Consider the following 72,089-nt stretch of genomic DNA (forward strand, 5'->3'; position numbering starts at 1 on the left):
TCTGTCCCTCACAGTAGAGGAAGCCAACCCCCTATGCCCAGAGCCCTTTGGCACCTGGACAGAGGGGAAAATATGCGGGTCATAAATGCTTGTTCTCCCCCAGGCTAGTACCACTCCTAAGGTGGTCTAATCTGAGGTGGACATGACTTTTCAGAGTTAGCCATCTTTGTGTCGCCAAACTTATGAATTCTGGGACAGGATTATGCCCACTTGCCACAGGAAGTTGTTATAAAGGGGGCGTAGTGACCCCAAGGGTCAATAGTCCATTGTCTACTACCCTAAATTCAGTATTTAGGGGAGCCCCTGGCACCAGCAAAACAGATCCTTCTCACCTGAAATAAGAAGACAGATGTGAAGAGTCATAAAGAGCAGGAACTGTAGACATGGCAACTGACTTGGCGCCAACCCTCTTGGCCTGCCTGCTGACTTCGACAATTGCGCCAAAAGACGACTTGTCCTGCAGTTGCTGAGTCCCCAAAGCCCGGGAGACCTGCCAGCACTTCACCCAGGAACCAAAAACTCCTGTGGAACAGCAGACCTGTTCCTCTGCATCCTGCAGGCAACCCAAAGAAACCTGAGAGGACTTCAAGACCGCGTAAACACGATGCCTAAGGACACCACTGCACCTGTCGCTCCAGGCCCGAGTTGAAGTGGGCAACCGGTGTCAGCGTAGTCCCTCCGGCCTTCCAGAGACTGAGTCTACTGTGGTTTTGCCTCTTGTGGGCTCCCCAATATCGTCTGCAGCCTCTGCACGCAGACCTCCTCTACCGCTACTGCTCCCGGTAAGGGAAACCAGACGCCACTGCATCCGTCGCCCCTGGGCCGTGGAAAAGAGGACCAAAGACATCCCTACGTCCCCGAGCATTGTAAGGCCTGAGCCCCCCTGTTGGTTGAGCCCGACTGGCCTGCCAGTCAAAGCCTGCAGCCTCTTTATGCAAGGACGATTCACATAGAGTAACATTGGGCATCTGACGCTTTTTGCACCTATGTACCTGGCCACCCTAGTGCAGCTGTTGGTGTTCTGCTGCTGCTGCATTGGAGCTTGCCTACCACTCAGCTTAACTCTTGGAAATTGTTCCCGTAGGTTGCTGTACTGTACTTGAATGACAACATTGCAGATTCTAAAAATTGCTAGAGCAAGCCCCTGTCCACTCATAAGGAACCCCTTGGACTCTGCAGGATATATACCTCATCAGCAGCTCAGGTTTCACAGATTCTTAAAAAACCTAATGCAGACACAACTGATCTCAACAACTTTCGCCCTATCTCTAACATCCCCACTTTGGCTAAGCTCCTAGAAAAATGCGTGCAATCGTAACTTTGCACTCAGAGAATTTCCAACTATTGGATCAACATGAATCTGGTTTTCGGAGGGGTCACACCACGGAATAGACGCTCACTCACATTATAGATGACATTTTAAAAATGCTAGACCAAAACGAATCCTGCCTCCTAATCCTCCCGACACTGTTAATCACGACAACCTCTTATCCATTCTTGAGCACTGGATTGGCCTTTCCATACTGGTATTGAAATGGTTCTTGTCCTTCCTTCACAACAGATCCCAAAGAGTCAAGGTGAATCAATCCCTATCTCAGCCCTCTACAGTCTCCATGGGGGTCCCACAAGGGTATGACCTATCTCCCAGAGTCTTTAATTTTTTTTTGGAACCATTAGCAAATGCACTAAACTCCACGAACAGTCTTTTTCATATTTATGCGGATGACACGTAACTTTACCTGAAAATCACCTCCTCTGAAGACTTCACTTCACTCAACTCCACCCTGATGAATACTCAAAACTGGCTAACTGAGAACCACCTCCTGCTCAACACCTCCAAAACAGAATTCCACCTCATATCTCCTAATCACACCGTAAGATAGACCTCTGGATGAAACACCTCACTTCCTTCAACTGCTCTCCTCACATTATTGATTCAGCTAAATCTCTTGGAATCACCCTGGACATGCACCTGAACATGAAGAACCATATTAGTAAGGTGTGCAAGGGTGCTAACCACTAGATGAGGATACTTAGAAATCTCAAACCATTCCTTCCACAAGATGACTTCAAGCAGGTGGTTCAAGCTCTTGTCTTGCCGAGGCTAGACTATGGCAGCACTACGCTCTGTGGCCTCCCCAAATATACCTTGGCCCCATTAAGGGCTTCCTTGAATACAGCTGCCAGATTGAATACTGCTACAAAAAGAAATTATCACATATCCCCAGCCTTAAGATCTCTAAATTGGTTGCTCTACGAAGCAAGAATACAGCTAAAGATTGCCTGTCTGACTCACAAAGCCCTCCATTTCAAACCCCCCGGTTACCGGACTCAAAAGCTAGAATTAGAGGGGGTAGACAGTCAAGAAGTGCAAACTCGGGGGGAGGAGCCTAGCTCGCGACCGAGATGGCCGCGCTTTAGCTCGGCTCCGTTCGCCTGCCTGTATTTTCACATTTATCCTGCTGTTATCCTGCCCCGGGAAGCCCTCTTTGCTGTGTGGTAGTGCTACGACGCCCTGCAGGCACTTACCTCTTGTTCTGGTTGTCCTGGCTGCTGTGGATCCGGAGCGGTGCCCCCCGATCGTTTTGTGGCGTCGGGGGCGGACTGGCCTGGATCTTCTTGCTGGCTCCCGGGCCGGACGGAGCCTGCGGTGCTGCCCTTCGGGGCGCGGTGGAGGTGGTCGGAAGGCTGTTGTTCGTGTGGGCCGGAGGTCCTTCCTGGCTGATTCCTGTGGGGAGGAGGCCTTTGGTGGAGGCGCTGCCTTCCATTGCCGGAGCTCCTCGTGTATCCGGCTTGCTCCCCCTTTGTTCTCCGGTCCGGCCATTTTGATTTTGCCGCCCGGACTCGGAGAACGGGACCGGCGGCGTTGGGTGGCCGGTGAGGACCCTTTCTTCTGGTGGCCCCCCTTCCTGCCCGGGGTGCTCTGCCGCTGGTCGGCGCGACTATACTTGCCTTTCCGTCGCCCCGGCGGAGGTTGGCGGCCGCGCGGCCTTGTTGGGCTCTCAAATGGCGACCGACCCCAATTGTCTCGGCCGGGCCTGGACGAGCGCTGGAGGCCCGCCGCATGGCCCGGGTGCCGAATACTGTAAAGGTTTTCCTACACTTAAGGAGGTCCTGGATGCCCTGCTCTCCTGGCGACTCTTGGTGGCCGCGCCTGTCATTACTTCGGAGATGGTTCCTCGCTACGGGCCTCCCGGGCCCCCACGACCCGATGTGGCTTTGCCGTTGCGGGGCACGGCTGGAATTATCCTGGCAGAATTGGCCCCGGCTACGACCGCGTCCATGGGTGTGCGGACCTTGGTGATGCCTCCTCCTCCGGCTCTGCCTCCTTTGCCTCTGGCCCGGGAGCTGGATTTTGCTCGGCCCGACTTTCATGACTCTCCCGGTTCCTTTTTGCCGCCGCTGCCCGGCGATTTCTCCTGTGCTGGCCCAGATGGGTCGGTTTCTTTGGACATATCCTTGGACTTGTGCCTGCAACGTTTGCTACACTTCGTGACTTTCCTGGATCTTCCGTGTTGTACTTCACGTGTATTTTCTGGACTGCCGTTGTATTTTCCTGCTGTCTGCCTTCTGTTCTTCGTGGCCGGGTCCTCGCTGGACCGGACTGTTCTCACTTTGGACAAACAGGGACAGGGCTGATGTGCACTGGCATCTGCGTGCGGTAGTCTTGTACTGATTTGGATGGTCAATGTGTCCTGGTATGGTTATGTGTGATTGTTTGGTGCTCTTGGACTTTAACCTGATAATCTCTGGCTTCCCGGGGTCTTGGAGCTTCGACTCAGGCGGGTGGCCGGGTGCGTTTCCTCCTGTTTCCCGGCCCTCCCCCGTGTATGTGTATGTATGTGTCTCCCATCCCGTGTTCCCTTCCCCTGCCCCTCCCGTTTTTGTCTTCTGTTTCCGACTTAACTTACTCCGCTATATTTCGGGTTCTAATTAGGGCGACAGGCACGCTGCGGGGGGGAAGGCCGTAGCCTTCTGCAGGGGTGCAGGGTGGGCTTAGGGGTGGGTGGGTGGGGTCTGTCTCTATTGGGGGATCCTTTTCCCCCCTCATTTCTTCCTTTTTTGTTCTATGGCTCTTGTGTATTCACCTTTTCGGGACTCTGTCTCCTCATGTGTCCCCCTGGGGAGTTTCTGTGGCGTTCGTATTCCGGTGTGTGTCTGATTGTGGCCCGCTGGCTCTTTTGGTGTCGACTTTTTGGTATATCACTTGCCGGGTCATGTTGTTCTGTCTTGTCTCCTGGGGGTGCGTGATTTGGTGGGAGTCCCTCTTTTGTCCCCTTTTTCCCTCTTCCCCTTCCTCCTTTATGGGGGTCTCTTTCTTTCCGTTGGGGTGCGTATCGTATTGTATTTTGCAATGGGGGCCTTTTTGGTTCTGTCTTTACAATTTGGGTGGGGGCGGTGTAGGGTGAGCGCGGTTTGACTGATGCCATTGTAGCTTCTTTGTACGCCGATTATGTGTATATTCTTTGGTAGCTATGTTTGTATGGCTTTTTGTTTCATCCTGTGTGCATAAAATGGCGGCTTGCCGCGGCCCCTCCCCTGTTGTTCCTTCCACGGCCCGTTATTCTTCTGTTCCCCCGCCCCGTATTAGAAAATTAACCTTTTGTTATCCTGTTTTTGCTGATTGCTCGATGGCCTTTGTTGTTTTTCCTGTGCTCCTGGTGTCATATCCTGTGGGGAACTTATTCTCCTTTGCTACGTTTTTTACCGTGTGGTGGCCAGCCCGTGGGGTTGTAGGCCCGTATTTGTGAGCTTTTTTGTACAATAAAGGTTTAAAAAAAAAAAAAAAAAAAAAAAAAAGAAGTGCAAACTCTCTCCTCTTGAAACCACAGATTTTTCGCAAAAAGAGAAGGAGGCACAGAGCTTTCTCAGGCTCGGCCTGGAAGATCTGGAACTCTTTCCCACCGGAAGTCCGCAGAATCTCCTCCATGGCTGCTTTCAAACAGGAAGTAAAAATAATCCTAATGAACAAGTTCCTGCCATAAATGGTCATGGCTCGTCTGTTTTTCTCAACGCCCCTTTGACTACGTACTGTATTAGTCTAATACCTTGTGAAGCTCAGGGTCGTCTGCTATACCCTATTTAGTAATGTTTGTTCTTCTCCCAGTACGCTATGGTATTAACTAAATATGATATTCTTTGTTACCTCCTTTGTCATTTTCCCTTTACTATTTCCCACTCTTCCGAAGTGTGAAGTGCTCCGATACCCATCTAGGTCAGGTTCGCGGTATCCAAAACTTTCAAATAAAATTAAAATAAGTACACTTTGATATATCATATAAAGGGCCATCTTCCTATAAACCCTATGATGGGGACCAGGGATTGCTGATATACGACTACTATTGGGCCAGCAGCCTAGTACCTAGGGATGACACCTCCATAGCACTGGACATCGCCCTTGAACACTACGGCATACTCTATGTCCTTTATGGTTCCAATACACTCAATCCCTCCCACCTGCAGCACAGATATCTTTCATCTCTTGGCATCAAGCGGTGTGGGAGATCCAATGGCAAGGAGTGCTAACTGTGGAATCACCACTGTGGGCCATGAAATGGCTGAAGTATGCAGTCTTGCTGGAGGGCTTCTGGGCTTGGGATAATATTGTTGTATTCAGGCTTTGGGACGTCTGGCAGGGCACCGCTATGTACACACTTCAATTTCTTGTAGACACCTACGAAATGCACAAGATACAATGTTATCAATATCTACAGCTGCGTCACGCACTTGAGGTTTCTTTCGATGCTACACAAATGTATTCACAACCCAAACCCCTTAGGACACATATAAAAGTATTTCCATCTTATAACGGTTGCTGGTGAATAATACTCCTGACCCTATGAGGACTTTAAAGGAAAGGTAAGCTCAAGACGTGGGGGCCCTCGAAGAGGAGGATTGGGTGGAGGCCAGAATGGCCCCATAGACGCTCAGGGCCGACTGGGAACCGAAACCGGCCCTGGCAAAATGCTCGGTTGGCCCTCGGGGGGGGGGGGGGGTTGCTGCCAAACTGTTTGCATGGGGCAGTTTTTGCCGATTTTGTTACATGGGGCCGAAATTGCTAGCTCCCGGTAACAAAAATGGCACCATGAGGCTCAAACCCGGCCACCACCTTGGCGGCCCACCAGGGAAACGCCCAGTGCCCGCTACGGCCAGTCCGGCCCTGTATTCGCTGGCGATTTCTAGGAAGTTGCAACTGATCCAGTTAAAATACCTGCACTGTGTTCATTTTAGCCCCATAAGAGTACAAAATTAATCATTTACTTAGACCCGCTGTGTTTGAGATGTCACCAATCCTTGGCCAACTTTTTTCACATCATATGGGAATATCCTGTCATACAGCTGTACTGACGAACAGTTTGTTCCACACTATCACATGTTGTGGGCAGGTCACTAAACCTGGACCCAAAATGGTCCTACATGGGCTAACTGATGGGGGGGTGGGGGGTGGGGGGGTGGGGTAGAGGAGTTAACATATAAGGATTTTCGGCAACCCGGCTTCTTTATTGCTAAGAGGCATCTTGCTCGGCATTGGCGCTCTGTGCAATCACCGATAATAACTGAATGAAAACATGGACTAAAAAACTGTGCTGCAGCAGAAACTCCTACATACAGGTCAAGTGGCTGTCCTGAGAAGCAACAAATGATCTGGGGGGATTAGAAGTCTCATACGGATGGGCTTAATGTGTGTAGTTAATATGCGCACTGAGGACCAAGGTTCTGTGCTGGATAACTGTGCAGCAATGTTTATTTGTGTTAAAACAGAAGGTGCTGTATAAGACTTAAAATCCAATAAGAAGTGTTAGATAAAAAAAGAGCCTGGGTGTCTGGCTTGACTATTGATGGGTTTCCAAATCTCGAAGATTGCGGCCTTCTCTTCCTCAAATGTCTTAGGAAAATTCTCAGGGGTCTTTTTCTCTCTGCACAAGAAACCATTGTTCAAGCCATAAGAATTTATCAGCTATACTATGGAAATGTGCTTTACTTAAGTACACCAAAAATCATTGCTGGGTAGACTTCAGATTGTACAAAATGCAGCAGTGTACCTGCTCTGTCATATACCTAGGCATTCCTTGGTAGCTATCCATCTACACTCCCTCCACAGGCTACCAGTCGAGAAGCGCATTCATTTTAAAACTCTGTGCTTTATGCACGGGGCACTCTACTGCGGTGGCCATGGCTCCTCCTACCTTAGTGTGCTGGTTCAACTCTATTCTCCCAAGCACAGTCTTCACTCTGGGAATCAGCTTTTTTATACCACACCTCACTATGAATTAGCAAGGCAGGGTAGCAGGTCTTTTGCTGTTGTTAGTCCTACTTTATGGAACTCTCTTCCCTTAAAAACTCCAGATTGCACTTTTTTCTGGAGTTTCATGGGCTGCTGAAAACTTGACTATTCCAGGACTGCTATTTTAAGACTCTTATTGCTTCTTTGTTATTGGTAGCGCTGGGAAACCCCTTTGAGGTAGCCATACACTTTATAAATGTATTATTATTATCAGTAGTGGCCGGCAACATTAAAATATGGTGGGGCCCGATGCCCAAAAAACTCACCATATACGTTGCTTGATTTGAGTACAGTTCCTGGCGCTCTCCTCGGTGGTGACGCCAGCAGGAAATGGCAGGACTTCCTCCCTTGTGCAACACAAATGTAACCAATCATGGAGCGGTTGGAGCAGGCTAACCCAACGCTCATTTTGAGGCTGGGGCCTGTGCCTGCAACCCCCAGCTTTTCTCTGCCCTGAAATTGCTAGCTCTGAAGTGCGCATGTCAGATTGGACAGCCGGCCAATCTCAGATGCACGCTGGCTTGGGCTGCAGTAATAATACAGTTGAACGAATCAACCGCACACTGTAACAGCACAAGCCTGTGACAAATTATAATAAAATATAATTTATTACCATTTTATTAATGTGTGTACCTGCTGGGCTCACAGCAGGTGAGGTGACAGTCCTCCACCATAACAGAGGGACCACTGCGGATTATTATTATTATTAAATACACGGAAGCATAAGTGACATTGCCAAGATCGAACAGACAAGGAAAAGATGGTCTTATGGGAGGCACCATCACTGTAGTGAAGTCTCTGGTATACACTGATCGGCCTGGACTCCTATATTAACAGGTAGCAATTTATTTGCTCGTCAGGATTGTTTCATGAAACCTAAGGTTCGGTTACAAGTTACAAGTATATATATAGGCGCTGATGATGAAGGCAGTAAGGTGCAGCGTGTGTTGAAAATGGATTCCAGCAACCCACTGTGGATTAAACTGGAGATACATTAACAAGCCTGTGTGCCGGCTCACTGGAGCTATACAATACAACTACAAATCCCAGAATGCTGGGAGAGCGGCCACGCCCATTGTGGCGGGAGATTGTATTATAAAGGAGGCACATGAGACTTGTATCCTTGTTCTTAAGCCTCTGAGGAAGTGATTCTTTCACGAAACGCGACAGGCTTTTAAAGACTTTGAGAAAAGATGCGAGGAATACCTGACCCCGCACGTTGCAGCCATCATTAAAATTATTTGAGCAATACTTACCTGTCTTGGGCTCTTCCGCAGGGGTGACTCTTTTGTTGGATTTGTACGGCTGACCCAGCCGGGGAAGGAGCCCAGCCGAGTAAAAACGGACCCACGCAATGCCCGCCGGCATGTGCGGCAGCGGGACAGGCGCTGATGATGAAGGCAGTAAGGTGCAGCGTGTGTTGAGAATGTATTCCAGCAACCCACTGTGGATTAAACTGGAGATACATTAACAAGCCTGTGTGCCGGCTCACTGGAGCTATACAATACAACTACAAATCCCAGAATGCCGGGAGTGCGGCCACGCCCATTGTTGCGGGAGATTGTATTATAAAGGAGGCACCTGAGACTTGTATCCTCTGAGGAAGTGATTCTTTCATGAAACGCGTCACGCGTCAGGCTTTTAAAGACTTTGAGAAAAGATGCGAGGGATACCTGACCCCGCACGTTACAGCCATCATTAAAATTATTTGAGCAATACTTACCTGTCTTGGGCTCTTCCGCAGGGATGACTCTTTTGTTGGATATATATATATATATATATATATATATATATATATATATATATATATATATATGTACAAAACACCACCCTAGACCCAGGGACATCCTTCGTCAGCCTCTGGTCTCAACTGATGGAACTATCAGACCAACATTCCAAGTGAGAGAGCAACATTCCCTTCAGCATCGTACCCAAGGTGTAGGGGAGACATACAGGACCCAAAGAAAGCCAGACACATCATGCTAGTATTGCAGCAAACACTAGTGTAATAGACTTATGTCATGTTAGCTCAGGGCTGGAAACGTACTTGCGTGTAGCATATATAGGTTGTACATTTCTAGTAAGAGCAAGCATCTGCACAGCCTAGGTCTAACTTTAACGTGCACATACGGCCATGTACAAACAATGCTTGCACGCAACTGCGTATCAATACCAGACATATTGGTTTTGTCGATGCTTGTTCACCGTCCGCTTACAAGGTCGTAGTCGAGAACGGCTTGAAGAATCAACAAAAGACCACAACAGTCCCTTCCAGCATTTTAGGGCGCTTTTAATTTCACAGTGTGTGAGGTATGTTAGTAATGAAAGAATTGCGGCACTCAACCACTGAGGACGTCACCCATAACAGAGTTTATTTATTCATCATGATTCATGAAGTGTACTTTTTAACAAGAGTAGATTATTTCTACAAAGGGAGATGGAAGGTAAATGAAAATGAAAGCACGGATGCATAAAGAGTTGTTGGGAGCACTCCTGGCGGATTTTTACTTAACGGAAATTACATCACACTTTGAAGTTGCACAGACCAGGGCGTACACAGGAACATTTCTTAATCATGAAACAAAAGTGAACACTTCATGTCATAATAAAACTGGCCAGAAGAGGGTAGTGTTGAGTCACCCAAGAACACGCCAACGAAACTCTGTAATAGACTAGGAAAGAAGAGCACTGGAGAAACTGGGAGTTGGCTGAAGAGAGGCGCCGAGTGGGCACAGGGAGTACGGACAGGGGTTGTATGAGGTGAAGAGACTCGGCAGGGCGCAGGAAGAACACGGCCATCTGGGAAGGAGGCGGTAGAAAAGCCACAAGGAGAGCATTACCCCCTGAAGACGTGAATGACAATATAAACAATAACATGAAAACAACAAAGGTGAGGGAGGACTTTGTAGTAACCAAGTCCAGGCTGGAAGTAGTATTTCAGGAGGATTTATTCAGGTTGGTTACAGCATAGTAGTACAGTAGATATTAGCACCACCAGGAGCACCCAGCTAGGCGCTCAGCCCTTCTCCAACTGTGAGATCCCAATCCCAACATTCCATCTTTCATCACTCAGGCAGGGTTCCACTGAAACAGCATAACTAATAGCAACCCAGGATACTACAGACTTCAGGGTTATCCACAGAACAGCGAGGGAAGCAGAGCAGCTGGTGACGTCAGTGAGGATGGGCGAGTAAGGTGTCTGAGGCTCTTCTTCCTCTCGCTTGAGGGGCCCGCTTCAGAATGGGTAGCGCCTGGGCCAGTGCCTTCCTGAAGGTGCACCCCTCACCACTCGAGGAGCCCAGCCTCGTCCTCCAGGGACCTCTGATCCGCTCACATTTCCGGGAAGCTGGCCAGGTTGGCGATCCCACAGGCGTTCCCTTTGTTTCGAGCCATCAGGACGTAGCCCTTGTTGCCCCAGGATTCTCCCCAGCTGGAAAAAAGAGAAGGGGCATATCAAGTACTGGAGTTTGAGTGGACATTTCTCTGCTGCAGGTCACATGGTACTGCCTGGCACATCCCATCTCGGTGACACGTACATCTGTCTTCACTACAGACTACAACCACCCAGCAAGCCTCAGCCTGCCCACGACTGGCACGAAGAACATAACCCGGCTGTATGAGGCCCTTAGGGTGGGCACAGATAAGGCCCCGCTCTCTGAGGGCAGCTTTGACATCCTGTCTTTTTTTAGGTCTTGGTTTTGACAGCACAGCTATAGTGTCAATATCGGCAACATTCATCCGTTCTCATACAGCAACATACATAAATAAACTACACAACACCTTCTTAGTGGAGAAAACCTGTGGCACTAAGGCGGCCGCCCTGTTGGAGGGTCCCCTACGGGGCCCACAAGGCAGCCTTGGCATTACTAACAATATCACCAGAGAGCGAGAGAGAGAGTGTGTGTGTGTGTGTGTGTGTGTGCGTGCGTGCGTGTGTGTGTTGTGTTCGTCCCTTTCACCCACTTGCTTCAGACTTAGTACAATCGCGCCTAGTGTATGCACAGTGATGCTCATCTCATAATGACTGCTATTGGCTGTTAGGGTGTATCCTTGCAGCTCCACTTGAGTGCTTGCACTGAAATGCCTGTGGGACTACTTCATGACTCGCTCTAATGTGTTAACGCTGCATGGGTTATTAAACCCAGGGGCGTAGCTTGGCCAGTAAGCTTCGGAGGGGTTGGGGTGAGGGAAGTCGTGAGCTTCAGATTTCCCTACAATCACATATTTTGTTGACATACATTATCTGAGAAGCAGGACATGAAGGGGGCTTAAAGGGCAGTGGAAAGGGAGAGCAGTGCGGATTGTTAGCGGTACTTAAAATATTTGGTAAAATAACCAATATTTTTTCAGAACTTCAAAACTCAAGAAAGTTTGTGTGTTTTAGTCTGTGTGCGCATGTAAAAATCCTAGGTGAAATCTGACACCTCACCATACACGACTCAAAGCGCCTGTTCCCAACCAACTAATTACTACAGAATACATTTATTAGGGGGGTGTAATGTCCCAAACACCCCCCTGAAGCTAAGTCCCTAATTAAACCAAGATCTATTGGCTTTTCCAACGTGTGTTACGTGTAAGAGGCACAGCCACTAGGAGTCTGTGTATTGCTGTGATGTGATCAAAACGGGGCAGGGGTGCCAACACATATCATTGGATTCTTCCTCAGCATTGTAAGCCTTGTGTGCAGGAGTGCTGTGTGCAGGGTAGTGGATCCACACAGCTGCGTCATTTACTGCTAAAATCACAGGGCACAGAATTGAATCTCGGTTTACTAAGTAATAACCAATCAAGAACCAAAAACAGGATTCAAACTTTTAAGTAATAATCAAAGAAAATGAAAGAGAATAAAGGACAAAGAACATGAATCAAATAACACATCAAAATCAAATCAATCAAAGTCTGTATTTAGCGATAAATCCACAAATTCTTTTACATTTTATGGTGTCGAGATGACATTAGAAGGCTGTCAAAGTTCATGAACATACAATTTGTTCCAACGGCGCAAGTGATATAGTGAAAAAAAGTGAGAAAAAAAGTGCTAAATGTTAACAAGATATATACAGTGCTGTATTAATTGTTAGAACTGGTCATTCAAAGGCCATCCTTCCCTAGGTACATAAAGCTCCGAGCCGCTTGGGATTTAAAATTTCTATTTCAGGTGCGGCAGAGAGAGGAAGGTCAGGATTATCACAAGCACGTCGACATTTCGACCCAATAAGGTGCGTGATTGAGTGAAAGGCACGGAGGGTCTTCTTCAGGACAAGGCGATACAAGGGACAGAACTATGCTGCCCCATTGATGCGATTTATTACCATCAAGAACCTTTCTTTGAGTTCAACCCATGGTGGGCCAACTCCCGAAGACCTTTCTTTCATGAATTTCGGTAGGTCCACAGTTATTTCACCATACTGCTCCTTTCCCCAGATCAAACACACCATTCAAAATCCCTCAAATTTGTAATTATGCAGGCTGTCCCTTGTATCGCCTTGTCCTGAGGATGCTTACAGTGGACTAGGAGAGGATCAGGACATGGGTTGACTGATAGTTCTCACAATGTTATCTGCCAATAAACTCTTATTTCCTTAAAAGTCATTGTGTGTGTAATAAGCATAGTCCCCAAGGCATACCTGTTCTTGACAATCCAGTGCTTTGTACCCTTCTGCGTTCCGTAGCCAACCACGAGCACCGCATGGTTAATTCCTTCGGGGTTGCAGCTGCTATCGTAATACACACCTGGATGGGCAGAGATGCAAAATGTAAGGAGATCTTGCACACATTGTGGGTTTATGACATAAGGCAAAGTTTCTTGTATTAGCTCTGAATGTTCCATCAATCTATCCTAAACAAGTAGCAGGTCAAGTTTCATTACAATACTGAGGGCCTCATTTACGAGGCCCCTTGTGCGCCGCCGGAACATGCTCCGGTGGCTCAGCAGCCTGCTCCATATTTACCAGGCTGCACTAAGACACTTTATTTAGCTTAATGCTGCTTCGTAAATATTGTTCCCTTTAACAAAGTTTTCTGAGTTAAAGGGGGGTGCAATGGGTGTTGCTGAGGGTGTTCCCAGCAACATCCATGGCTTTTTGACACTGCCCTGATTTACGAGACATCGTAATTCTGAGGCAATGCCAAAAACTCACGCCTCCCCAGGGGAGGTGTAAGGATGGCACAACGAGGAGCAATATCTTTATTTCTCCATGTTTTTCCTTTTCTATGTGTGCTGCAGAATTCAGCACACATAGAAAGAAGAAAAAGCCCTGTGATTGTTTTTGTGCAGGAAGGTTTGCTTCCCACACAAAAATATTCATCCCTGCAACACGGGCACCTTTGCACCATGGTGCATAGGTGTTTGAGTTGGCGCACAGCAGCCCGTTGTGCGCCAACGCAGGGGAAAAAGACAGCACTGTGCCATATGATATAGATTTGTTGCATTCCTGCTCTTTTCTTTTGCGGTAGGGCAGCGCCGTAGGAAGGCCTGCAGTGCTGCCGTACGGCAAAACCTCGTAAATGAGGCCTGAATCTTAAAGCTCCTAATAAGAATGCAGCACCGTGGTCCAACAAGAAGGGTTCCAAACCCATTACACCCCTGCTTGCCTCCTTCGCTCAGCTTAGGCTCAGCAGCTGATTCTGCCCACAATCTGCAGGTCTTAAATTACCGTTATTATCTGGATCTATTTTCTTACCAGCCTCCACTGCTAGTGCAATCTCATTATAATAGATTTTTCAACCTGAAGCTTCCTCTCCTCTTGAATTTCCTCCTAGGGCAAGACTGGATCCGGAAAAGTTTAAATCACCCTCTCGCGCCTACCCTCCAAATTAGTGCATTTTTTCTTATGCTCTTCGACAGGCATCCCAAGTGGCTCGCTTTCATTTTTCTACAAATGTTTTTTTTTTGTCAGTGTGTTCCATGTGTCTAGGAGTGGCCACAAACTGGATTATCTGCCAACGAAAAGCAGCCATTCTCCGGTATCCCACCCAGTCACAGAGTGCTGGGAAGTTGATATGCTGGAGGAGACCTAGGTGGTTAGGAAGTTGGACCTCGTTAGGACCATAAGCAGCTAAAATACGGTGTGCTTTCAAGCTCTTGTATAATCTGAGATTTCTGAAAAGTTGAGTCTTTTACAATGATCTGCCAATTAAAAATCTCTTCCCCTTGCGAATGGATAGGAGATTGAGTTTGGCGGATCTTAGACTTCAGGAAGATCTGCAGGGTTAGTAAACTTCAAACAGGTATCGTAGAGTATGGACATGTCGTTATTTGTAAACGAGAAGTCTTGAACTGTGCTCTTTCTTTAACCAGCAACCGCTGCACGGCTTTCATTGCAGGTGAGGTGTAATGTGAGCATGGCAATGTACACTAAAATGAGATGAGCTATATGGTTTGGTGCTCTCTGAAATTAAAGCGTGTGTTAGTTGGTCTGCCTTTAATAGTAGGAATTACAGTAGTCCGGGTGGGATGTTACAACTGCAAGGATCAGGACCCTTTTGTGAGATGCCTGAAGTAAGGGAGGATCCTGCATAGTAGATGTAGAGGGTGGAAAGCAACCTTTGGTAAATGTATTAATGCTAGCCATAATGGAGACCTGAGAAGTCACACTGGTCAACTAAGTTGCAAGTCTGAGCAGGCACGCGAGATTGGCTTAGTGGATGGGTAAGTCAGAAAGGGGAAAAATCGGATTAACCGAACACATTCACTATAATTTCTGTTCAATCACCATCCAGTATTGTATGTGTTGAAGGCAGGCTTATACTCAATTGAAATTAAAATAGCTTTCATCAAGATTGAGATAAACCTGGGAGCCAACGCCATATGTGTGGTAATTGATGTTTGCACTGCTGCAGTGAGCGGTGTCCTATAGCTAGAGTTATTAAAAAGAACTGGTGTGAGGCCAGAACTTGCAGCATTCTCCATTCGATGATAGTGGAGTTAGAGAGGAATGTTCCAGCTGTCTTGCAATGGTCAATGCGATCAACGGCTGCTGCGATGCTGGGCCCATCAGGTGGATTTAGGGTTGTGCAAGGTATGTTGTAATGCATAGAACACATAACAGCACAAAAGTCTCATATTTGTTTTATCCATATATGAAATGATGCCATGTGCAGGGTTTAATCTAGAGCAAAGTCAAGCAGGACACGCCTATCAAGGTTCCATCACTTAGATGCTGGCATAATGCCCCAAGTATAGATCTGCCCCAACCAAATATAGTACAGCGCCCTATGTATGTTTCTAGCCAGTGTCCAGGCAAGCTTGATAACCAGTGCATGCTTCTACTTAGGGTCCATCATGAAGGCTCATCCAGAGGCCTGTCAAGCAAGTGGTCTTCAGACCCCATAATTTAAGTTTAGCGACAGTGTCTCAGAACAATGCCGCACCCTGCAATACACCTGAAGCACTGCTGCATGTGTTACCTTTGCTGTAGAAGTGAAAAGAAGGAAGACTTGCGTCGATGCTGACAGCCACAGGGCCCACTTTAGCAACAGCTTTTTTTAAGGCCTTCTCGCTGCCTTGGGGTATCTCCTTGAATCCTGCGCAGCCGGCAGCTTTACCACTTGGGTTATAAAGGCAATTTTCATCCTTCAAAGAAAAGAGAGACAGAGAAAAGAGTAGTGGCCAGTAAAGGAATGCCAGTCTTTGTTATATAAGATCACCCCATCCCTCGACATCTCAAGACCTTCAGATTCCTGACCTCCGTTGACTATTCTAGCCGACGCACTACAACATTAATAAACCACATTGCCCCAAGACTGTCCAAACTCAGGAAATCTTGTGGAGCTACCAGCGTGGGCCACCCCAAGGCTGTCCAGACTTTGACATTTGAAGATCGTCACAACGCTGAAAACTGCTACACTCCATCGACATCCAGTGACATTTCTCTTCCTGACCGTTCCAAGACTGTTCTATCCCTGGGCATTACAAGACGGTCATTGCCCTGGATATCCAGAGACAATCCCAATCTTGGATACCTTGAAGCCCTTTACAGTGAGACAATGAGACGACGCCAGTAATAGACACTTCATTAGAACGATCGCATCCATGGGATTCATGAGACGCTTAATGAGACCATTCCAGATTTCAACATCCTTACAAGGTCTAATTAGTATGACTTCCTCTGCCAATATATGCCAGAAAATACTGAATAACCAGACAGTCACACATCTGTCCAACCAGGGACAATCAAAGCCTTAGGTATGCTGAGATATTGATCTTAGAAAACATAAATTGTGCGCTAGTCATCTCAACACGGTCCCAGTCCTGGAAATGCTTAGACAATAATATTACGTCGTAAGACATTCCCAGCTGTCCAGTGTTTCGATAATGCCTTTGTTGGAGCTGGTCATAGGAGCTGGATATCTTCAACTGCTCTAGCCTTAAACCCCAGAGATGATCCTAGTCCCCAGGCATCTTATGGCCATCCTAGCACTGACATGTTATGAGGACACCAGTCACGAACATCTCCAGATGACCGCAGTCCTTGACATCCTGACGTTTTCTAAGTCTCAGACGACCCAAGGTATTAGGAACTCTGGTTTTATTAGACAATCCCAGCTTTGGTTATCAAATACCAGACCCAGTTTGCTCATACCATAATAACAATGGGTCCAGAAGTGCAATGATCCTATTGCTGGATTTACAGGATGGTACCGGTCCTGGGAATAACAAGATAGCCCTACCTATGAACATTGGGGAAATCCCTGGCTTGGGGCTTCCAAGTCAGTTGTATCCCTGGAAATTGATATGATCTCAGTTCTGAACATCCTGAGTCAACAGCCTTGTACATCATTTCGTAACACCCTAACAACTACCGGGCCTGTGACACGTAAGATTATTTCCTGAATGGACACAGAGATAATTCCAGCCACGGACAGCATAGAGATCTTGACACCGAAATTATCCCAAGCCTAAACATAACACTGTCAAAACCCTGCAACCTGGAGTGATCGAAGCTCTTTCTACAGATCCAACCCCAGCCCTGAACATTCAGAGACAATCCCATTCCTACATATCCTGAGACGATCCCATCTCAAGACATTAAGATATTGTCTGTCTGACCATCCCCAGGCAAGCTCAGCACCAGAAATGAAGGGTGACATGGACATCCGCGGGTTCTGTCATTTATATACCTGTGAGCATTCTGTGATTGTTCATCCCATAGACAGTAAGACATTTAGATCCACGCCCACTGGGACAATACAGGTATTTAACATTCATAGGCATGCTCAATCTGCGTGCTCTGGGAAGATACTTACTCTGCACCCTGGCATGAATCTAGAACTAGATATCCAAAGACTGTTCTAAATCTGAGTGTCATGAAATAACCCCTGACAAGATCCAAGCTAAAAATGATTCCAGTCCAGTACATTCCAACGTGATCCCAAACCAGATCATAAAAAGCCGATACTTATCATGGATGTTGAGACAATTCTAGCTTTTAACATCTAAAACCGTCCCAGCCCTGGATTACCTGGGGCAATTCCAGCCCTACACATTAAGACAATCCTGGGAACCATGTGAGGATCTGAGGTGGAATGTCTCACAAGGATCTGAGCCCTGGACATACTTAGTAGTTCACCGACCTAGACATCTCAAGATGGTTTAATGCAAGGATATCCTGAGATGGGTGCAGCCCTGTTTATGAAGAGGCGAGCACAGCCCCAAACAGTGCAAGAGATCTGAAACTCTGACACCCTGAGACAATCCCAGACCTAGACATTTGTGAAAATCAGAATCCCAGACACCGAAACGATTTCAAGCTTGGAGCCCTTTGGCAGTTTCAACCTTGGTTATCCTAAAATGATCCATACACTGTTCACTTTGATAATAATAATCCTGAACAATTAGACACTACACCACCTCTGGACATTGAGCTATCCCCACCTGAGGCACTGAGACTGTGCCAAACCTGAACACTGAATGACCCCAGCCCTGGACAATCCAGTTTGAGATGATCCGAATTCTGTCTACTTGGGCTCATTCCACTTCGGTTTTCCATATAGCCTCCACCGCCTAATCTTCTACTGCAGCTTCCACTCACCAGTCCCACCTCCCCGTCTTCTCGCCTGAGGAACAAAAGCTACCACAAAAATGAAGACATAGAATTCTTATCCTAGGTCTATCACTATACTGCTGAAGTTTTGAGTCCTTAGTTGAGGCCCTATTTGTACTTCCAAACTCTTGCATTTTATTAACCGTCCACATTATAAGAATCCCAGTCCAGTGTAGTCACACAGAGCGTCATGGCTGATGCTAGCCCTTGACACCAGAAAGTTCAGTTATGATTAGAAGTCCTGTGGGAGGTCAAGACTCTTACCTGGCCGATGTATGGGTATGAAACCTCCGAATCGATCCCCTGGTTGTCCCGCACATATCCAAAAGCATTAGTCATGTAGCCTCCATCACAGCCATAGTTGTCTTTATCACAGTCTACCAGATTCTGGGGGCTGAGGGACACCAACTTCCCAGTTTTCTTCATGAGTTGTCCTTCCAGAGCACCGACAGAGCTGAACGCCCAGCAGGAGCCGCAGTGACCCTGGAATACATGAATGATTGAGTGTCACCTGAAAGCTGTCGCGTCTTGCTCAAATATCCGTCTGAAGCTTGTTCTAGGACTCTGGTCCTATCACCTCACTCCTGAAATGTCCCAGAAACTCATTCGAATCCTCAACAGCTGAGGTATCAATTCCTGCCATTAATGTTTCATTCTTTTATTGAGGACCTCGGGCAGCTAATCGCTGTTATCTACCACTCGACGCCCAGGGGCATTGATCCCGTTTGGCTATTCTTTAGATGCCAAGCATTTCTTTCAGGACCTTGACTCCTCCATGGCTAGATTAACCTGGCATCAAGGTCATTTGTCTTTTTCACTGTAGTCCAGAGTGCTAATGGTCATCAAATTCTAATGTGTCATCTATAATGTATATGTTTGAATTGCCAAGACATTTACTGTCTATTGACAGGTCTTCCTGCATGTTGATTCCTTACTAATATTTTTTTTAACTGACCTTTTCGCTGCAGCCTCCGATGTTGACCGCCACCTCGTAGCTCCCCCAGCAGTCTCTGGGAAGGCAGAGGCTGCCCAGCCAATCCTGGCGTTGCTCTCTTGCTGGGAGAACAGCGCCAGGATTTGTCTGAGCAGCCTACTCTGCCGCTCAGACACTGTTGTGTAGCCGGCTGCTTTTCTCCAACCCAGCTGTGAACACAGCTGGGTTGGAGAAATAGAAGTGCACATATATGTTTGGCCGGCCAAACGTACATGGGGACGTCTAAGTGTCCACCACCTGCCTGTCATGACCAGGCCCCGCCCCACCCTGCCTGCATGTTAGAGCCAGTCACAGAAAAATAAAATGATATTGTTTCGTTATCATTTTATTTTTCTGTGAATGACCGACGAGTTTACAGATTCCCAACGGGGTTACAAATGACCTGCCTCATCAATATTCATGAGGCAGGTCGCAATTTGCGACCAACTGGGAATCGACAATTACACAGGGATGGTGGCCTGCTAAGGACATCAGACCACGTTGTCTGTATTTGCTTTTTAAATCAAGCAATGTTTTTTTTTTTACAAATGCAGCTCATTTTCCTTAAAAGGAAAGCGGTATGCGCTTAAAAGAAAACAATGAAAAGTTTTCTTTTCATTTTTTAAGGGTAGGCAGTGGTCCGTGAGACCACTGCTGCTCTGAAAAAATGTTGGCGACCCCATTCACAAAGGGGAAGGTATCCCTAAGGGACCACCTCCTGTTTGCGAACGGCTTATCACCAACATGAAGCTTGTGGCCACTGCAATTGTTTTGGACTGCATTTGCGTCGCAAAACAATCATACATCCCCCTGCAACACGCTATTAGGACGGGACGCCCTTGTCATACCCTTTACTAATAGTGACTCTCAAACCCGATTTTGCTAGTTGGTAATAGGTTACCGACTCGCAAAAAAGGGTTTGTACATGATACAACCTTTTTTAGCAGTCGCAAATGGCACAATTTCTAGTTTGAGACTTCTAAAAACAGTCATACACCTGGCCCTATATTTATTTTTAAGTAATGTCTATCTTGAAAACAGCAAAGGATAGCATAATTTCTGTATATCACAGTGCCAGTCTCCACACTGTAGTTCAGCTGTACTTTCCATTGAAAAATAATTTCTTGTCCTTTAGTTTGACCACCCCTTGCCCCTTCCCCCCCCCCCCTGCCCCAGCATGCTAAATGTTATGCAGTTCTGTGATGCTAGGTAATAAAAGTTAAGGAAGGCTTTAAAAATATATGTTTACCCATTTTGTCTTCAATAGGACATTTTGCTCATGTCTAGAGCCAAAACCACTCAACAGATTTACACCAACCTTAGCAAGAGAGTAGACCTTAATTCAGAAAGTAGGCTTTTGTTTGATGGAAATAAATGCAGTCGTTTTTGAGATATTAGCAATTTGAATAAGGTGAGGATGGGCTTGGAAGGAATAACATTTTTGTATACCTTATCAGATGAAGTGCCATTTTTTGATTTGTTTATATCGTGGACAACCTTTGACAAATATGACACTTAGAATGTTGAGATTACTCTTGGTACTTTAAAATCCCTGCAGATCCATAAATGGATGATCCGGTTAAAAATGGGGAGCCAAAAAGTGTTCATTTGCTAATACATTTGGCAGTGTGTGGTGAATGGGCACACAATTTGGCAGAGGCAAGGAAGGAATAGCATTGCATTAATATGTCAGGTTTAGTTCCAAATTATCAAAGGTTGGCAAAGTTAAACTGAGGTGTTAATAAAAACGCCATACGCTTATAACTTTGAAACTGTTAGATGAATATGCTTCAAACGGGGCAAGCAGTTATCAAGTTACACCCAGTGAAGCTATTTGGGATTTCGTGCAGTTTCAGTGGGCTGGGGGGGGGGTGAAGTGATGTAAGGGGTCAAAACATTTTTGATTTACTAGTAACTTTTGCAAGTATAATGTCCCAAATTTGGCTGAGACTTAGCATGTTTACTCTTCTCTTAGTTTTTTCAATTTCATGCAGGTCCACCAAAGTGGGTTCAATTTCAAAGGGGCTCACAGAAGTATTGTAGCACCGTTTATATCACATCAGCAGTCGCCACTGTGTAATTATGGTTCCGTCAACTTTACATTGAAAAGGCATTTTTGAATTGTCTATAACTTTTGACCCGTGGATGTGTTTGCGCCAATTTTGGAAATCACTTTTCTTAGTCAGCTGAAGTCTGGCATGCAAATTTTCGTGCAAATCCATGCAGGGGGGAAACAAATGTTTTCCAGTTGGATCTCCTCCAGAACATTTGCTTGAGCAAACAGCCAAAACCTTTGAATTTATTTACACCAAACTGGACATGAAAGTAGAATTTTCCTCAGAAATAATGATTTTGTTAGTTTACGTTCAGCAGTGTTTTTAGATATAGGCCTTTAAAATTGTTGTTTTGTGGGCTTTAAAGAGTTAACCCTTTTGTGTGTATGTGCCATTTAAAATCACGAACAATAAATTATGACTCCTGTCAATCACATTTTGATATTTTTGAGAAATGCGATTGGCTTGAGAAGAGCTCTGAATTTTTTGTCTAGCTATATTGAAAATCAATATTCTGTTCCAATTCACAAATTTTCCACAACTTGGAGAGCCATCCTCGTAGGTGGCGCACACATGGGAGTGCTGAGGGGTCCCGAGAGGCATGGAAAACTCAAGTTACCCACCTGGAACAAACATGGAAACTGGCATGCGATTTATTAATCAAAAAGCATTCGCAATCCTGGAAGCTGCCAGATTGGACCATCGAATATTTTGCAACTCAATTTGAATTTGCAACATTTGTGAATCGCTACTTTTATGCACTGGGAAAAAATCCACAGGCAAAGTAAGGCACTGTAACGAGTGTCTTATCCTAGGGCAGAGGTAACAGCGACATAGAGGCAGGTAAAAAAGGTTAACACCAGAACCTGGGCTTCTATGGGAATTAACAAGGGCATATTATCAAGCCCATTATCGCCGCTTTAGCGGCAGTTTCCTGCCGATAAAAGCGGCGATAATGTATCGCCCTTTCTTGATAATATGGCCCAAGGTTCCTATCAGAGGGTTATGTGTAAGACCTCCCGACCTTGGCCAAACCCTAGATGAGGTCGTCGGCACTATCCTCCACATAAGATATACACAGAAGTGAAGAGATGCACATGCAGACATGCCTAATATTGTCCCACCATACCTGGTCATGGACCGGTGTCACATAACCCTTCTTCCTGTAGTCTATGTAATCGGGAACGCGACCTTCCCGGTCAGGGATCCAGGTGTTGTTACTCTGTCGTTCCGCTGGCACCCGCAGACCTGTCATTTTTGCCACAATTTCTTCACTGGTCTGGACCAAAAAAATGAGACATTCAGAGAGCCAAAAGCATCTGTATGAACGGCAGTCCTGAAACTCTGACTGTCAGTGCAAGTGTTCTGCCCTGTGTGCTGAGGCCATATATGCATAAAGTCAGGGCTTTGGGATGCTACAGTATGCCTGAAGATCTGACTTAGGGCATAGATGAATCTCGGAATTGTTTTTAAAGTGTTGCAGATTGGGGGCTATTCCCATCTGTATAATAATCTAAGGGAGCTGAGTTAATCTTTTTAATGATCCAGCATGGTCACACTCAGCATCTGCATACAGGCCAGTGTTGGGTCCACTACATTTAAAAATGGCCTTACCTCAGGGCCACAGGGAACTTCATAAAGACCCATCCTGTGGCTAAAGACATCAGTATAATGACCCACCTTGGGGGCTACAGTATTCAAAGCTCAAGACTGGGACATCAAACATCTCAGTACTGCCCCAGCCAGGTTGTGGTTGGTAACTGAATAAGAGATGAGTCAGGTGGTCACTAGCTTAACTATGATGGTGGGAAGTATCTGTATAAAGGCTGAACCCCATGGTCATTAGCATCAATATAAAGACCCAATCTGGAGTATAGGGAACATCTATATAGTGACTGAGCCTGACGGTCAGTGGCATCAGTATAGCAGTCAGTCTGGGATAGGAAGGAACATTTGTATGACGAAGAGCCAGATGGTCATTGGCATTAATATAATAGCTGAGTCTGTGGGCAAGAGGCGCATCTGTATAAAGGCCGAGTCCGATGGTCATTGGCCTCAGTTTAATGACCCACTCCTTGAGTTTTGAAAAGCTCTATAATGACTTAGTCCAGAGGTACCACGCATCTGCGCAAAGGCAAAGCCCGCTTGTACATTGAGGAGTGAGCATGCAAGAGATGGACACCTACCATGTCTCCTAGGTGATTCATGGCCAATTCATAGGTATGCACACCCAAGTTGTACTCCAAATTATGGCCATTGATGTACTTCAGGTTCTTCTCCCAGGTAAGTCGTCGCAGGAGCTCATCCACCTAAGCGAGGGGACAAAATAGTACGAATGAAGGGTAGGCACAAGTGGGGAAACTCAAAAGGAACAAAGGAGAGGTAAGTGCCATTGGATTACAACAGGGGCGTTAAAAAGGTAGACAAAAGGCCGATGTGGAAGAAGCAGAGGAAATAAGAACAAAAATGGGGAGATAATGCGAGAACATATGGATGGCTAAGTATGAGAGGAAAGATGGAAGGGGAAGGCTGATAGGCTTGGAGAGGTGACTACTTGGGAAAAAGTAGCAACATAAATGTAAGAAACGAAGAAAAATGGAGACACATGATAGAAGAAAAAATGAGAAGAAAAGGGGAAGATGTATGTATGAGAGGTGAAAGAAGTGAGGAAATAATGAGAAGTTAGATGATTAGAGCATAAATGGGGAGAAAGGATTCAGGGTGATCTCACTGGCAACTTACCATGATCCAGAAAGACCCACAGTTCTGGAAAAGACTAACGATTACAATAAAGACTTAGCATAGCTAGAAGGAAGAGCTAACCATAATATTAGTACATGATCAAAAGATCCCGAGAGGACACGTCTCTCCTGAGAAAGGAGCTCCTTAGCCTGAGAACTTCAGTGACACATTCAAAGCAAGTCACAGATTTCGCCCAGCAAATCCTACCTGTCTAAGACTGTCTTTAAATGTAAGTGGACATGTTAGTGTGACGAATACAAAAGTATAGGAAGCACCAATGCTAATGGTCCACCTCACCAATGGACAATGGGACATAGTAGAGCTCAAAAAAGATATTTTACAACTGACGCTGAAGCTGGTCTGCTGCACCATTTTCAACCTCTGTGCAACATCTGGTACCTTTCCTCATTCCTACTCGGGCCCTCCTTCCCTGCTAGAAGCCTTTTTATTGACTAAGCGTTGGTCACCTCAGTGGCGCATCCACTCAAATACATCCACACCTGCATACATATTAAATGGAATCAAAATCACATCATGGGGAAAGATGACTTGATTTATAAGAATCACTGGGAGCTGTGAAATCAGCATCTGTAAAGACATCAGCAGAATGAAAGAACGTGCAACAACCTTCAGCGCAAGCATTTGTGATCATCATAATCTTCAGCAGATCTGTAACAGGATCCATCCAGCCACTCTCCAATTTATTCCATCACTGAATTATCTATCAGTCGACTCCTACCTTACAGACCACAATCCAGCATGACTAACTTCTACATCATGGGAAACAAAATCAAATGCAATCTCAACAGACCATTTTTAATCTGGTCAGTGAAAACCCCAGTGCTGCAAAGGGGTCCAAAAGCCCTTGTGGTCCATACAAATTGTCGAATGTGCTATACCAATGCATAAAATAACTTAGAGTCGCACAACTTGACCACAGTCGCTTTCACCCCAGCCCAACCCAACCGATTTGAATTCATTTTTCACTTTGTACGGTACACATACCCAGTAAAACCTTGAACAACTTGAGGAGGAGGATGCGGAGGAACGAGCAGAGGCATTAAAACAGTGAACTAAAGAGGGAAGTAGAAGAAAGGACACGGTATGGAGACAAGAGGCACGAACCAGAGTTACGGAGTAGGAAGATCGAGTAAACGGAAGACTAAGAGGTAAAAATAGGATGTGGTTCTACATTCTAGATGTTACTGATTAGCGTGTCAATCAAAGGAGTCGCATTTTTAATCTCCTTGGAGCTTTTGGGGTCTCCTTTGCGGAAATACTGGGCCAACCTCTGCATTGTGTACCCAACCACTCCGAAGTGCTATCAATCAAAATACAGAGCTGACTTCTCAAAGTAACTGGGCTCAGAAAAGATATTCCATACTCCTCTCATACCAGAGAACTGGACACAACTGGCAGCTGTCCCCAGCAGGACTTGAAGTAACACTTAAAAGGGCCAGCCAATGTACAGTAAAACAACAGTTCTCTTTACCCAGTCTTGCATTTCTAATAGTCACCAAGAATAGAATGTAGCTGTGTTTGATGACGTCTGCATGCGTTTTGCTAAGTTTCGAGGCATCATTCACCAGAGGGCCTATTTAAAGGAGCGGTGCCAATGTCAACTCAGTTCTTTATTTAGTGTTAGGCCCTTAGGTTGCAGCAACAGCAGGTAGGTCCTGTCAGGGCTCCATCCTCCCTCCATCTGTATCTCCTGGCATCCACTGCAGATCACACGGCAGCATCCTATCACAACAGTCACTCTCAGCCATCCAGACACCGGGCGGACATACAGGGAATGGGAGCACACAGGATACTACACACCGCCCTTTCTCAAAAACAATAAAACAGAGAACAGCCATTCTCTTGCATATGAAGTAAAGGGACAGTCATTCACAGTCACTCAATCTCCAGTATCTATAGCCTACCTATTCACCCAAAAAGAACATGTTAAACTCTCCAATAGCCAGGCAGGCACACAAAGACAACAAGTAGCAGCCACAGAAGCTCTGCAATGGTTTAAGATGTGAGGCTCCCACACCTCAGGTCAACCAAAGAAACGAGCCAACCAGTTTGTGACTAGCATTTCACAAAGGGCTCTTTACAAGAAAGTCTTGGACCTGAGGCCCTATCACCACATATCTACACACTCACGATGACACCGTACAACATTTATGTATGTAGGACATGTAGTCAACAGGCGCCCAGTTACGTGACAGCCATGACACGGAACCCACTGGCTACCTTCGACAAATGGTTTCCCCCTCATCTCTATGTCTACACATTCAAGTCACAAAACAAAAATAGAGAGTTTAGCCATACATCACCTCAGATCAAAACTCCCTTGACCAGACTCCAACATAAAATCTGTCACCAAAACATCACTTGTGCTCAAACGTGCAGTCCAACACTCCAGCTCACCTACACATAGTCACACTAGCTGGCCAAACCAACGTGAACATGTGCTAGGCTAAAGAAAGCACTTATTCTGCATGTAGTGCTGCACTCCCTGGAGATTACGGGCCATATGTATGAAACAAAATTTCGTTCGCAAATGCCGAAATTCGCTGAATTTCGGCATTTCCGATCGCAATTCAGGCAAGTGGGAGGTAAAAGCCTCGCAAAATAAGGAATGGCAAAATAGCCATTTCCTATTTTGCGATTGCATTTAAGGAATCGCACATTGCGATTCCTTAAATGCAATGTAAGAGGCACAGAAAATGTGCAATTTGGCCATAAGGAATCGCAAATTACCACCACCTTCAAGTTGGTGGTAATTTGCGATTTCTTTGAAAAATGCACTATTTTGCATTTTTCAAAGTGCCATGTGGCACACATACATGCCCTTAGGGCATGTATGTGTGCCACATGCGCACACATGTACATTTTAGGGGTGCAACAGGGTGTCCTTTTGGCACCCTGGCACCCTTGATTTCGCATTCGCAATTTGCGATTCTCTAATTGAGAATTGCAAATTGCGAATATCTCCCCATTCATTCCGATGGGCCTCTAGGCCCATAGGAATGAATGGGGAGGTATTCCTTAATTGCGAAGCGCAATTTGCGATTCACAATTGAGGAATATGTAGGATTCGCAAAATTATTTGCTAATCCTACATACATAGCATTTTGCGATTCTCAAATAGCGATTCGCAAAAAAATCGCTATTTGAGAATTGCAAAATGACTTTTTGATACATATGGCCCTACATCAGAAAACTTAAACACATCTTCCGAACACAATGACACCCTCTACAGGATGTGTACTGAAAAATGATTGACACTACACAAGAATCAAACACTAGAGCTGTGCAGCAATACAACCTTTGAAACCATACCACATCAGCAGGTAAAGAGGTACTCGCCTACCACACATCAGAGCCACGTCAAACACTTATATTCAGACAGAACACTGACCAATTTCACTATGCACACACTGAATAAAACACATGAAAAACTAACACAAACATACTCTGCATCCAGTACAACATATATGTCAAATCTTTCCATTTTTGAAGAATGACGACTAAACCCAGAGCACACTCAGGCAAACATTTGGACTAACAACACCAGGTCAATATACATCCCCACCTTTTCACTCCACGAGTTACTTCCCCCTTGCAACCTCTCACAACATGGTACCCCCCTTCTCCCACATTGCACGCCTGGGTATTCCCCTAGAGTATTCACCAGCGCTGACTTCAAGTCTCAAACACCCACACCACCTGCCATCCAAAACAAACAAGATATTCACTTTTTGACCATTCTGCATTTATTTGTCTGTGTCTGGAACGCCCTCTGTCTTAAAACCTCTTAATAATTGAGATGTTGTTTTACCTCCTCTGTCTGTGCTTTCTGAACACCTCTCATGGATATTATTCTCCAGGCGTCCGTAGTCACCATGTTGGCTGTAAACTACTACCTTTCGGCTTACAGTAGATATCTTTCTTGGGCCTTGTAGGTCCTTATGTCGGATATTCCCTGCTCTGCCTGTTCTCCCTGCACCCATCTGATTGACCTCTTTCTTCCTGCCTCGTAGTTCTATGTGGAATATTCTGCATGGGGCTGCATTTTGGGCACATCGAGTTTTTTCTTTATTTCTTTGCCTGGTGGTGGTCTGTCTGTGACATGTTTCATTCAGTATCCGTATTCCTGCCTTCTCTCTTGGACCCCACCTTCACCTCAAATACTCTGTCCTCTCTGTTATTTTCTTGGACCAGTTTGCTTCTTGCTTTCTTTGGACCTCTCTGGTTTGGGCTATTCTGATCTCAAACCCAACTTCCGGTGGATCCATTCTAATTTATCCTCCTTTGACCTCCGTGGTCCTATAGGGTCTATTCTCTGGGCCACACCCACTTCACATGAGCCCATCATACTTTTCGTTTTTTTTACCTCTACGGCCTTGCTCAGGCTCTCCGCCCCACTTTCCATGATCTCCTTGTGGTTGGGCCTCGCGTTCCCTATAAGGGATACTTTGTTTTTGATCCTTGCTGCTCTTGTCCCTATGTCGATATCTTTTCTGCGCTTTACTAGTCCTTACATGGAATATTCGACTCTGTAATGGGGCTTCCTTTTATTTCTTCAGGGTTCAAGTTCATTGGACCTCACCTTTATGTAGGAGGGTTATACTTTACTCTCTGACCACTTTCAGTAGCCCTATCACTGGCCCGTACACAAGTACTAACCACGTCTCACGTGGGACATCAAGGCCCTCCTTCTTTTCATTGGTACATATGTTGTTGTTACACTCTAGCCACACTTTCCATGGGCTCAACAAGGTTCTTTCTATCCTCACTGCTCCTTATGAGGGTTATTCCAATCTAACTAACTGCACTCCTATTGACTCCTAACCCTTCTCTTTCTCTGGACCATAAACTACGGGGTGCTATGTTCCCTGACCTCCATTCCTATAGGATCACCATGGTTCCCTTCTGTGGACTTCACCACTCCACCCCTGAGCCAATCATGGCCCAACCCCATTTACCCTGGGCTGACAATGGATCTCCATCTTTGGACCTGTACATGAAACGCTTGGTTCCTAACTTTGCTCCCCGCGAGTCCATTATGAATGTCTATCTTTGACCGTCCCAGCCCATATTCAGAGTATAACGCTCCCTACCATAACTTTCCTCTGGCTCATCAACAATTCTTTCACTAGCCCCTATGTGGATTACATTGCTTTCTAGCCGTACTGCTCATTGGCCCATCGTGCGTGTCTCTTTCTGGACTTAACCAGCCCATAAGTTGATCATCTTGCTTCCTCACCTCACTTTATAGGTCCATCATAAAGGTCTCTCTTTGACCTTACAGGCCATATGTGGGTTATATTGCTTTCTAACAGCACTTCTCCTAGGGGTTTCATGACAGTCTGGATGTTCTGTGCTCCCTACACTCAGCCCCCACAGGCCAGTGCTGGTGGATATCCTGAGAACTCACTTGGTCCACGTTTGGGGCCCGCGGGTCGGGCGCTTACCTGGCTGTTGTACTGCTTCCGGTAAAACTTCTTCCAGTGTTCCCATTGGGAGTCCGGACTCTCGTCCTGATACAGGGAGCCAATGGCCGCAGGGAGCAGCAGGAGTAGGAGAGCAGCCCAGGACATTCTAGTGGATGGAAACAGAGCATCACATCTCGCCTTACAAAAAATCACAGCACAGTTCACGAGGCATCCCGGTATGAACCCACCTGTCACAAGCACAAGAGTCGCAGGTTTGCACCTTAAACTAAACCTGCCTACGTTGCATTCGTCTTCTACTGTAGCTCCATACCATAGCTCTGAGGCGCTAAGGGTAGTAGGCACACATGGTAATAGTCGCGTCTGCGGAGGACCAGGGGTACATACCCCATACTGTACTTGCCAGAGCAACAGAGACCATATAGTACCTGTGGCGTCTATTGGGATTTTATAGGATAAACACTTAAGTATACTTGTAGAGATGACAGAGGCTTCTTTCCAGAAACCCCATAGAGGACCTGTCATGGTTGAAGGTACCTCAGGTTCCCCGCCCCAAACTGTACCTGTCCAGCCTGCAGACATCTCAGTTTAACGACCCCATACTCTTCCACATAGGGAACCTGGGATTTCAGGCTGTAATCGAATAATATAGGTTACGACTGAAGATATTCAATCTATTAAACCCCAAAATGCATGTGTCAGGGCTGCAGAGATCTTAGGGTGTGTTCTCTGTACCGTGCCTGTCGAGGTGTCTCTATAGTGACCTGTCAAGGTTGCTGAGATCCCATGCCAAACCCCATTAAATACCTGACATGACTGCTGAAATTCAGGGTAAAACACCAAATTATAGCTATCAGATCCCAGGGCATGAACAGCGTTATAAATCCGATACTGTAGTCATCAGTCTGGCAGATCTCCATTTTTAAAGCCCAAACCATACCTGTTAGAGCTGCAGAAATCCATGCTTATAAACCCTATACTGTACCTGCCAGCGCTGCAGAGAAGTCTTGTTATAAATTCTACCTGTCGGCAAGTAATCCGGCGCTGTATCTATTGGCCCTGCAGTAGACATGGTATGTTGTAAACCCCGGACTGGATCTATCAGTGCAACAGAGATTTTAAGTTACAATCTCTAAGCTGGTCCTGTTTGCGGAGAAGCCATACTAGAAATCCCATATTCAACCTGCCAGTGCTGCAGAAATCTTGAGTTGTAAACTACGTATCTTACTTGTCAGTGCTGCAGCGACCAGAGTTTACAAACTCCAGCCTGTACCTGTCAGTGCTGCAGATAAGTCAATATGTAAATACCAATATGGACCTGTCATGCTGCAGATAAGTCAATATGTAAATACCAATATGGACCTGTCATGCTGCAGATAAGTCAATATGTAAATACCAATATGGACCTGTCATGCTGCAGATAAGTCAATATGTAAATACCAATATGGACCTGTCATGCTGCAGATAAGTCAATATGTAAATACCAATCTGGACCTGTCATGCTGCAGATAAGTCAATATGTAAATACCAATCTGGACCTGTCAGTGCTGAAGATAAGTCAATATGTAAATACCAATCTGGACCTGTCAGTGCTGAAGATAAGTCAATATGTAAATACCAATCTGGACCCGTCAGTGCTGAAGATAAGTCAATATGTAAATACCAATATGGACCTGTCATGCTGCAGATAAGTCAATATGTAAATACCAATATGGACCTGTCATGCTGCAGATAAGTCAATATGTAAATACCAATATGGACCTGTCATGCTGCAGATAAGTCAATATGTAAATACCAATAGGGACCTGTCATGCTGCAGATAAGTCAATATGTAAATACCAATATGGACCTGTCATGCTGCAGATAAGTCAATATGTAAATACCAATCTGGACCTGTCAGTGCTGAAGATAAGTCAATATGTAAATACCAATCTGGACCTGTCAGTGCGGCAGATAAGTCAATATGTAAATACCAATCTGGACCTGTCAGTGCGGCAGATAAGTCAATATGTAAATACCAATCTGGACCTGTCACTGCTGCAGATAAGTCAATATGTAAATACCAATCTGGACCTGTCAGTCCTGCAGATAAGTCAATATGTAAATGCCAATCTGGACCTGTCAGTGCTGCAGATAAGTCAATATGTAAATACCAATCTGGACCTGTCAGTGCTGCGGATAAGTCAATATGTAAATACCAATCTGGACCTATCAGTGCTGCAGATAAGTCAATATGTAAATACCAATCTGGACCTGTCAGTGCTGAAGATAAGTCAATATGTAAATACCAATATGGACCTGTCATGCTGCAGATAAGTCAATATGTAAATACCAATATGGACCTGTCATGCTGCAGATAAGTCAATATGTAAATACCAATATGGACCTGTCATGCTGCAGATAAGTCAATATGTAAATACCAATATGGACCTGTCATGCTGCAGATAAGTCAATATGTAAATACCAATCTGGACCTGTCAGTGCTGAAGATAAGTCAATATGTAAATACCAATCTGGACCTGTCAGTGCTGCAGATAAGTCATTATGTAAATACCAATCTGGACCTGTCAGTGCTGCAGATAAGTCAATATGTAAATACCAATCTGGACCTGTCAGTGCTGCAGATAAGTCAATATGTAAATACCAATCTGGACCTGTCAGTGCTGCAGATAAGTCAATATGTAAATGCCAATCTGGACCTGTCAGTGCTGCAGATAAGTCAATATGTAAATACCAATCTGGACCTGTCAGTGCTGCAGATAAGTCAATATGTGAATTCCAATCGGTACCTGTCAGTGCTGCAGATTCGTCATTATGAAAATATCAATCTGTACCTGTCGTGCGGCAGAGACCAGAAGACCTCCCTTGTTACGAATACCATGATGTACCTGTCAGTGCTGCAGAGACCAGAGGTTACAAACTCCAGCCTGTACCTGTCAGTGCTGCAGATAACTCAAAATGTAAATACCAATCTGTAGCTGTCAGTGTTGCAGATACATCATTATGTAAATACCAATGTGTACCTGTCAGTGCTACAGAGACCAGAGGTAACAAACTCCAGCCTGTACCTGACAGCGCTGCAGAGACCAGAGGTTACAAACTCCAGTCTGTACTTGTCAGTGCTGCAGATATGGCATGCTGTAAATACCAGCCTGTACCTGACAGTGCTCCAGATACCAGAAGACATCCCTTGTTACGAATACCAGCCTGTACCTGTCAGTGCTGCCGATACCAGAGTTTACAAACTCCAGCCTGTACCTGTCAGTGCTCCAGATACCAGAAGACATCCCTTGTTACGAATACCATGCTGTACCTGTCAGTGCTGCAGATACCAGAAGACATCCCTTGTTACGAATACCATGCTGTACCTGTCAGTGCTGCCGATACCAGAGTTTACAAACTCCAGCCTGTACCTGTCAGTGCTGCCGATACGTCACTGTGTACATCCCTTGCTGTGCCTGTCAGTGCTGAAGAGACTAAAGGTTACAGACTCTAGCCTGTACCTGACAGTGCTGCAGAGACCAGAGGTTACAAACTCCAGCCTGTACCTGTCAGTGCTGCAGATAACTCAAAATGTAAATACCAGCCTGTACCTGTCAGTGCTCCAGATACCAGAAGACATCCCTTGTTACGAATACCAGCCTGTACCTGTCAGTGCTGCCGATACCAGAGTTTACAAACTCCAGCCTGTACCTGTCAGTGCTCCAGATACCAGAAGACATCCCTTGTTACGAATACCATGCTGTACCCGTCAGTGCTGCAGATACCAGAAGACATCCCTTGTTACGAATACCATGCTGTATCTGTCAGTGCTGCCGATACCAGAGTTTACAAACTCCAGCCTGTACCTGTCAGTGCTGCCGATACGTCACTGTGTACATCCCTTGCTGTGTCTGTCAGTGCTGCAGAGACCAAAGGTTACAGACTCCAGCCTGGACCTGTCAGTGCTGCAGATAAGTCAATATGTAAATACCAATCTGGACCTGTCAGTGCTGCAGATAAGTCAATATGTAAATACCAATCTGAACCTATCAGTGCTGCAGATAAGTCAATATGTAAATACCAATCTGGACCTGTCAGTGCTGAAGATAAGTCAATATGTAAATACCAATATGGACCTGTCATGCTGCAGATAAGTCAATATGTAAATACCAATATGGACCTGTCATGCTGCAGATAAGTCAATATGTAAATACCAATATGGACCTGTCATGCTGCAGATAAGTCAATATGTAAATACCAATATGGACCTGTCATGCTGCAGATAAGTCAATATGTAAATACCAATCTGGACCTGTCAGTGCTGAAGATAAGTCAATATGTAAATACCAATCTGGACCTGTCAGTGCTGCAGATAAGTCATTATGTAAATACCAATCTGGACCTGTCAGTGCTGCAGATAAGTCAATATGTAAATACCAATCTGGACCTGTCAGTGCTGCAGATAAGTCAATATGTAAATACCAATCTGGACCTGTCAGTGCTGCAGATAAGTCAATATGTAAATGCCAATCTGGACCTGTCAGTGCTGCAGATAAGTCAATATGTAAATACCAATCTGGACCTGTCAGTGCTGCAGATAAGTCAATATGTAAATACCAATCTGGACCTATCAGTGCTGCAGATAAGTCAATATGTAAATACCAATCTGGACCTGTCAGTGCTGCAGATAAGTCAATATGTAAATACCAATCTGGACCTGTCAGTGCTGCAGATAAGTCAATATGTAAATACCAATCTGGACTTGTCAGTGCTGTAGATAAATCAATATGTGAATTCCAATCGGTACCTGTCAGTGCTGCAGATTCGTCATTATGAAAATATCAATCTGTACCTGTCGTGCGGCAGAGACCAGAAGACCTCCCTTGTTACGAATACCATGATGTACCTGTCAGTGCTGCAGAGACCAGAGGTTACAAACTCCAGCCTGTACCTGTCAGTGCTGCAGATAACTCAAAATGTAAATACCAATCTGTAGCTGTCAGTGTTGCAGATACATCATTATGTAAATACCAATGTGTACCTGTCAGTGCTACAGAGACCAGAGGTAACAAACTCCAGCCTGTACCTGACAGCGCTGCAGAGACCAGAGGTTACAAACTCCAGTCTGTACTTGTCAGTGCTGCAGATATGGCATGCTGTAAATACCAGCCTGTACCTGACAGTGCTCCAGATACCAGAAGACATCCCTTGTTACGAATACCAGCCTGTACCTGTCAGTGCTGCCGATACCAGAGTTTACAAACTCCAGCCTGTACCTGTCAGTGCTCCAGATACCAGAAGACATCCCTTGTTACGAATACCATGCTGTACCTGTCAGTGCTGCAGATACCAGAAGACATCCCTTGTTACGAATACCATGCTGTACCTGTCAGTGCTGCCGATACCAGAGTTTACAAACTCCAGCCTGTACCTGTCAGTGCTGCCGATACGTCACTGTGTACATCCCTTGCTGTGCCTGTCAGTGCTGAAGAGACTAAAGGTTACAGACTCTAGCCTGTACCTGACAGTGCTGCAGAGACCAGAGGTTACAAACTCCAGCCTGTACCTGTCAGTGCTGCAGATAACTCAAAATGTAAATACCAGCCTGTACCTGTCAGTGCTCCAGATACCAGAAGACATCCCTTGTTACGAATACCAGCCTGTACCTGTCAGTGCTGCCGATACCAGTTTACAAACTCCAGCCTGTACCTGTCAGTGCTCCAGATACCAGAAGACATCCCTTGTTACGAATACCATGCTGTACCCGTCAGTGCTGCAGATACCAGAAGACATCCCTTGTTACGAATACCATGCTGTATCTGTCAGTGCTGCCGATACCAGAGTTTACAAACTCCAGCCTGTACCTGTCAGTGCTGCCGATACGTCACTGTGTACATCCCTTGCTGTGTCTGTCAGTGCTGCAGAGACCAAAGGTTACAGACTCCAGCCTGTACCTGACAGTGCTGCAGAGACCAGAGGTTACAAACTCCAGCCTGTACCTGTCAGTGCTGCCGATACCAGAGTTTACAAACTCCAGCCTGTACCTGTCAGTGCTGCCGATACGTCACTGTGTACATCCCTTGCTGTGCCTGTCAGTGCTGCAGAGACCAAATGTTACAGACTCCAGCCTGTACCTGACAGTGCTGCAGAGACCAGAGGTTACAAACTCCAGCCTGTACCTGTCAGTGCTGCCGATACCAGAGTTTTCAAACTCCAGCCTGTACCTGTCAGCGCTGCAGATACCAGAAGACATCCCTTGTTAGGAATACCATGCTGTACCTGTCAGTGCTTCCGATACCAGAGTTTACAAACTCCAGCCTGTACCTGTCAGTGCTGCCGATACATCACTGTGTACATCCCTTGCTGTGCCTGTCAGTGTTGCAGAGACCAGAGGTTACAGACTCCAGCCTGTAGCTGTCAGTGCCACAGAGCTCTTTCGTTCTGAACCCCTTGCTGTGCCTGTCAGTGCTGCAGAGACCAGAAGTTACAGACTCCAGCCTGTAGCTGTCAGTGCCACAGAGCTCTATCGTTCTGAACCCCTTGCTGTGCCTGTCAGTGCTGCAGAGACCAGAAGTTACAGACTCCAGCCTGTAGCTGTCAGTGCCACAGAGGTCTATCGTTCTGAACCCCTTGCTGTGCCTGTCAGTGGTGCAGAGACCAGAAGTTACAGACTCCAGCCTGTAGCTGTCAGTGCCACATAGGTCTATCGTTCTGAACCCCTTGCTGTGCCTGTCAGTGCCGCAGGAATCTCAGGTTTTTCACCCCACACTGTACCTGTTGTAGAATGATGAATCCTCTGAAATCTGAAGGGCCTCCGACGCTGCAAAGAATAGGACGGTCTGCTCGGCCGAGGGGGTTTTATAGAGCTCGGTGGAGGGAAGTGCCGGGGCTGTCTGGAAAGATGACCGGGCCCGGCCGCGCGGCTGAATCATACCTGCCTCGTGCGTTAGGAACGGAAAATCCTTCTCCTCCAGCCCTTCCAGATCTAAATTAAAACTCACGCATATTCGGGTTAGAAAACGCAGAGCCCTGCAAGGGCTTTTCAGAGAGCATTAAGGAGCCCCTTTTCCCTTCCCCGCGACTAGTGGTACAAATGTCACTGACCCAAAGTACTCGTGCAAAAGAGGGTCTAGGATGGTGGTGGCATGTCACCAGCATTGATATGATACCCTAGCCTCGCAGCGCCCAGCCAAAGACCTCAGTGCCAAGCTAATTCAATATACTGTACTGTGTTCGCTGTACTAATGAGGGCAGGTTGACCTGAGAGTTCTTACAAATAAAGGAGATGTATATAAAAGAACCCTTTCTGCATGTCATTCAGCCACCCATGGCGAGGACATTGTATGCACAATTTAGATGGGGGAACCCACCTCTGGCAGAATACACAAGCTCATGGGCCCTGGAGAATTCGAGTTTCTGCCCCTGTTGTTAACGATCGGATGAAACTGAGATGCATGTTTTATTCTTTTACCCGGCGTACGCATTACCCCGCAAACGCTGGGTAATTCAGCTATGTAAAAACCTAGGGCCTTATTTATGAAGACCTTGCGCCGCCGGTGCGTCACTTTTTCCCATTTTAAAAGTGGCGCACCGGCGGCGCAATGCCTTCATAAATAAGGCCCCATAGGCTTTACCCGCTGTGCCGCGGCTTTTAGAGTTTTAAAATATGATACCGAACCGGTAATTGTATTTGCGGTATCTCGTTTTTTAAATGCTATGTGGCTAATCAGAAGATTCGTATTTCGTTTTAATGTAAAACTTTGAAAATGAATTTTATTTGTGATAAAGCTTTTATGGTTTTCTCTTGTGATAAAAAACCGAATAAAGAAATACTTGACTTGACTTGACTTGACTCCTGATTCTCCATAGCCACTGTGTATTTTTAACGTTTATACTGGTTATTTTTTTGTCTTCTGTTGTATTTTTTTATTCAACCATGTATATATTATGAATTTGTAATTATTGTATATCGTGTATGTATACATGGGAATGCTAAATTATGCACTTTTATGGCCTCATAGGCCGATATAACGTTTTTACAACAACAACAAATATACGCCCATATGTTCATAAAACGAGCAGCACCCATGCGTTCCACCCATTATGACCCTCCATTACCTTGGCCGCCACCTTCAGCCCGGTGCTCCATATTCACCCTTAACCTTCAGTCTCATACTCACCCTTAACTTCCATGCCCACAAAGTGGTCCCAGTGGTCGAAGTGGGGGAGATCTAAGGGGCACGACGTGCCCATACATTTTTAGTGTTTAGAAAAACAATTCCCCTACTTTTTGTGAAAAGACAACTGAAGTGTAAGGGAAGGCGTCTCCTGTGCTGTGAAACCAAGGGAGGGGCAGACAGCTAAACAAGCCTTCCTGCCAGGGTGCCTACTGCTTGCCTAAAATAAATGTAAATGTACCTAACTGGTCAATATGCAAATATAAAGGGTGCTTGGAAGCTGGTATTGAGTATAATTGATGGAATCACTTAAAGCTTCCTGATGACGCACATTTATTCTTTTTGAGGGGTATTGTCAGGGAGCTACCAGCTAAGCTGTGGCGTTTGTGCTTTTAAAGGACCATTGGGCAAAAACAATTGCACTACTCAAGATCTGGGTAAAATCTATATTTTGGAAGCACTTAAAAAAAAAAATCATAAACCATTTTTCTCATTTTGTATCAGCCTATCTTATACTGTATGTAATTCAAGTTTCAAATAATGACTTACATGTTCACAGTGCTTTCTGTCACAGACTGGGACCTTTTAGCACTAAACATACACAAGTCGCTATTTTTCACCACACCAACCAGAATTCAATTATGTGGCTCTCTGGTTCAGTGCATTAACTAATAAGAGGTTTCATAATGTACAATAGTGCATTTTCCACTGATTAACCAAACTTGCATTTAGTTTTCATTTAAGTTGTGCATTATTTTATATATAGTTACCTGAAGGTGAAAGACAGAAAAAAGTTACAGAATAATTTGGTTTTTTTAGCCACACATTTTCCCACGCCCACTCACCCCAGTCCCATTGTGCACATCATCACAGTTCCCATACTTATTTTTAATGCACTTCGATCACTGTACTAAATGCAGTGTCATTGTAGGGACTCTTGAGGCCCCGGGCAATATATCTTTTGGGGCCCAACTTTACATTTCTCTACACTTTTTTCTGCTGCCTTAAGGCTGCATGATACCAAATTATATTAAAATGTGCATTACATTTTCACAAAGAGGATCACACAAAAACAACTGAAATGTGTCTTGATTGACCAGGGCCCCAAAAAGCTCAGGGTGACACTTGGCCAGAGAAACACAGCGGTAGTCTCCCCACTTCCCAAAGGAAACATTCCGAACGGCTAGGCCGTGTCCACAGCACTCAAACAAAGCTAGACATATTTGGGCCTTTTTATGGAGGTGAAATTTGAGTCTTATGGCATTGTGATCTACAAGACCCGTGCCTACCACACGAACAACACAAGAACGTTTCACTATGGGAAATAAAAACATGATGGGAAAAAACTTGAAGTATTCTCATTTCTCATCCATTCTTTTTTTTTTTTAAGAACCTTTATTATCACTTCACATAAATACAAGCATGGGCCTACAACCCTTCCGGCCGGCCGCTAGTCAATTCGGAAGTTCAGCAAAGCAATATAGACAGATACAGCAACCCGTAATTCGGGGTCAGAGACGTATCCAGGATATAACTCGTATTCAAGCGTACAGCGTGATAATCAGGATTCAATAGGGCTCATTTTACAGTGAAGAAAAATAAAAAATAAAAAATATCAGAATAATTGCCATACGGTCATACATGGTCCTACAATACCAACATGAAACAGAAATCTGCAAAGAGTGCAAACACTCTTAAAGACATGGGGGCAAGGCATACGAGTCAGGATAAATGTAAACAACACATACAGGTCGTGTCAAACAGCACCCCAGCCCTTAAAACAAAACAGACTGTAGGAAACATGAAAAACGACGACACCAAGAAGAAGAAAAGACAAAGGGCCATAGAGACAAAGAAAGAACAAATAAACAACCCCCTTCCCACTACCCCCCACCCTGCACCCCTGCAGAAGGCTACGGCCTACCCCCCCCAGCAGCGTGCCTATCGCCCTAAAGGAGAAACCCGAAACATAGAATAAGAGAAAAAGGGAAAAAGAAGGAAAAAATGTGGATAAGGGCCCTCGATCAAACCACCCGGCCCCCCCTCACCCATCACGCACAATAAGCATCATAAAAGCAAGGTCAGAATAGCCACAGTAAGCAATAATTATCAATTCAATCAATAACATCCCCGTTGAGGGTCCCCCTAAACACCGTCAGCCAACAATGCGTTCCTCCATGTCCCAGACGGTCTCACCCCTGGCCTTTTCTATCAATAGTACCCACATGCAGCCAGTCATCAATCGGCATACAGAGCAGTGTGGAGGGTCCAACCGATCCGGGCGGACCGGGCAGCGCCATTACTCCATGGGACTGTAGCCCCCAAAACCCAGCCGAATACGTGTGGCGGAAATCCGTCTGTGTCAGTAGCGATACCGGAAACATCCCCCAGCCCGAATACAGTCTCACCAGCCAGGAAGAGAGAGTCACACAATCCAGTAATCATTGAAACGCCGCCGGGGCAGCCCAAACTATGGATCGATGTTGTTTCTTCAGCCGCCGTACAGATAAGGGCCCCGACGAGTCACTCACACATACAACAGAGCAATCCAAAGCGGTATCACGGACCGGGTCTATCGGCGTCTCCACGAACGTAGGCTCAGCTGGGACATTCATAACTGACGCAGAGGCGGGCACATCAGCGCTTCCTTGAGATTGAACCATGCCCATGTGGAGCGTCGGGACAACAATGGCGGCCATCCTTCTTCCCAGATCCCAGGCGTCCCAGCTCAGGGTCATATACAGGGTTGTTAACGCAGCCAATATATCTCTGGACGTGGGCTCTTTCTCGTGGCGCCAGACCCCAGGACTCTCCCTCACAACGGATTCTCTGCCCGGATGAGGTGTGCGTAAGAGGGTGCTATCCGCCATCTTAGCTGATCCGGCCTCGTCTTTCTCCACCTCACTTCGGGACCGGGCCCCACACCAGGGAGGGACAGGATTCACAACGGGAATCTCAAAAGTCAAGGCAAGTTTCTCAGCGGAGAGTCACCAAAAGGCTAAAAACTCCGCCGCTCCCTGGGGACCGCACGCTGACTCCGGGAAAAGTCATTAGTGTGCCCGGATACAACACCGGAGTGGGGGCCAAGTATCATGCACTCCCCTCGACCCAGCTGTATCGCACTCCCGACATGGTTCTCCGCAAGTTGGGCTGAGTCGGCACTGTCGCCATCGGCCAGCAGGTCGTCAGTTCCCTCCGGCCGACTCCTCACCATCACCAGAGGCCGCTGTTGTTGCAGTCGCGGCCGGCCACTCTTCACACTCGAGGCCCCGGTCCCAGCTCCGTGAAGGCCGCAAAACATTCGGGGACATTTCAACGGGTCTGCAGCAAGCAGAAGCCTCAGGAGCAAACGGTAAGTGGAGGTTATCCTTCGCCTACATAAATATGCCGTTACGGCCCAGGATAGTTGCCAGGATGTATGCGCGGGGTGAGAAGGCTCACGGAGCCGAGCGTTTACGCAGCCATCTCGGTCGCCATCTTGGCTCCTCCTCTTCTCATCCATTCTTAATTACTCATGATGCATTTGTTTAGGGTTACAGTGCCACTACAGACAGGGACCAACCACATGCAAATGAGTCCTAGCCCCACCCAAAAGTGATAGTCCAACTCTTACTGCTAGACCACTTTCCCTCTGCATTGGAGTAAAAATCAAACCAAGTCATGTTTTGGACTTGCTGGGCCTTAAAACTGAGGTAAAATGTGTGTGAAATTGCACTTGGAATACACATCTAGGCAGTCAGGTCACATTTAAGGTACCCCCATAAGAAAATAGATGTAAAACACCTACATTAATCTAAGCCATTGCTAAATACTTTGGGCTGCTTAGGAGTCATCCCTGTGTTTTTTGCTAACTGTCCTACCTCAGACAGTTACCAACCACAAGTGAATCAGTCTTGGTTGCACCCTGAAGCTTGAATCTCATTCTCCAGATTCTCTTTCAGAAGTAGTTTTGTACTCCATGCACACTCAACACCCTCAGTTCCTTGCTCCCAGAGAGGGGCGGCTCCTCCACAATGGCAGAGGAGCGTCGCCCCACTGGCTGAAAGCTGAAAAAGAAAATTATATTTCATTATTGTTTTATTTTTCACCTGCAGGCTGAGGCAGCATGTGTAGGGAGGGTCGGGCCGGGCCGGGCCATGGTAGGGAGGAGCGGAGTGCACTTCTAAGTGTGCATGTCTGTTTGTCCGGCTGTCTGAGGCCGGCCAAACAGACATGCACAGTTAGGTTTCTCCAACCGAGCTGTGTTACACAGCCAGGTTGGAGAAATGCCACAGGCTCCCTGTGCCTGAGCGAGCATTAAACCAGCCCGCTCCGACCAATCCCTGCGCTCCTCTCATAGCATGAGAGCAGTGCAAGGATTGCACAAGGAGTCTCTAATGCTGTCCCAGTGTCTGCTGGGACCACGAATAAGAGGGACACAGAGGAGCAAATGTATTATTACCCTGCCCCCCCACTTCTTGTTTGTGTTGGCTGCCACTGTCCTAGATGATCAGTCATAGGCTCCCTCCCCACCCATTACATTCAGCCCATTCAGCCCTCTGTTTTTAGTTAACTGCCATTCCCACCTTCAAGATTAATTTCTGTGCTTCTTACAGTACTTTAACCTATAATTTCATGTGCTATGCCCACCATTAACTTTACTTCCATGGTCCGTGACCATATACCACCTTCAATTCTTTGGTCCAAGCTTACTTTGGAATTTGCTACGCAAACAAATGATGGACGGAATGCTGAATAAATCATACATTCACCCCCAGTCAAGAGATCTGGATTAAATCCATCGTTCTTTTGCTCACATGCCACCCCAGTTTAGACCCAGCCATATACAAATCAGACTTGACCCTGTGCCTTTGGGAACAGTCCAGACCGAACTGCCAAGCCAGGTCCTCCCTGGACCGGAAAAATGCATCCTGGGACCGGTTTCTGGGTATTACCCTTCATTAGCCAGGCTGGATTGAATCCAGTGGCACAGTCTTTTGCATACTTTGGAATTTGAGCATCATTCTCAACATGTCAGCCCCATGCTGTCTTCCATCCACATCCCTAAACTCACTGTTCATGTTTTCATGCCCATTTTTAACCATTTCCCATGTCCTCAGTTAACCTTCAGTCCCATGCTTATAGCCCAGTTTAAATCTTCCATTCTGTGCTTTGTTGTTGACATCAACCATTTGATTGTTTTCTCCACGTCCACCCTCGTCTTCCAGTTTCCTGCACCCGGCCCATCTTGAATTTTTCATTCCTTCCTCCATTAACATCCCATTACCTTCATTTCTGTGGTCCATGCCTGCAGTTTAACTCCAGTTCCTTTCTTAATGCCCTGCCTTCATCTTCAGTTCCATGTGCTTCATCCAACCTTAATCTTCAGTCCAATGCCCGCCTTCAAACTTCTGTACCTTCCCTTCATGCCATCTCATAACCTTTACATCCTTTATTCATTTATATATTCATGTTTGTGATTTTATATAATGCTGACATGGCCCAGAAGCACCAGAGCACTTCAGAATCAAGCAGAAAATATGATTAACAAATAGAAAATATATATGTACATTAAAAATGGAGTGATCAGCAGGTTACTCTATACCAGGAGGTAAAGTGCTTCACACATATTCATTGTAAAACATAGCCATGAAAGGCAGGTGATACAGTACCCTGTGATTTTCATTTATAGTTTGTGCAGGTTAAGGGTGGTACGTGATTGGTGGGGGCGTTTGGAAGGAGTAAGAGTTTAGGCCAGGTGTGGTTCAGTGAGAAGAGTTTTGAGGTATTTTTTGAAGGTGGCATGAAGTGGTCAGGTGGAGGCTAGGCTGGAGGGAGTTCCAGATTCTTGTGCCACTGCCGGAGGAGGATTGGTTCATGTATCGCCCATGCTTGAAGGTGGTTTAGTAGAGTTAGAGCAATTGAGCGTTTCTTAAATCTCGGCTGGTGCCTGAGATTTTCAGTTTCTCTGAGCGGTACGAGGGTAAAGAGAAGTGAAGAGCTTTATGAGTGGTTCAGGCACTTTTAAATTGAGGTGAAGCCACTAAGGGGACCATGAAATAGAGGAGATGTGCTCAAATTTATTGCGCCCTGTGATGAAGCGGTCTGCCCGGAAAGGATGTAGGTGGACTTTGAGAATGCCTGAGAGGAGTACAACCCTGTAGTGGAATCCGGAGAGCTCGAGGCCCTGGACATCAGATTTAAGGGTGCATCCTGGATATGGTTCCTGATTACCCAAAGCAGCCCTACCTGGAAACTGCCACTGTTAGCCATGGAGGAGATTCGACTTTGGAGGTTAAGAGATCTGTCGATGGGAACTCCCAGAGATTTGGCATTCTGAGTGATGAAGGGGCAGCCCACAATAGATCTATCCATTCTTGGATCGAACAGTTAACTTTGTTTGGAGCTATGAGAAGAAATGTTGTTGTTGCTGGTTTTGGTTTGAGGTGGTTGTTTGCTATCCAGGCTTGATTTCTATTAAGGGAGTTTTATTGGCAGGGGAAGTCTATTGGGCAATGAGACCGTCAAGTGAATTTGGCTGTCGTTGGCAGATAGGTGGAAGAGGACTCGGAGTTACTGAGGATTGTGCAGAGGGGTTCCAGGTACAGGTTGAAAAGAGTTGGGGAGAGAATTGAACCTTGGGAACACATTGTTGCAGGCTAACTGGATCCAAGGCGGCATTCACAATTTTTACACTATTGAGAGATGTTTGTTAGGTATGAGGTAGGTGTACCACTTAAAAGACGACACCATCAGTACCCATGTTATGCTTCAGGGTATATAACAAAGCCTTGTGGTTGACTTTTTCAAATGCAGAGGCGGGGTTGAGGCAGGAGTTGTCAGTGTCGAGAATGCAGAGGGCGTCGACCACAATCTGCAGAATTGCAGTCTCAGTGCTGTGGCCCTGACAGAATCCGGATTGAGGGAAGTCAATGAGGTTGTTGTCCCGGATGTGGATGACTTCTGGGAGGTTACAAAACTTTCAACCACCTTGACACGTTGAGGCTGGGCGGATACTGTTCAAACGTTGTTATAGTCATTATGGTTCAGTGATGATTCTTTTTTTTTTTTTTGGGAGAGGAAAAATGTAACCTATTTTTAGACAGTCGGGAAGAGAGCCCTGATCTAGTGATGAGTTAACCAGTGTTTTTTTTCTAAATATCTTTATTTGATTTACATATGTAGCAGAACCACATGTGACATGCATTAACAACACTCCATATCAAAGGAAGGAAGTCAGATGCATTTTAATCGTATTTGTTCATAATACCTTCTAATACAGTGCACTGTGATTGCCCTCCATACCCACTGAGACCCTGTACCTCGGGTGGGCCAAAGTACCTGACCAGGATGGCATGCATTACTTGCCAACAACAACAAGCATTTGCAATGCTATAGGTCTCGCATTAGGAAAGTTTGAGCTATTGGTATTGTAAATGACAATTTTTTTATTTATGTGTTGGTTTTTAAAATAGCGAAATTATTAGTTTTGTCATTTACAATGCCAATAGTTTTAACTTTCGCAAATGTGACACCTATAGCATTTTATTGCTATCCGACACAATGATGTGGACCCTGAGAGGATGAATAGACCTAATGGGACTAGAGCCTGTGACCCTGGCACTAAACACACCCCCTTGAATCTGATGCATAAGCCCACTAAACCACGGAACCCTTGCTTCCTTAAATCAATCCGTCTGAATTGGCAGATACATTTCATTAATGTTGTTTCAAAGCCTACGGCGTAAAATTGACGTAAAAAAATGACATGTACGTCCATATAACACACTCGTTTTTAGGTTTCGCCTAAGTGAAAGCTGCGCACTGCGCAGCTTTTTCACGCAGGTGAAAACCTAATGAGAACAATATGTGGCTTTGGAATACGCCCTCTGTTCCATTGGCTAGCTCCATAAATGGAGGCTAGCCATTGGAACAGAGATCTGTCCGTCATGGCCGGACCAGATTAGTGGGCGTTCCCGCGACTTCTTCCCTCTCCACCCTTTTCTGATCGTCATCGCGGTGGTGGGTGGGTGCTATTTTTTTTTTCGTGTCGGCCTGTTTTGTTCTTTTTAGAAGTGTCTGTTGCTGGAGTTGGCTGCAATATTGGCTGCAATATTTAAGTTCCCACGAAGCGGGTGCAGCGCCGAGGTTGCCGCAGCCTAGGAGGACGGTCGGGCGCAGCGCTGCGCGGAAGCCTCAGCTCGGGGCTATAATAAGCCACCATTTCCCGACGTGCCGAGTGTACAGAACAAAGGGGGCTCGGAGAGGAGGGCTGAGGCGAGGGAGGGAGCGACCACTCTGCCGAGAGAGGGAGGGAGTCGTGAGCCCGCAGAGGCTCGCCTCAGCCGCCGAAACAAAGTGGCGATTACACATTCAAATGGCGGGCGCCCTCCTCAGGCGGGGGCGGCACGCGGGAGGGGCTTTTTTACCTCAGCCGGCAGCGCAGGAGCTGCGGAGCAAGGGTGTCCTGGGCCCGAATACGAGCAAGTACAAGGGCTTTCTCCTCCCGGCCCAGGGATGGAATAAAAACAGCTGGTTTTAGGGTACAGTGCCATTGCACCTGCCGAATCAATGCAGTACACGCGTGGGAGCGCAACGGAAGGAACCCGGGGTGTTTGAGTCAAGCCGGTGCAATTTAAGAAACTGAAGATACGTACATTTTGCACCAGATTACTGTTTTTGTAATAATTGGCAACCACCCTAAATTCCAGAGAGCATGCCAACCCTGGGCCCTCACATACATACCTATGAGACACTAAGCACTACATAAAAAGGTGCAGTGTCCGCGTCTACCCAAGATTCTCTTACTTATAGTTAAGGACGTCCACTGCCGTCATATTTGTAGCGCGAACCTCACACGCCTCTCCCAGCACTTACTACACAGGCCCAGCACTTACTACGCAGGCAAAACTACAAACCACGCCCTATTAACTAGCGCTACAAAAACAAGGTGTAGCGAAGCGGTGTGCGGCCTCCGTAAGTCTATGAAGCGCTATACAAGTTCTACAGTGGGATATGTTACTGTGAGTGGTGAGACTTGGACGAACATTCTCGCTAGCACCTAGAAGCAGTTCAAGTATACAGTGTTCACTGTACAAAATCAGTAACAAGTAAATTGTTTTGTTTAGTGCTAGCTTGTGACCAAGGGTCCCATAAATGCCAATGAGCTTACTAAATTTTAGTCAATCTTGAATTGTTAACATTGTTAGCTGATGAAGGTATCCATGCCCATGTTACTTTTCCCAATTTGCCAACCGTGGGTCACCGCTGCAACCAGCGGTAAGCGTTTAACTCATTGAGTTTCCCAGCGCCTAACAGGCAGCATTCTTTTATGTCCCTCCACTGTTGCTCCAATTGACTAAATTAAGTAGCTACGAGGTCAAAACTAGCTGCCCTGTGTTACTTTATTTGCGTTTTTTCAACTAGGGTTATTAGTGAGCAGCAAAGTGCTGCACATTTTTCGCACTTTGGCACACCAGGGCTTTTGTTTTCGCCCTCTTCGCACTGTCGCCCCCTCCATACACGCACAGTGCTTGAAATTTAGAAGTGCAGGCGCCCACTGACTCATGGCACCAGTTTGCTACTAAAAAGTGCTTGTACTATGACCTTACCTGCTGAGAAGCGCCGGTACTCCTTATCCTCGGTACCTTCACACCCAACTGACAGGGTGCATGAATTGAACGTATCGAAAAACTCGTCATTGCAGCGTAGCCATTTTCCAGCGGGCGAGAAGTGCTTTTAAACGCTTAAATATTTAGCATGCATAAAACCAGCGAAACTACCGCATCATGCTCTGTATATAAAATTAATATCCAAAACAATTATCCGAAATATAATAAACATATATTATTGATACCTGTTACATTCTAGGGAAAGTTTATTTTGGAGGACTTGAGGTTTGGGTATCTGTTGCCAACCAGTAGGGTTGAATATATTCTGCACATTAGGAGGCAACCCATACATAGCAGTAACAGCATCAGCAAGGCTTCTGGCCTGGATCATTTCCAATCATGGACTTTTTTTAACGTTCTCAACTGTGGGCCGAGGGGGGCGGGCCGGACTGCATATAAAATAGCAAGATGGATAAATTCAGTCATTCATCCATCCAGTGTCAACAAATCCAGTGCCGTTATACTGCGGGGTAAAACACGTACTTATTACCTATTCTTTTGGATGCGTTGGCACCACCGGATTGCGATGACTGTAGTGCTTTGTGCTCGTCACTTTGATTTCTTTCCTAGTTACAAATTTACTTACTTACTTACTCCTAGTTACAGTAAGTACATTTTAACATACATGCCAACACTTTCTAAGAGAAAAGTGGGAGATTTAAAAAAAAAAAATGATCAGGCATAGAGAAAGAAAAAAAATGCGGTGCACTACCCTTCAGGAGCTGGATCCTGGCACTGCATACTCCGTGTCACATAAGATAGACCCTGAAGGAGAAGATCATCAAGGAATCGGGAGACAAGCCTTGAAATCGGTAGTTTCCCGTCGGAATCGGGAGGATTGACATGCATGTGTTAAGGAGCAAGCGCAAAACAGAGATACTGCAGTTCTTAGTCACGCAGCGGCCACAAAATATTCACAAGCTTATCACCGCTATACCTCACTTTCTATACCCCGAACACTTGGAGCTGCATTTTCCAGCAGCTCACAGAATAGATGTTTACATGCATATTTATGTATTAGGCCCTGCAGAGTATTCTTATTCGTCTAATACGCACCAGTGCAGGGTTTTCGAAACACACCACAGGCATGGAAGTGGCACTTGAACCCGCAGCCAGCACGTTCGCCGCGGGCTGCGAACGCGAGCGGCCTGCGCTGTCTGCACAGAGAGCGCGCGCCGACGCCTCCCGCGCGGGCGCCGTGTTGAGGTTTGGGTATCTGTTGCCAACCAGTAGGGTTGAATATATTCTGCACATTAGGAGGCAACCCATACATAGCAGTAACAGCATCAGCAAGGCTTCTTCAGGTAAACGATTTTGTGTGTTTTCATACTTTTCTGTGTAAAGTAAAACACATCAACGTTTTACACATAATTCAAAGAAGTTAGAAAAGACCATTTGTCAAAAGCAATACCAAAAGCTCAAACTTTAACAAAGGCGAAACCATTGCATTGTAAATGCTTGTTTATTCTTCAGTTACGTTTCCCTTGCTAACCAACTTTTAATAACGGTTGTTGCCTTTTGCAAAAGTGTGAGGAGATGGGACGGGGGAGACGGGGTTTGAAGTGCAGCCCTAAATAATAAATGTACTGAAATGAGTGGCAGTTTGTGTCCGCGTGTGCAAATGTCGCCTGCCATGTCCTGTTTGCTTGTGGACGCTATTATACTGAGAATGCCTCTCTCTGCAATTCTGACACCCTCGACAGCGCTGTAGAATGGAACCCGAGTTCACCCCGCCTAGACAGTGCTTGATTAACTCTGTTTACACAGTTGTCGCCATTCATAGCTGAAACAAATCACTGCCCGGCCGCTGCTGATAAGGGGTCTGCAGCTCGTTACAACAGCAGGGGTGAATAATTAGGGGGGGAGGACAAATGCGAGACACGGCCTGGAGGCTGTGAAAAGTCGTGTGAAGTCATGTTATTAAATACGGAATGAGGGCTTCTTTTCTTAAAGAAGTTTGCAAGTAAATCAGAAAAGGAGCCCAATAGTTTGAAACTCGTTGAGTGTGGGACATGCAGTGGGATTGAAGCGATCTGCTTCCTTACGATAAACCTTTAAGCCTCCTGCTCCCCTGTGCGATCCTTTCCAGCTCTACAAGTACCTTTACTTATAGAGAAGCAGCAGATATAATTTGTTGAATAGAGCTTTCGTGTCCGAACTCGATGTAGAGAATTATTTCAAACTACACAAATCTTACAAGTATGTCGATATGACTAATCGCCGTAATACATTTGTTCAGCTCTGCTGTGGGGAGGGGGGGAGGAGAAATGCGAGACACGGCCTGGCGGTCGTGAAGTGTGAAAAAAAAGCTTTATAGAAAACACGTATGAAAGTGTTCCCGTTGTTACATTATTAAAAACGCTTTTGGGCTTCGTAACGGGACAAAATTAACTGCACAGATGCCAGCACAACACAGTCTTTATAAAAGGGGATCTGGCACCAGAGGAAGGACAACTGTCAAGAACCACATCAACGGTGTTCATATGGAGGTATACTGCAAGAGAGATAAGGAAACATATAAGTATTACCTGCTGCGAAAAGGTGCGCCACTGTCAGCAACACTTCAACATTTCCCGCCTCCCAACACATCATGACATCCAGCCAATCAGAACACAGCGTCAAAGACGACGATCACAGCCAAGCAGCGACCAATCAAACCAAATGATGTGTTTGCATCCAAATTCTCCAGACGCGCTCAGGAATTCCCTGTAAATGGGACATACTTCCCATCGCCAAACTTTATTTCGGCTTTTAGCCAACTTAAACGGCATATGTAAAAATAAAGCAACAACACAAATCGGTAAAACGATGTCATAATAATTTACGTATTTTCCCTTTTAAATCCTGCGATTGGGTAAGAAAACCAATCACGACCCGGAAAAAAGATCCACCCTCTCCAGAAGACTACTACTATTGCTGCCCCGGAAAAACATTATTCGAACTCCGGAAGTGATCGCTCAGTTGTGGTTTGAGTTGTTGTTCAGTTGTGTGCTGCAGGTGGGTGTTTGTTGCGAGTGCGACCAGATCGACGAGTATCTGCCTGCCTCTTAGCGCCGTTTTAAAGCATGACCGGCTAGTGGAGACAAACAGCAGTGCTAGCAGGGAGCAGTTAAGGGTGGATGGAGCCTTTGGTGGGCACGTTGTGTATTTTTGGGAGTGGGCGGGAGTAGAATGCGCTGTCTACTGGCAACACTTCAACACTTCCTACTTTAAATAATGCAAGTATTGAAACATTTGTTTAGCCAGGGCACAAGTCTTTATAAAAAAAAAGACGAGAGACTAATCAAGTTAGACAGTATGCAAGGGACATCATGGTTCAGGTCAGGACATTACAGCGTGTGACATCATAGCCCATGACCTCGCTGGAAGTTATACCCCAAGAAGTTATTTTTTATTTATTTAATGCGATTTTATACAGCGCGAACTTTACCCGAAGGTGTCAGAGTGCTTTACATAAGAACCAGTTTCAGTACATATAAGGACTTAGGATTACGTGTGTTACATAAAAGATACAAACAGAAACAAGCGCACGGATTTAAAAGAAGTATTTAAATGCGGGAGGGCGGGGAGGGGAGTGGGGGCGAGCCGCGCGGATCCCTTTGAAGTGAAGCTCACGGCCGTGAAAGCAGGGATGTTAATTAGGGGGGAGGAGAAGTGAGGCAATGCAAGGCGGCTGGGGAGCAAATGACAAGCTCGTTGCATCAGGAAAGCTAAACCAGCAGGCGGCTGGGGCCAGTCTTTTCTTGTGGTCTGACCTAGGTAAAAACCTGTGAAGACATCATTTTGCAAAGTTGCATGCTCGAAACCTCAAAAATCCTACTTTTTTTGGTAACAGAATATGGCAAGTACACAAAACTGAAGGTTCTAACAAAGATTTCATGTGGCCAGGCTCTCTCCAGTTCCTAATGCCGTACGTTTTGCTTTGGGAGTTTTATACTGGAAATTTAAGAGGATCCAGTATAGGAGCTTTATACAAGTACCCCATAAAAGGTACGAAGCTGTATCTAGGGGCTCACGAGAGCTTCTCCTATACAACTTTGGACCATGAGCCATGCTTCTCTGGTTACCCTAAAAGGCTAAATAAGCAGTTCTCCCAGAAGAAGCCAAAACAGTAGCGTTTTATATTTATTAGAAAAAAGCTCTATAGAAAACACGTATGAAAGTGTTCCCGTTGTTACATTATTAAAAACGCTTTTGGGCTTCGTAACGGGACAGAATTAACTGCACAGATGCCAGCACAACACAGTCTTTATAAAAGGGGATCTGGCACCAGAGGGAGGACAACTGTCAAGAACCACATCAACGGTGTTCATATGGAGGTATACTGCAAGAGAGATAAGGAAACATATAAGTATTACCTGCTGCGAAAAGCTGCGCCACTGTCAGCAACACTTCAACATTTCACGCCTCCCAACACGTCATGACATCCAGCCAATCAGAACACAGCGTCAAAGACGATGATCACAGCCAAGCAGCGACCAATCAAACCAAATGATGTGTTTACATCCAAATTCTCCAGACGCGCTCAGGAATTCCCCGTAAAATACTTCCCATCGCAAAACTTTATTTCGGCTTTTAGCCAACTTAAACGGCATATGTAAAAATAAAGCAACGACACAATCGGTAAAACGATGTCATAATAATTTACGTGTTTTCCCTTTAAATCCTGCGATTGGGTAAGAAAACCAATCACGACCCGGAAAAAAGATCCACCCTCTCCAGAAGACTACTACTATTGCTGCCCCGGAAAAACATTATTCGAACTCCGGAAGTGATCGCTCAGTTGTGGTTTGAGTTGTTGTTCAGTTGTGTGCTGCAGGTGGGTGTTTGTTGTGAGTGCGACCAGATCGACGAGTATCTGCCTGCCTTTTAGCGTCGTTTGAAAGCATGACCGGCTAGTGGAGACAAACAGCAGTGCTAGCAGGGAGCAGTTAAGGGTGGATGGAGCCTTTGGTGGGCACGTTGTGTATTTTTGGGAGTGGGCGAGAGTAGAATGCGCTGTCTACTGGCAACACTTCAACACTTCCTACTTTAAATAATGCAAGTATTGAAACATTTGTTTAGCCAGGGCACAAGTCTTTATAAAAAAAAAAGACGAGAGACTAAACAAGTTAGACAGTATGCAAGGGACATCATGGTTCAGGTCAGGACATTACAGCGTGTGACATCATAGCCCATGACCTCGCTGGAAGTTATAACCCAAGAAGTTATTTTTTATTTATTTAATGCGATTTTATACAGCGAGAACTTTACCCGAAGGTGTCAGAGCGCTTTACATAAGAACCAGTTTCAGTACATATAAGGACTTAGGATGGATTACGTGTGTTACATAAAAGATACAAACAGAAACAAGCGCACGCATTTAAAAGAAGTATTTAAATGCGGGAGGGCGCGGAGGGGAGTGGGGGCGAGCCGCGCGGATCCCTTTGAAGAGAGAGCAGGGATGTTAATTAGGGGGGGGGGAGAAGTGAGGCAATGCAAGGCGGCTGGGGAGCAAATGACAAGCTTGTTGTCTCAGGAAAGCTAAACCAGCAGGCGGATGCGCGTTCACAATCACATGCACTTGTGGAAATCCGCCGGCTGGTTTAGCTTTCCTGATGCAACACTAAAATTCTCCCCTATCCATTCCTGCGGAATGGGATAGGCTCGACCTAAAAAGGTAGAACACCGCCATATCAGAAAACAGGCAGTTAATTTACAGCCCAACAATACAAAACAGAAAAATACACCCCCCCCAAAACTGCGTGTGTGTACGTGTGACCTATCTTAACCCATCCCTACACCAGTATCTTCTGCGTACCCCATGTATCACTAACCAGTGGGCGGGATATCTCATAATCCGCAACCCCACAAACATCTCCTCAGGTCTAGCCAGTGTATGCGTCCACCCAATCCCTAAATCTACCTGAATGGTCAGTAGCATCGTGACAGGGTTGGGGTCCCCCACATCTATGCCTGCGCAGGGCTTTCAACAGTGTCCTCAAGGAGGGTGATCATCCATATTCGCCTCCACATTCAGTAGGTACGTGTCCCAGCATCCCAGAGGGTCTACCCCATCCCCCCTCATGCAAAACATTCTAAAGCTTGCCAGCTCGGCCAGCACCCATCTACGTATGTCGGCCTGCCAACGCTTCAGTGGGGGAAAAGCTGCCGGATCCCAGACCAAAATATGCAACATTTAGACAAAGTCAGTGCCAGATTTTGGAACAGCAACAAACCCTTAGTTTTCTTAGTAACATGTCCTACATCGAGTAAACAACGAACAAGATCCAGCTGAAACTGACAGCTCGTCACCTCCAACACGGTTTGCATAACTTACACCCAAAGGGGCATATCACCACGCACTATCACACCATGTGGGGAAAATCTGCTTCTTCCACCCCGCATCTGGGGCATTTGCTAATCGCACCCTGGAACATCCTACCAATCTTCTGTGGGGTGAGACATGCATGAGGGAGATTTTGGAACTAAATGAGGTGAAACCGCACATTACAGCGGGTCAACTGCCTAACTGACAGGAGGCACCAGCCCCACAGTTTGTGCTGAATATCAGTTCCAATTACACCAATTGTGCAGTTTTTTAGGTCTCGCCTAAGGCATTGCTTTAGCAATGCTTGCGGGCGAGATATTATGTAGGGGCTTTAAAAAATGCACCCAAAGGCTTTTCTAGGCGGATCGCATACAGTGCATGTGTGCGAGCGCGTGCACATCGCACACCATTTGTCAGCCTCTCTCCGCACTCATGCTGGTTTACACTTCAAAGGAATCCGCTCCCCCGCCCCCCTCCGCGCAATGCCAGAGCTTGTTGTTTACAGACAACACCCCAGATGCTTTTGATCCGGAATACGCTCCCCAGCCCCCCTCCGCGGCTGTTGTGTTTGTTGTGTTCCTGGCAAGCCTACGGGACGGCTGGAAACTCCCCTTGCTGGTTAAGTGTTGCTGCATACCTGAGCTGCCACTTGGTACAATTTTATGTACTTTAACTTCTTCCATGTCAACATTTTATCTATCTGCATTTAGTCACTGAATTGTTTCCTCTGTCCAAATATTCAAACACGGAGTTTGAATATTTTTATCCTGATTATTGCAATATGGGAAAAGTACTGCGTGGTTGCAAGCAAAACGAATTTATATTTCCTTAACACACGCCCCCAGGCACACATACAGTATTCATGCAATCCTCGCGGTCACTTTTCCTGCATTTTCATACGGGATCTTTGTGTCTTTCAGATACTTGTGCTTTTAACCTTCTGGCCCTGTTATATTAATCCAATACACAGATGCCATAGCTTGGGGCAGAGGAGATTGTCGCATTTAGCCCGAACTGTCAGGCCAACAAGGTTTTCTTTGCACTGTGTTGCTCCGAATCTGTTGTGAGCGACGTGTAACGTGTTAGCCGTAGGCTTTGGAAGTGTATAGTTGTAACCCTGCTGTTTATACCCGTCACGCCACAGGCGTGACGCAAAATAATGTCCATCACCTCTGCAAACCGTGAGGAAGCTCCAACCCCCGACTCACTATCACAGATATGTATGCGTCTTGTTCAATGGGAGGGGGGGGGCATAAATGTTTGAGGACCCCATGTGGCGCAGGAGCTTGCGTCACACCCCTTGCGGTGCGCCTTGTCATAGTTGTCATGCTACGTCAACATTTTTAACCTCGCGTGCTGTTTGCACAGAGAAATAATATCAGACATGCACACAGGCAACGGAATGTAATGCTGACATCTTTCTGTGGGTGTTGATTCTAATGTTGACTTGGTCTCGGGCTCCTGAGATCGATAGCATGCTCTCATGGTATTGGCGATAGCAGTATCTGTAATTGTGACACTTGGATAACTCAGTGAGCACAAACAAAGGCAAATTAACAGTTTGCATATCCCTTAGTTACTTTTTGTAATTGTCCTTCGGGAAAGGCTACTCGTTGGAACTGCAGCAATAAAACTTTATTTAGGCGCTACATTGCGGCGGCATGGTGTCACAAACTCAGTCCATCAGCCCCCCTCCTGCATGTACCCTATACAGATGTTATAGAGCCACTCCTAATATATGTAGTGCTCTTTTGCTTTATGTCTGGGGTTGCACTATAAAAGTACTGCGCTCACTTATGATGATGATCCTGCAGCTCGGCATTGGAGCAGTGACCGACGTTCCTGCATGAGGTTTCTTTGTAGTTGCTCATCTGGGTTCTACGGTTTTTCGTTGCCTTGAGTTACTTGCCATTTGTATAGGACATTTCTACAGCTGCTGTCTTTTTGCAGAGTTCAGTGTTTGCAGACCAGAGCCGGCATGGCGTTTCCAGTCGGTTTCAAGACGGCTCGTGCATGGCTTATGCACCCAACCAGGTAGCGCCAATTGTCTGACCCCGTTTGACCAGTTGCAAGCTTGAGCCTGCATGCCTTGCACGCACGCGGGAGCTGCATGCCTTGCCCGATCGCTTGTGATCCGGGAGGTGCATTCCTTGCCCGATCGCTTGTGATCCGGGAGCTGCATGCCTTGCACGCACGCACGCGGGAGCTGCATGCCTTGCCCGATCGCTTGTGATCCGAGAGGTGCATTCCTTGCCCTATCGCTTGTGATCCGGGAGCTGCATGCCTTGCACGTACGCGGGAGCTGCATGCCTTGCCCGATCGCTTGTGATCTAGGCGCTCCATGCTTTGCCTCACTAGTTGGGAGTCAGAGCTTGCACGAGCAGTTGGACCTGGTTTGAGAGAGTGGTTTGTAGCACGGCTGGATCTTTGTTACATCGACAAGGAAGTGCATTTTGTATTTGAAATAATGGCTAGTCGGGTGTTCAAAGCAAACACTAGGAGATGATGAACGGAGCGCTGAAATGTTCAGACACTCACCACCAGTCACAGATCTGGCTGGAATACATCATCGTTCTTTAGCTCACTTCCTCACCCCAGTTCAGGGGTGTTACCTGGTCACATGAATTGCTAGCATGTGGCTGATAAACATCTAAGAGACATGCGGTGTGGTTGCATGGATGTTGATACGGGCTATAAGTGTGATGCTTGTTACCACACTGAACCATGCATTTACTTTATTCTGAGCAGTCGAACTCAATCAGTCCTCTTTTTTTATTTTTTTAAATCCTGTAACACTTTGCATTCTGGAACTTGCAGTTTTCCTCTTAATTGAACTGCAGCTTAAAAATCAGAGCTTGTTGCAACACCTTCGGTCAGGATTGACACAAGGGATCACCATTACAGGGACCCCTTGCAAACTTTGAAGCAGGAGGGTACCCTGGTAGGTAGTGCATTGCTCAGTGGGTGATGCGCCTCTCAATTAATTAAGTGACATTTTGAATCCATTACCACAGATCAATTCTAGACATGGCTTTTCCAAGGCTGCTGTACTAGGGCCGTACAATTACCATGCTTTAGGATAGCCACAAGAGATACAAGTAGGTAGAGCTGTTCAAAACATGAATCTTGTGGGTCATACTAAAAATCTGGCCTGGGTCCAGCTTTTATGCACCACGTCCGCTGCTCTGGGACCCGCTGAAGTGGATAAAGTGAACTGCTGATTGTGCAGCAAGTCAGTGCTGACAAACTCGTGCCCTTCCATCTCCCAGACGAATGAGTGACTCCCTCAAAACACAGGCCAGCCCCCTTGAGTTGGTATGGCAGCCCCCTTACCCGCAGTGCAGCCCCCGGTCCCACAGCCCTGCATTTTGGTGTTGTTCGAGAGTAACAATTTAAAACACCCTTTGGAACTACATTGCTGATAGCATGCAGTTTATTTTACAGGTTTGGCCTACGATTTAAACTGTCTTTACATCTTAATGTATTATTCCAGCATGCAGTTTATTTTTAAGTCTTTTTCAGCTTTCTTTCATCTTAGTATTTTCCAAAACTACTAGTAATAAAATACATTCATAAAAAGTGCTGTGGGTGACCCCTCTTAATCCATCTAGCGCTGAAGTGCCACGAAACACATGACTAAAAGATAGAACACTTCAGTGCCAACGCAGGTGTACTTGGGCTGCTGGGCCACTCCTTTACTTTTATATTTCTGATATATATATTTTTGGCACATTGTATGTGTTTGAAAATATACTGCAGGTTTTCCAAGGCCAGATATGCTAGAAACAAGCGGTAGGCCTCTTTCACTCCTGCTTCAGTCCTTGGAGGTAGACTTCTGAGGTCCTCCAGCAACATTTCCAGATTCAGCCCTTTGAACATCTATTTGGGAATCCTTCCTTGAAGACCCCCCCCCATCCCTCTACATTCCTGGCCACCTCCTCTAATTACAACGCTAACATCTACACTGCACCCATAACCCCCCTACACCTCCTGCGTTTAAGCGCCGTTCCCTTTCAGTACCTCTACACGTGAACACTCAATCACAAGAAGTATCTGTTGCTAAACCAAACGATGCCCCTGGGTCCTTTGACCTAAACCCCCTCCCCATTTCAATCCACCCCAAAAATCCTCTCAACTCGTGGATATGAAAAAAAAAATTAAAAGCCATTGTTATTTGTAATATCAATACATCTAACTCACGTTAATACAACACATATTGCATTACAAATGCTATAGGTGTCACATTTGCGAAAGTTAAAATTATTGGCATTGTAAATGACAAAGCTATTAATTTCGCTATTTTCAAAACCAACACATAAATAAAAAAAATTGTCATTTACAATACCGAAAGCTCAAACTTTTCTAATGCAAGACCTATTGCATTGCAAATGCTTGTCTTTCTCTCTGGCAGGCCACAGCGTAGAGTATAGGCGTGTGATGGCCATTGTAGACTCCCCCCCGCCCCCCATCAGAACCGCCTCTATTGGCACCCAGATATGGCTTTACTCATGGTCAGACCCCCACTCCTCCACATCACACCTCAAAGGGCCGAGCACAGTAAGAACTGTTCCGGTCACAGGCCGTGCTCCGGTGCTAAGGTATCAAAAGTACAGCATCCATCCTCGGACACTGTATCAGCCCAGAAGTCGATCTCCGCATCATCCCAGTCACTAACGCGATATGCTGCCTTCAGACCTGCACATACCGACATTGTCCAGATTGGTAGACTGAGCGCATAGGGTGTGTAACGCATACCTTTGCAGGCATACCGTCTCCGGAATAATACACAGTCCCTGTCCGGAGGTGGGGCAGTGTCCAAGCCCCTGTTCAAGAGGGGTCATCCCACGACTTCCTCCAGAATTCCTGCAGATTCTAGTGCCGGCGCACCATCTAAACATTGCATCGGCCACTACAACTGAGCTGCAGCCTAATAGAGCTCGTAGTCTGGGGCACTGAGACCCTCTCTTCCAACGGCGCAAATAAATTACGAAGAGCCACCCGTCTCCGGCCTTCTCCTCATATCAATCTTGTCAAAATGCCCTATGAATCCATACCAAACGGGTGGCAGGCACCTGTTTTGGGATACTGAGGGTTCTCAGAAAGACACTGGACCTACTGCCACTCTCAGCTAAGAAAACCATGGTCCAGGCTTTAATTACATCAAGGCTGGACTATGGGAATGTCCTCTATCTGGGAGCAAATGCCAAGTGTACTCAGAGGCTGCAACGTATACAGAATGCGGCTGCACACCTGGTACTGTCGCTACCCAAGAGAGCACCTTCAAAGAGAGCACTGAAATCACTGCAATGGCTCCCGATAAAGGAACGTGTAATGTTTAAAGCCCTATGTGTTGGCCATCGAATCTTACAGGGGAAAGGGCCCACGTACCTCCACAACCTGTTAACCCCATACCACCCATCCCGACAGCTGAGATCTAGCGGGACGGGGCAGGTTCAGGTTCCAAAATTTAGAAGAGTGAGAATTGGAAGAACCCTCCTTTCGTGTTTTGGTAGCCCAACAATGGAACAGACTTCCTCTGAATCTCCGGCTGGAGACGTCCAAGCTGGCATTCCACAAACAGCTGAAAACTCACCTGTTCCCCAAAGAGTAGGGAGGGGCTAGGTTTTGGGGCTGATGAAAGTAACAGCAGCAGAGGTGCCCCGCCTTTACGCTGGCTTCTATAGCGCGGGACACACCAGTATGGTGTAACCAGGCGCTTTATAAATTCAATTTATTATTATTATAATCCTAAAAGAAAGCCTTCCGTATAATCAGTGGGATGGCGGCAAAGAAGTATAACAAACTGGGCAGTTCCAACATTTTCGCAATGGCCATCCTGCCAATCGGTGACAGTGGCAGCCTGATCCAGAAGGGAAGTGAGCGACGAACAGAGGCCAGTGCCTTTCCCAGGATTCCCTCCATGATGGCATGTGCCTCGTAATGGACTTGCACCCCTAAGAACTCGAAGGAGTCGAACTGCAAGGCCAGCTCCGTACGCGGCAGGGCGTCTCTCTGATCATAGGTATTGGCATCATAGAAAACATTCAGCACTTATCCCAGTTAATATGAAGTCCTGACATCAACCTGAAGGTGTCTAACACTGTCATAACCCCCTAGCAGCACAGTATGGTCTCCCCTCAAATAAACCAGCATGTCATCCGCATATAGGGATATGATCGGGGTGTCCCAGTACCATGAGACCCCACTGCGGTGTCCAGTCCTGCAGCATGCACACCAAAGGTTCCATCGCCAGAGCCAACAATAATGGCAATAGAGGACAGCCCTTCATTGAGCCTCTAGCCACCGGGAATGGGTCTGATATCACTTCCCCTGTGCGTACATGGGCAACCGGACTAGTATACAGCAACACCACCCATCTAAGGAAGGGTTGTCCAAACCCCATGTGCGTTAAAACTGCCTTAAGATAAGGCCATCCCAAGGTGTCAAATGCCTTTTCAATGTCAAGGGAGGCGGCCCAACCCTCTGTCCCCATGTGCTTATCCAAGTCCTTAATGTGGAATAACCACAGCAGATTAATGAATGTGTTGAGCCCAGAAATAAAATTGTTTCGATCTGAGTGCACTAAAGAGGGGACCACGGCAGTAAAACGATTGGCCAGAATTTTGCCAAGAACCTTGTAGCCAAGGTTTTCGAGGGTGATACGATGGCACATTTAAAGGGTCACGTTCAGGTTTAAGAAGTACAACAATCACTGCTTCCTTCATGAAAGCTGGCAAGGTTCCATCAGCCACCGCCCTCTCATACACTTTCAGCAAGTAATGCCCAACTCAGCGCAGTAATGCGCATAGAATTCAAGCAGAAACCCGTCAGTGCCCCGTACCTTCCTGCGGGCTATCTGAGCTATTTCCCCTTTCACTTCTGCCCATATAACCGGGCTGTCCAACTCATGCTGATGCATGGGACTAACTGTGGGGGTTTTGATGTGTGCTATATACGCGGCGATCTCGTTCGATCCCACTTCTGTAGATTCCCTGTACATACCTTTATAATATCCCGCGAACACCCCATTACTCTCTATTTGAGTATTCACCACCTGTCTCGTCTGGAGTAGGACTGCAGCAGTTAGGCATCTGGGGGGTCTCTAAACACAACCACCATGCCAATAATTGGCCGGTTTTGTCCCCATACTCATATGTTCGCTGTAGGTGAACCTTCTAATCAAAGTTGGATAACCTCTCCACTAGCTTCCTGTATTCCCTCAACAGGGCTGCATTCCTACCATGGTTGGTCAGACATTCCCTCTCCAACCTCCCAAGGCAGTCCTCTACATCATCATTTCCACATTCAAGCCCCTCCGCACACCATACACTTTCTTGAAACAAAACCACGTAAAACCACTTTAAATGCATCCCATTCAACCAGGGTGTCTGAGGCTGTCCATTCATTGTCCTGGAAGCATTGGGTATGGCTTCACCAATCTGTGAACTGAACCCAACATCATATAAAGCAGTGGTGGGAAAGTGGCAAGTGGGGATCTTCTTCCTAGACCTGCCCCCCCCCCCAAGTGAGATCAGCAAGGGATTATGATTGGATATGATACGTCCCAGATACTCTGCTCATTTGCACTGCGTAACCAACGCCGGCGGGGCAAAGATCATGTTCAGTCTAGAGTGCAGCGCCTGTACCGCTGAGTAATGGGAGTACTTCCTATCAGCTAGATGCAGGAGTCGCCAGAGTTACCTCACTTTGCTTATCGTGAAACCAGGTGTTGCAAAGACAGTACAGGATTGTGCCCCCAATTGGAGGGGGGGTGGGACGGCGGGTGCCGAAGGACCCCTGCCCTGTGGTCAGAAGTATACCGCCTTGAGAGTCAAGGAATTAACCAATGTTAAGCGAATGAGAAGAAGCGGTTTAGCTGCGGATTTACTGATGGACCCAGAATGGCAACTCTAAGACGGATCGATGTTTTCACCTTGGAAAGAGTTGGTAGAAGATCTACCTCTGAGATTGGGAAGAAGGAGGACCATGGCTTCAGTGCCTTTCTAGGCAGTTCCTCCTTGATTATGTTGTCAAGTTCGACCAGAAGGGAGATGTTAAGGCTTTTGACCATTTTTTAAAATTTATTTTTTACGGAGTTTTATAGTTTTATATAGCGCGAACTTGACCCGCTGGTATTGGGTATCAGAGCTCTTTACATAGCACCAGTTGCATTACATGAGGACTGTGAGAAGTTGGCCTGATGTATGATGTTCACTATTCTAGTGAGCACCTTGTATCAGTCCAAACAACCCTTATGGTGGGTGGTTGTAAGTCAACCTTATAGACTAGCTATCCTAGGGGTAGCATGGACCTAAGCAGTCTTAGGCTTAACTCAAGAGGGCATGTGAAGCCGGCTGTTTTACCATATGCAATCCTTTTAATACCAAATGAAAGGACACCACACAAGTTATATATTATAAAAATATATGTATTTATTACTAGAATAATCCTCTGTACTCTTTATGAGGACAGAGGCACAAGCGTTTAAACAAAAGCACAGTTAAACATACAAAATTGCACAATTATGGATAGGCCCGGTGGCCACTTAAACCATATATTAAAATAGTGGTATAAGAACCACCTCACAAACAATGGTAAGGCCTAGGGCCTTGAGAATCGCTGGGACTACACTGGACTAACAGTAGTTAGGACTGGGGCGGCCCACAGTATACGGGTGCAGTGTCTACAGTGCACGCGTGCACCAATGCAAAGTCAATGGTGCCTAAAAGTTACAAAGTTGCAGTTTTGGAAGTCTTCCGACTGGACTAGAACTTAGCCACTTAAAACTAGGGGTGTAAACCACCACAGGAGCACCAGTGTTTTCTCGTTACCTCACCGACAGGAAGCGGGTGCATAGGTGCCAAAGTGTGTCGGGTTTCGTCGTGGAGTTCTATGGAGCCTGGAGATGAAGATGCTGCAGGCGGCCAGGAGAGAAGAGTCTGGTTGGATCCAAGGGTGAATCGAAGATGTAGAGTACCTGAAAGCAGAGGGGACAGAGTCTGGGTCACTAGCCAGTGACCAGGAAGGAACCAGGCGAGGTCGGGCGCAATCAGGTAGTTGTCGAGAAGCTTGTCTCCGCTGCCACGTAGACCCGGGGGCATTGACGATGACCAGGAGTTGAACACGGACTGTCCCACGAAGGCTCTCGCTGTCGGCGGTGTCGGCTTCCGGATTGGAGTCAACAGGCCTTGGCAAATGCAACCCACGCAGGAATCGAAGATGGCTTCTGGATCAGATCAGCAAGATCTGATGGGCTGCTCCTTTTCAGGGGAGCAAGGGCGAGTCTGGAGCAACCAGACCAGCGGTGTAAATTCGAAAGTTCGTCGTCACAGAGTCCACTAGCCAACAGGCAAGTGACCGGACAGACGCGTCAAGCAGGAAAATGCAAAAGGGCCCCACGCAGCACTCGGTGAGTGTGGAGAGGTGATCTTCGGTGCAAAAGCTGCTCGGGGCTGGGGCTTCTCAGTCCCCAATGCACAGCTTCGAGGGTGCCTCGGGAGCTGCACGGGAAGCATTTCGTAGGCTTTCCAAGATGGCCGGTCCCACGTCTCACGTCGCCTCCACGGGTCTCAGCTTTGCTGGGGCTGTGGATCGGGCTGTTGGATGTCTGGGAATCCGGTTCTTGTCGATCTCTGTCGCTCGAGCTCCGGCGGGAGCTGCAACAAAGCAAACCGTTGGGCGCTTGATGGTGCCTGCTTGCACAGGGTGGTCACTCCTTGACCACAAGGGAGATTCTTCAGTCTTCTACGTCGAGTAGGATGTCGTAGGGTCCAGAGTTATGTATCAAAGTTTCAGTCAGGATTATCTAAAGTCTATGGACACAGCTCCTACCTTTATTCCAAATCAAGGGGCTGGATTACCTGCTAGGTCCCTCCTATGGGTGGGGACCCAGGAAGGGGGTGGTTACACCCCTTTCCCTTTGTCCAGTTTCACGCCAGAGCTGGGGCTGGAGTGCCCCAGCACCGGTTTGAACTGGGCTATGCATGGGACGCTTTGTGCGCCCCAGGCAGTGTCTAGTTTCACTCGCCCTGCCTGCCTCAATCCACTATCTCCTGTCTGGGGTGGTGTAACACCTCCCTGTGACAGGAAACCTTTTGTCCAGGCCTCCCCTGCCGGAGTTTCGGTCAGCAGCAGGAGGCCATACTCGTGTCTGTGGCAGCATCATCTATTTTGTGATGCTGAGGCTCTGGTTAGTTTTAACCGCGTTTACTGTTACCCACATGTCTTATCCCTCTAGAAGGGTGGAATGCTACCCCCGTCGTCAGAACTGGCGAGGGGGTAGTATTCAAAAGCGTATGACACCTTACACGACATGTTTTGACAAAGCCAAACCAAAGTTAGCAATAACCGCGAGGATTATAATGCACTTATGAGTATATGGTATGGCAGTATCCCAGAACAGCTATAAGGACATGGTTCCGAAAGCTGCAGACAGGCTCAGCTCATGCTAGAGCACCATCTCACATAAAACCAAGCACTCTGCCTCCAGGATTGTTAAGGCCTGCCATAGGAGTGACTTATAGGTGTATATATGTCCAGATATAGGTTTAGATATAGGTATACTATATCTAAGCAAGGGGTGATTACACGACCTTGCCCCAGCTGAGAGTTGCGAGTAGCCCGGTGGCAGAGGGCTAGCGCGAGGCTGTGAGCGCATTTGTTTTTTAAAAACCTAACCTTCCTCTCTGCTGAATACAAGCAGTCCCTCGTCCCGCTGACTACGAGCGGCTGGCTTGTTTCTGATTTTTAATCCGCCTCCCAACCCGCCCTGTTGACTCCGCCCACCCCCCTCGCATCCGCCTACTTAGGCTTCTCTTTCCCTCGCCTCAGTGTTGCGAGTAGCCCGGTGGCAGAGGGCTAGCGCGAGGCTGTGAGCGCATTTGTTTTTTAAAAACCTAACCTTCCTCTCTGCTGAATACAAGCAGTCCCTCGTCCCGCTGACTACGAGCGGCTGGCTTGTTTCTGATTTTTAATCCGCCTCCCAACCCGCCCTGTTGACTCCGCCCACCCCCCTCGCATCCGCCTACTTAGGCTTCTCTTTCCCTCGCCTCAGTGTTGCGAGTAGCCCGGTGGCAGAGGGCTAGCGCGAGGCTGTGAGCGCATTTGTTTTTTAAAAACCTAACCTTCCTCTCTGCTGAATACAAGCAGTCCCTCGTCCCGCTGACTACGAGCGGCTGGCTTGTTTCTGATTTTTAATCCGCCTCCCAACCCGCCCTGTTGACTCCGCCCATCCCCCTCGCATCCGCCTACTTAGGCTTCTCTTTCCCTCGCCTCAGTGTTGCGAGAAGCCCGGTGGCAGAGGGCTAGCGCGAGGCTGTGAGCGCATTTGTTTTTTAAAAACCTAACCTTCCTCTCTGCTGAATACAAGCAGTCCCTCGTCCCGCTGACTACGAGCGGCTGGCTTGTTTCTGATTTTTAATCCGCCTCCCAACCCGCCCTGTTGACTCCGCCCACCCCCCTCGCATCCGCCTACTTAGGCTTCTCTTTCCCTCGCCTCAGTGTTGCGAGTAGCCCGGTGGCAGAGGGCTAGCGCGAGGCTGTGAGCGCATTTGTTTTTTAAAAACCTAACCTTCCTCTCTGCTGAATACAAGCAGTCCCTCGTCCCGCTGACTACGAGCGGCTGGCTTGTTTCTGATTTTTAATCCGCCTCCCAACCCGCCCTGTTGACTCCGCCCACCCCCCTCGCATCCGCCTACTTAGGCTTCTCTTTCCCTCGCCTCAGTGTTGCGAGTAGCCCGGTGGCAGAGGGCTAGCGCGAGGCTGTGAGCGCATTTGTTTTTTAAAAACCTAACCTTCCTCTCTGCTGAATACAAGCAGTCCCTCGTCCCGCTGACTACGAGCGGCTGGCTTGTTTCTGATTTTTAATCCGCCTCCCAACCCGCCCTGTTGACTCCGCCCACCCCCCTCGCATCCGCCTACTTAAACGCTCCACATGCGTCAGCGCAGCGGACGAGCGCAGCGGGCGCGCCGGCCTCGCGCCGGAGTCACGCCTGAGTCCAGCCCGTCTGCGCCCGTCCGCGGCAGGCCGGGGCCAGGGGCATCTCCCTATGTCCCACCGCTGTCATATTCATCCCCCAGCCTCCTCTCCTATTGGCTCCCAGGTACCGTCAGCCCGCATGTGTTCAACCTACTGCAAAGCCTAAGTCTCTTTTAGAGTCCTCCGACTACCCCACCTACCGCCATTTCTCGCTCCCCTCCCTACCCCCCCCTGCTTCCTACCGCTACCCCCATACTCACTCCTCCCCCTGTCCCCCTCTTGCCGACCTTTAACATTGCTGCTGCACTCCTTAACACCAGATCAGCAGTCAGCCATCAGCATGAGCTATTTGATTACCTTGACACCCACAATCCAGACCTCTTGTTTTTAACAGAGACCTGGTACAAGGCTGACTCCCTACCTCACGTCTTAGCCGCACTTCCTCCCTCATATTCCATCATTCGTGCGGATCGACCTGAGGGCACTAGAGGTGGGGGAGTAGCCTTGATAGCTCATGCTGACGCTCACTTTCAGATTCTCCCCTTTCCTTCCATCCCCGAGGTTGACTGTCTGATAATTCGCGCCAGCTCTTATTCGGCCCCTCTCACCGCTGTCCTCATCTACCGTCCCCCACACGCCACTCCCTCTTTTATCTCCAGTCTCCAGGACGTTCTCGCAACACTGGTCGTTAACAACTCTTCAGTGTTGGTGTTGGGTGACTTCAATTTCTGGCCCAACGATCCTGCCGAAAGTCCCCTATCCAAAGAATTCACTGACCTTATGACCAGCCTTAACTTTATTTGCCAGGTTCACAGCCCCACTCATGTGCATGGCCATCTGCTCGACCAGGTTTGGACTTTGAATGTTCCTACTACTCCCCTTACCATTTCCCCCTGCTCCTGGTCGGACCACTTTTTAATTTCCTTTTCCCTTTCTTTGGTTCCAGTTATTAAACACCCCCTTCCCAAGAATATCTGGGTCAGAAAATGGGGTAAGGCAGATATGTCATCTTTCTGCTCATCGTTAGTAAATTCCTGCCCCGACCTTTCAGGCCTCTCTGCCAAGGCCCAACTGGCCACTATCGATGGCTGGCTGACCCAGGCAGGAGACGACTTTGCTCCCTTGAGGCGAATAACGGTCAAGCGAGCCCATGCTGCTAACCGCTGGTTCACCTCTGACCTCAAGGAGAAGAAACTGGCCGCACGCAGAGCTGAGCGCTTATGGAGAAGACAATATTGCCCCGAAAAAAAACCTATTTATCTTTCCGTGCTCAAGGCGTATAAGCAAGGCATCCTCGATGCTAAGACCTTGTTCTACTCCAATAGAATACTGGAAGCGGAATCCCAAGCTAAAGAAATCTTCGCGACAGTACACGAGCTTGCCTCATCCAATAGAACCACGGTTTCGATTCACCCTTCCCAACCGCTCTGCGACTCACTCAACAACTTTTTTGTTGATAAGGTCGCTAAGATTAAGTCCAACATCCCTCCCCCCTCCCCTACCTTTACTAACCCCTCCCCACCTATTGTCACTTCCAAGCTCACTTCTATTCCCCCCTTGACTAAGGCTACACTTCTTCCCTTGCTCCAAAAGGTAAAGTCAGGCTCCCCCCTAGACTTCGCCCCTGCCCATATCTTGAGAGAAATCTTCTTAAACTGCCCTATTCCCCCCCTCACACTCCTGAATGACTCACTCAGTAATGGAGTGGTCCCCACCGCTCACAAACTTGCGGCTGTTATTCCTATTCTAAAAAAGCCCGGTGCTGACCCTTCATCCCCTTCCAATTACCGTCCTATCTCCCTTCTGCCCTACCTGGGCAAGGTTCTAGAAACCTACGTAACCAGCACCCTGAGCTCCTATGTGGAAACTAACCACTGCCTCTCCCCTCGGCAGGCGGGCTTTCGCCCCCTCCACTCTACGGAGAAGGTGGTGACCTCAGTGATGGACAGCCTACGCGAGGGCATTGACACCAACATCCCGCAGGCCCTCATCCTTTTAGATCTGTCCGCCGCGTTTGACACGGTGGACCACTCCATCCTCCTCACCCGTGTCAGGGCGGCGGGCATAGAGGGCCTGGCCCTCGCCTGGCTGGAGTCCTTCCTGAGTGGTAGGGCTCAGGCAGTCCACCTAGCTGGTTTCACCGCTGCCCCTCGTAGGGTGGTATGTGGAGTCCCCCAAGGTTCCTCACTTTCCCCTCTTTTGTTTAATTTATACATCTACCCCCTCATTTTTATGTTACAGCAGCTCGAGGTCACGGTGTTTAATTACGCCGATGACCTCCAGCTAATTTTCAACCTTTCCCACTCCCCCTTGTCCTCCCTGAATGTCCAATCCGTCATGTCGTTCATCCAAGATTGGATGAACTGCAACCACCTCAAACTCAATCCGGACAAGACAGAGCTTGTCTTGACCGGAGGTGGTTGCAGTCCCTGGTCCCCTTCCCATTGGCCTTCTTCACTTGGTGTCCCCCCGCTCCCTGTCCCCAAAGTCAAAACTCTTGGTATTTTCTTAAACTCCTCACTTTCTGTTCACTCCCAGGTTAATTCGGTTGTCTCTTCCTGTTTTTTTTCCCTTAGAACCATTAGGAAGATCTCTCGCTTCTTCTCTCTACCTGCCCTAAAGATCATAGTGATGGCTATGGTGCTCTCGCGCCTTGATTATGGCAACATCATTTACAATGGCGCCCCAGCCTATGCCATCCACCGTTTGCAGCTAGTGCAGAACCAGGCTGCCCGCCTGATTCACGGCCTGCCTAAATTCCATCGAGACACCCCTCTACTGCAGGCCCTGCACTGGCTGCCGGTGAAAGAGCGAGCCCTGTTTAAACTTGGCTGTACCACCTTTCAGGCCAAAATGGGCACTGCCCCGGAGTTCATTTGCTCCGCCATCACTTCCTATACGCCGGGAAGAGAGCTTCGATCCACTCATCTGTCCCTGCTAACCACCCCTCGTTTCAGAAAGAAAAAGGCGGGCGGAACAAAATTTGCAGTTCTTGCCCCTGTATTCTGGAACTCCCTCCCTACGAAACTCCGTATGACGCCCTCCTATACCGAGTTTCGGAAAGGTCTCAAAACTCTGCTCTTTTCCCAAGCTTATAATGTCTAGACTCCCTCTGCTCCCGTTAGCCTCCTTGTAACCCAACAGCGCCAAGAAACCGCACGGTATAAGCGCGCTATATAAATGTTTTTAAATTCAAATTAAATTCAAATCAGCCAGTTGTGTCAGTTTGGATGGCCAGCCAGGGGTGGCAAAATATATGCTGCAGCCCCTGGCAGGCCTTGGATGCACCTATGCCCTGGGTACCTATAGTACACTGTACAGGGGTTCATAAGGTGACCCAATACCCAATTGGTGATGTACCTAAAGTACATGGTGTTGAATTTAGAGAGAGAACGGCAGGCTGTGGGTCTGATTAGCAGGCCCACAGCCACATTATGTCGAAAACCAGTGAAGCAAAAAGCAAAAAATGGTGTGACCATAGGAAAGCAGACCCTACTCTCCTACATACCCCCCCCCCACCCCCAACGCAGGGACATTAAACTTAACCTTGACCAGATAAGTCTTCATGTTCTAAGTGGAAATACCTGGAGAGACCATCTGCATTCCCATGGTCCGTCCCTGGTCTGTGCTCCACTGTAAAGTCCATCCCCTGTAGGGAAATGGACCACCTGAGCAGTTTGGGATTTTCACCCTTCATCTGATTTAGCCACAAGAGGGGCTTATGGTCTGTCTGAATCTTGAAGTGAGTGCCAAACAAGTATGGTCTCAACTTCTTCAGGGCCCAACCCACAGCAAAGGCCTCCCTCTCAATAGCTGACCAACGTTTCTCTCTAGGGGTCAGCCTTCTGCTAATAAAAGCAATGGGCTGGTCTTGACCATCTGCATTAAGTTGTGAAAGCACAGCTCCCACCCCCAACTCAGAAGCATCTGTTTGGACAATGAACTCGTTGGTTTAGTCAGGACTCTTTAAGATAGGTGCAGAGCACATGGCCTTCTTCAGGTCATCAAATGCCTTTTGACAGCTAACAGTCCACTGAACCTTTTTTGGCATCTTCTTGGATGTCAGATCATTTAGTGGTGTCACAATGGACCCATAATTCTTTACAAATTTACAAATTTTCTGTAGTACCCAGTCAGGCCCAAGAAAGCTCTGACATGTGTCTGGGTAGTTGGAGGAGCCCAGTCCTGTATGGTCTGGATCTTACTCTCTAGTGGTTGAACCTGACCCCCACCTACAAGGTGGCCCGGGTACACAACCTTACTCTGCCCTATCTGGCACTTGGTGGCCTTGATAGTTAGGCCTGCCTTTTGCAGGGCCTCTAAAACCTTCTTCAGGTGGATCAGGTGATCCTCCCAGGTGGAGCTGAAGACAGCAATATCATAAAGATAAGCTGCACAAAAGTCATCCAACCCAGCAGGGACTTGGTTCACCAACCTTTGGAAAGTGGCAGGTGCATTCTTCAAACCAAAGGGCATCACCACAAACTGATAATGACCTCCAGGGGTTGAGAAAGCTGTTTTGGCCTTAGACTCCTCAGCTAACCTGATTTGCCAATAGCCAGCTGTCAATTCAAATGTGCTCAGAAATTTGGCAGAAGCCAATCTATCTATGAGCTCATCTGCTCTTGGAATGGGGTGAGCATCTGTCTTAGTGACAGCATTGAGACCTCTATAGTCCACGCTGAACCTCATTTCTCTCTTACCATCTTGGGTGTGAGATTTTGGCACAAGGACTACTGGGCTGGCCCAGGGGCTCTATGATGGCTCAATTACTCCAAGTCCAAGCATTTTCTGCACCCCAGTCTTTATACAATCCCTGACATGGTCAGGTTGCCTGTAGATTTTATTCTTCACAGGCAGACTGTCACCAGTGTTCACCTCATGGGTGCACCAGTTAGTTTGACTGGGGGTTAATGAAAACATATGTCTGTGAGCCTGCAGAACTTGTCTGCAGTCCCTTTGCTTCTGGTCAGAGAGGCTGCCTGCCAAGGCTACTCCATCCACTGAACCATCATCAGGGTTTTGGGAGAACAGGTCTGGGTGAGGGTCACCCTCTTCCTCCTGGTCCCCATCTGTTGCCATGAGCAAGCCCATGTCTGCCTTTCCACATATGCCTTCAATCTATTCACATGGAGCTCCCTGCGGGGGCTCCTAGGGGTGCCAAGGTCCACCAAGTAGGTGACCTCTCCCTTTTTCTCAAGTATGGTGTGGGGTCCAGACCATTTGTCTTGGAGAGCTGCTGGGGCCACTGGCTCCAACACCCACACCTTCTGTACTGGCTGGTACTCAGTCAGCACAGCCTTTTGGTCATGCCAAGCGTTCTGTAATTCTTGACTGGCCTAAAGGTTTTTTGTAGCCTTCTCTATGTATTCAGCCATCCTGGAGCGGAGACCAAGTACATAGTCCACTATATCAAGTTTAGGCTTTTTGAGAGGTAACTCCCATACTTCCTTCACCAGACACAGGGGACCCCTTACAGGGTGTCCAAACAAAAGCTCAAAAGGGCTGTAGCCACCCCCCTTTTGTGGGACCTCTCTGTAAGCAAAGAGTAGGCAGGGTAAAAGGATGTCCCATCTTCGCCTAAGCTTTTCAGGTAACCCTTTTATCATCCCTTTTAGGGTCTTGTTGAACCTTTCAACAAGCCCATTGCACTGTGGATGGTAGGGTGTGGTGAACTTATAGTTCACTCCACACTCTTTCCACATTGCTTTCAAATATCCAGACATGAAGTTGGTACCTCTGTCTGAAAGTACCTCCTTTGGAAAGCCCACTCTGGAGAAAACTCCAAGTAGGGCCCTTGCCGCAACAGGAGCTGTTGTGGTCCTCAGGGGAATAGCCTCTGGCTACCTGGTGGCATGATCCACTACCACCAGTATGAATCTGTGCCCAGATGCTGTTTGGGGATCCATTGGTCCAACAATGTCTATCCCAACTCTCTCAAAGGGCACCCCCACCACAGGTAGTGGTATAAGGGGGGCCTTCGTGGTTCCACCTGACTTGCCACTGGCTTGGCAGGTGTCACAGGAGCGACAAAACTCCTTGGTATCTTCTGACATGTGAGGCCAGTGAAAGTGAGGGACAAGCCTGTCTGGCCTAAGTGTCCTGCTAGAGGAATTTCATGGGCCAAGGTTAGAAGGAAGCCCCTACATTGCAGAGGTATAACCAACCTCCTGGTAGCACCAGGCTTGGGGTCTCTAGCATCTGAATAAAGGAGCCCATCATCCCAATATACTTTATGGGTACCTTGAGCATTCCAAGCAGCCTCAGCAGCAGCTTGCTGTCTGAGGGGTTCAAGAGAAGGACAAGTTAACTGAGCCTGCCCCAGATCTGCCCTTGAGGGTCTCCCTGTCCCCAGAAACTCAACCTGATCAGGTTCAAGCTCTTCCAGGACAGTCTCCTCTTGGGTCACAGAACCATCCTCCTGAGAGGGCTGATCCTCAACCTGGG

At 47.0% G+C, this 72,089-nt stretch overlaps 1 protein-coding gene across 1 annotated transcript; it reads right to left on the reverse strand.

Annotated features, from left to right (window-relative positions):
• Nucleotides 1-10,215: 10,215 nt before the first annotated feature.
• Nucleotides 10,216-36,362, reverse strand: LOC144798359 (cathepsin K-like). Its single transcript, XM_078669194.1, has 8 exons — nucleotides 36,303-36,362; nucleotides 29,568-29,694; nucleotides 23,544-23,666; nucleotides 22,487-22,636; nucleotides 18,595-18,813; nucleotides 15,695-15,860; nucleotides 12,913-13,018; nucleotides 10,216-10,715 (listed from the first exon to the last, which is right to left on the reverse strand). Exons 2-8 carry the CDS (start codon nucleotides 29,691-29,693, stop codon nucleotides 10,616-10,618), a joined length of 990 nt encoding a protein of 329 aa, XP_078525320.1. The 5' UTR covers nucleotide 29,694; nucleotides 36,303-36,362; the 3' UTR covers nucleotides 10,216-10,615.
• Between the last annotated feature and the right edge of the window lie 35,727 nt (nucleotides 36,363-72,089).

The sequence above is a fragment of the Lissotriton helveticus genome, chromosome 12 (genome assembly GCF_964261635.1).
Source record: "Lissotriton helveticus chromosome 12, aLisHel1.1, whole genome shotgun sequence".
NCBI lineage: Eukaryota > Metazoa > Chordata > Amphibia > Caudata > Salamandridae > Lissotriton > Lissotriton helveticus.

Bases quoted from the DNA above. Each gene is read 5' to 3' on its own strand.
- LOC144798359 (XM_078669194.1), bottom strand. From the start codon at position 29,693: ATGTCCTGGGCTGCTCTCCTACTCCTGCTGCTCCCTGCGGCCATTGGC. The intron at 22,637-23,543 runs GTAGGTGTCCAT...TTTTTGGTCCAG, and splicing joins TGAATCACCTAGGAGACATG to ACCAGTGAAGAAATTGTGGC. The intron at 18,814-22,486 runs GTATGGTGGGAC...CATGTATTCCAG, and splicing joins TGACACCGGTCCATGACCAG to GGTCACTGCGGCTCCTGCTG.